Here is a 72089-nt window from a genome sequence, read left to right as displayed (position 1 = left end):
GGCAGGTCGCTACGTGCCCAGGCAGAGATGTCAGCACTGTTCAACGCTGCATGTTCTGGAGGTGGGGAGATCAACAATGAACAGGAATGACAGCAAGAGGTGCGCAGAGGCGAACCAATGCACGGAAGGATTGTCTCATTGGAAGAATGTCGCATAGTGATCCATCCGGTACTGCAAGTGAAATTGGACGTCACATTCCAAGCCTAGGGCAGCAACCAGTGTCAACACAAACGATCAGAAGGCGTTTGCACGACACTGGGCTACGAGCTAGATGTCCAGCTACAGGTGTTCCACTGACTACACACCACCGCTCTCAAAGGCTATAATGGTGCACAGCAAGACTGCAATGGTGGCTTGAGTGGAGGTCTATTCTGTTCAGCGATGAGTCCTGCTTTTGTCTTGGATGCAATGATAGCCAGTGTGGAGATTACGTGGGCAAAGTCATAAAGAGGCCTTCACAAGAGTATGTCATACCAGGCCTACTCCCGGGACTATGGTGTGTGGTGGCATAATGCACGGTAGCCAGATGCCTCTAGTCTTCATGTCAGGTACACTAACAGCGTGGCATTACATTGATTTGGTTGTGGAACCAGTGGTACGACTATTTCCCTAAAGTGCCCCAGAAGCCGTTTTTCAACAGGACAACGCTAGGCCCCATGCTGCTTTGGCTACTATAAGCAGCCTGCGTGGCCTAAATATGCCACCATGGCCTGCAGTGTCTCCAGACTTGTCTCCCATTGAGCGCATTTGGGACGTTACTGGTCGGCAATTGCAAAGGGAGCTGCCAGCAGCCAATCTTGATGATTTGCGTGCCCAAGTGCATTCAGCGTGGCATAACATTCCTTACATCTATAACCTATGTTTGGAATATGTTGTTTCTATTTTTTTTTATCATTTGCATATCATTAACATGTCTATTGATCCTGTGATTTCCACAATTCTAAAACTTTTCCTTCTTGGTGTTGCAATTTCAATGTTGAGGAGTGTATATATCATAAGGTAGGACATCATCCCTCCTTGTCCTTCTTAAGAGTGGGGTGACATACCTACATTTATTAAAGTTGCAGTGTGTCTATTCCTATCATATGTACATTTATTGAGAATTGTTATCAATATTGTTGTTTTTTTTATTACATCAATAGTGTATTATTTTATTGTTATTTTAGAATAGATAATAATTTTCTTCATGACTACTGCAAATTGAGTGGCACTTAACACTCAGGCAATGCTACTGTATATGTTGCTCAGTGAGTTTTCCAGGAATAAACAAGGATGGTCTGTACTTAAAATAAACAACACAAAAGTTTGAACAGCACATTCCAACAAAATGAAACAAAACGTGTATACAGGTGCAAGAACGCCTGCGACTGAAAATTTATACAGCACACAAGAAAATGGCGACAGCACACTGCGAACACTAATGCTGCTAAATATAAATAAATATGCATTACTGCTAAATCTACTTACAATAGGGAGGCTCTTGGCACATATTTTGGTCAAAATGTTTGGGCCAACCTGCCACAACAAGGCGTTCTCTGTAGGTGGGAACGTACTCTCCACATACACCCATTTTGATCTTGCACTCCTCCCATTCTGCCCTGGGTGATCTTAATTAGTTTAATGCTGGTTCTGATCATCCCTAGTTATATGTAGCTTAGTCCCAGTTCTGGGTGTATGTGAAGAGTAGGTCCCCACCTATGGAGGACACCTTGTCATGGAAGGTGGGCCCAAACCTTTTAACCAAAATGTGCACCAAGAACCTCCCTATTGTAAGTAGATTTAGCAGTAATGCATATTTATTTACATTTAGCGGCTTAGGTTACATTGGTGTTCGCAGTGTGCTGTCGCCATTTTCTTGTGTGCAGTACTGAGAAGAGGCCTCTCAATTTTTGATCGGTGGTGGTCTGACTCCTGGAACCCCCACTGATCAGCATAACAAAGCGTGAGCAATCACTAATTACACCCTGATAGCATATCCTAATGAGAGGCCATCACTATTTATTCCTGAAAAACCACTTTTAGGTACAATCAAATGACTGAAATGCAATAAAACTAAGAGGGAAATTAGGGACAATTTTTTGGTGCCGAAAATTATAAAACATTAGAAAGAGTAGAATAGTTTACAAATTACAACTTCCTATTGTTTATGAATTGTTGTTAAAACAGTAAAACATGTTTGACCTTTTTGAATCTTCATGTAAAGGCCCAGTGAAGGTAATTGTAATTTTATGACCAATGCGATGAGGCTTGTATGTTGTTTTGTAATACCAGCTCAAGCATGCATATTTTATCTGTCTTCCCACAGGATGGTTTTTCAGTCAAAGCCTTCTTTTTTATAATTTCAAGACTTTAATACTATATAAATAACAAAATAAATATTTTCATTATTGTAGTCAGAATTTTTTTTCATACAAAAACAAATAAAGGCTAATGCTATTTGCAATACCAATTTTATTAGTACAAGATCTGCAAATGATTGCTCGGAAATCCTAAAACGTACCCATGAGCTGCTGTTATTGATATGGAACCCTCAGGACATGAACATTTGGGTTTAAGTGTCTAAAGCGTTTTATTAATTAAATTGCTGTGATTTAATTCTCCCATGTTAGCATTTACAGTTTATGAAACAGCCTTGTAATTAGAAAATGACTACATTGATGTTGTGTGTTTTCTTTGCTAGTCATACATTACTGCACTACTTTCCCCTCCTTTGCACACAGTCTCCCAGGCTACCTTATTCTGGGTGCGATTAATAGGCAACTGCTACTGGTGCGTTAAATTGCTTTCTGCTTTATTTTTTGATGCCAGTATATGATAACTGGTACTTTAAGATTCATGTTTGACGAGCTGTAAAGAAATGATGCTTATTTTGCTTGCATGCTAAGAAGCAGTATAGTGTCTATAGATTCAACTGGGTGCGTGGGGACATAGAAAATCTGATAAGAAAAAAAAATTAAGCAATCATGTGCCATAGTAATTTCAGCACATCGGGAGGAAAACAACACGAACAGAACAAATGTTTTCCGCTCATTTATTAAAAGAAAATAATGATCTATGTGGTGATGCTGAATGGGACTGGGTCGTAGGACTCATTCAGATGCACCATAGATGCTGTAGGTTTGGGTTAGTAAAACCACAGGTGATTGGGGGTGTTACATCCAGAATACAGATAGCTAAACACAGGTACAATATGCTGTCTGAATGAGGCCTAACACTGCCTAACTAAGGTTAAAGTCGTATGGGGAGTATTCATTGCCAGATACATAAACTTGCTAGATTACAAAATAACATTCTGAATAATGTGTAGTGTAGAGTTGAATACAGTGTCCCATATTTAAATATATTTTTTTTTTTTGATACTTTAGATATTGAAAGGAAAGACTGGGAGTATGGGAGTGAACATAAAATTTTTGAGATCGAATATAAATATTAAAAATGCTGTATCTCTGTGGTACGGATACATGATCAGTGTTTGGTATCTACTTAGTACTTTTCTATTCTAACCTATATTAAAGGAAGACTCTGGTGAAAACCAGCCTCCCATGTAAACTCTGACATGTTATCATGAAATCTGATGCAACTACTGTCTTGGATATTTGTTATTCAGAAATCTACATGACAATGTGCCTGGGTCATTACATAGCAGTAATCCAATAATACTCTGAGTGATAACCACAAATCTTCTTAGCCTTGTGTATTTCAGGCTGCTTCCTGTAGTTCATAAAAAGACTATTGCCATATACTTATCTCTGTCGCTCCCTGCAGTGGGCTGGTGTTTAGACACTGCCTGGGGTATGCATGCTGCTGCATAGGCAGGGCTGACTCCAGGTTTATTTGGGCCCTTGGGCGACACAGACTTAGTGGGACCCTTTGCGGGGGAACTCACGATGGCAGAAAACTACCCTTTATGGCCTCATATAGAAATTAGGTCCCATTTATGTCCCAATATAGAAGTTAGGCCCCCAGTTTGTACCCCCATAAATGTAGTGCCCTCTCTAGATAGTGTCATACAGCCCCCCCTGTAGATAGCGCCATAAAGCGACCCCCAAATAAAATTTTATCCTCACCTAGCCTCGTTCCCGCAATGAATGGAGCAAATCAATGCCGACGGGTTCCTTGCGTAGTCCAGCGTGATCCAGTGACATGATCATGCCAGCCTGTGCAGGGATCCCGTCCCTGCGCATGATAGGCTGTAGGCAGAATGTGGCCTGTAGCCTAGTAAACGCCAGAGTAGGGAGATATATCCCTGCTCTGCCATAGTGTTCAATAGTATCTGCTTCCTAAGGATGCAGATACTATTCAATGTGGCGTCGCTACCACTGTAGCAGCCATATCGGCTGCTAGTGGCGCCACCGGCATAGGAGGGCCGTGTGGCACAGGCCCCCTCATGCTGCGGGAACGGTAGCAGCTGCTATAGCGGTAGTTACAGCGTCTCCTAGACAGGGACTCCCTCTAGAAGCAGAATCCCCGGCCAGAGCATCGGCAACGCTCTGGCTGGGGATTTCACTCCTGGAGGAGCCATGATGGCAGAATCAGCGCCCGAGTGGGCCCTCCCCAAGGGAAGTTGGCCCCAGCCCACAGTCTGCAGCCACTCCAGTGTATTTTCCTGTACCCTAGACCTGTATCTGTGTTGTTCCAGCAGTCTCACAATTCGGAACGATCTCTATAACTATAGCTAGATCTGATCTGGCCACACCTCCCTATAGGATGCATCATGGGACACGTAGTATCCAGAGCTACTTCCCTGTGCACAGTGATTTCTACAATCAAGATGGCAGATATAAGCTGGACTATTCTAATCTAAAAAGCAAGTTAGGCACTGTACAAGAGAAAATAGAAGAACACGTTCATAATGAGGACTAAATTAGAGGGTATTGGGAATGATTTCATGTGTCTGCTGGAGTTTTGGTTTAAACAAATAATATATTTTGAATTTGCATTATCTAAATAATACTAACACAGAAATTCACCACGCTTAAAATTAATTTCACCCATTGTGCTAGTCTTTAAAGCCATTGGCCTGACACAGTTGGGTCAGGGTGTATTGTCAGTCTTTTGTCTGGATGTTCCGTGGAGAAATAAGATGATCCATTGGACAATAAAGACTAGGAGGATGAAGGATGGATGTAGTAAGTGCTGATACGTTAATAGAGCACATTAATCAACTTGACAACACTGAATCACAGCATAAGCAGTGCATTATCAAGGCACCCAAGCTTCACACCGAATAACCCCAAAAATTGCATGTACAACTAATACTGGCATCAATTGATATCAGAAGAAAAATAACAAGATCTACTCCTTGCTTACCAAATACAGCTGTATTTTCAGATTATGTGAATTTTATATTGTATTTGGACACTTTAAGGATTGAGTTTTCTATTTAAAAAATAAATGAAATGATATCTTTCTCTATATATTTATAATGGCGTTCAGCCCTGGGTGTCTGGTCTAGCACCTCTTTTCTGGCTGTGTGAGTGCTCCGATTGAAGTCATAGACTCACTTCTCAAGATTGCAGTTTTATCCTATGAACAAAGAGAAAACTGAACATGAGCATGTCAATCATGTTTCTATAATAAGAGATGTAATTGCAGTAATATCTATTAGCCAGTTGTTGCGCAACTAAAATGTCAGGTCTGAACTATTCAGACCCTGACATTTTTCCTTAACGATTTCTGTCTAAGTTGTTCTGTATCATCTAACTGCAATACATAGAATACACACAACACTACAGTCATTTTCCCATACTGAGCCAGGTATCTTCTTTCCTATTAGAGTACCCACACACGTAGCGTATGTGTTGCAGATTTTGCAGCGCATTTCACCCTTCTTCATTAAAAAGGGTGAAATTTGCAGTGAACGTCCAGAACAGAATGAGCATGCTGGAGATTTTCAAATCCATAGCATGCTCTAATTTTAATGCGGAAGATAGTCAGCAGCATGTAGATGAGATTTTCTAAACTCATCCACTTGCCTGCAACAGTTTTCCACCCACAAATCCAGACAGAAAATCTGCAACAAATACACTACATATGCAGAGGGCCAAATAACTTCTTACACTGAGTCAGCACAGCAGTGATCCAAATCGTGTATCTCACACAATCAGTACAAAACGCTTTTACCCAATCACTTTCTGTACAGTTAGTTTTTACCTAGTTTTCCTTTATGGCAAATCTGCCTTGTGCAGATATCCAGGAGCGTGAATCAACAGATATGCCAAGCAAGACTCTGGGACATCAGGATAACCAGTCTTGTGGGATCTGTATTGGTAGTCATATTGGCCATCATCCAGCTTTTCTAAAAACAGATATAACCAAGAAACCACCTTAGAATTTTCACTAACTTAAAGAGGCTCTGTCACCACATTATAAGTGGCCTATCTTCTACATAATATGATCGGCGCTGTAATGTAGATTACAGAAGTTTTTTATTTAGAAAAACTATAATTTTTGACGGAGTTATGATCTAAATTAGCTTTATGCTAATGACTTTCTTAATGGACAACTGGGCGTGTTTTACTTTTTGACCAAGTGGGCGTTGTGGAGAGAAGTGTATGACGCTGACCAATCAGTGACCAATCAGCGTCATACACTTCTCTCCATTCATTTACTCAGCACATAGTGATCTAGCTAGATCACTATGTGCAGTCACTTACTCACATATTAACGTTTCTGAAGTGTCCTGAAAGTCAATATACATCACTACCAGCCAGGACGTGATGTCTATTCAGAATCCTGACACTGCGGTAACGTTTGTGGGAGATTTACAGCACAGCATGCGCAATGTCGTTTTAAATGACAGTTTACAGCGTAATCTCGCGAGATTACGCTAGCCTTGTTGTAAATCTCACACAAACGTTACCGAAGTGTCAGGATTCTGAGTAGACATCACGTCCTGGCTGGTACGGACACTTGAGTAACGTTAATGTGTGTGCATGTGGCTGCACATAGTGATCTAGCTAGATCACTATGTGCTGTGTAAATGAATGGAGAGAAGTGTATGACGCTTATTGGTCAGCATCATACACTTCTCTCCACAACGCCCACTTGGTCAAAAAGTAAAACACGCCCAGTTATCCATCAAGAAAGTCATTAGCATAAAGCTAAAATAGGTCATAACTCCGTCAAAAATGATCGTTTTTTCTAAATATAAAAACACAGCTGTAATCTACATTATAGCGCCGATCATATTATGTAGAAGATAGGGCACTTCTAATGTGGTGACAGAGCCTCTTTAAAGAAAGACAATAACTAGGAAATGTTCACACTGGAGACATAGCATCTATCTATAAAGGATCTATGAAACGTAAGACAGATCAAGATCGGTCCTGCAGTAGCAGGCACAAAAACAATGAGGGGGTTCCTTCATCTTGATGATCATTAATTGCCTATCTGAAGGATATGCTAGTATTGTTTTAGGCCCGGAAATCCCTATTAACTCTAGAATAAGTAAATAGAAAGATAATTTTAGCATAAAAAATAAATACATTTTACAGTGTATTCCAGGGACTAACGTGAATTATCTGAAACGAGCATTGTATAAACAGGACATTTTTGCATATTAATGAACCTCTACACAGTGTTGTCAAATGAGACTGAACCTCTTTAATCACTCCAAAGAGTTGTCACCAGTGGCCAGAGGGCTGTACAGAACGAAGTGGAAAGTAAAAATGTTTAACATTCAGAATTTGTCCACAGACAATAATTTATTGGAACTCATCTGTAACAAGGTCTGGCACTGATTTATAAGTTGATTTGAAAAATAAATAAAAGTGATAGGAACCTACATTTGGTTTTAATGATAGACTGTTCCAGCGTGAAAAGTAAGGATAGGAAACATTGCTACGAAATTAGATATTATGCCCTGAGGAAAACTGCAGCTACCAGCCCATTAATTATTAGATATTTATTATTAAAAATTTATTTTCATGACTGACTGCAGAACATTTGCACTGTTGAAGCTGTTGAGTGCCGGCATCAGTGAACTGTAAGGCCCTGTTCACACGGCGTATTTTGCAGGCAGAAAAAATCTCCCTCAAAAATCCTTCAGGAATTTTGATGTGGATTTTGACCTGCCTGCACTTTCTTACCACAGATCCTGCATAGTTTTTCAGCCGTGGCCATAGAACGCTGCGAAAAACACTTTCTCTGCCCCCCATTGATTTCAATGTGGAAGATCAGAGATTTTTTTTTTTAGCCGATTCCGACACGGTTTCCGCGTCAAAAAAAGCTGTGAACAGGACCTAAGAAGTGTGTTGGTCTGTGAACCTGTTGCTTTCATGCCTGGTGTAGATCACTCAAAACACCCGGGCCACATGCGACCCCCTAAGGCTGTCATCTCCAGCCCGCCGCTCCCTCGGGAGAGAGCAGGCTGAAGGAGGAGCGACAGAGTGCTAGAAGCGGCTCTGGGGAAGCCCCTGACCTCACTGTCCATATATGGACAGTGATGTCAGAAGCATAGCAGGAATCCCAGGCAGAGCGCTCGAAGCGGCTCTGCTCCGGGACTCCGGCTCTGGGAAAGCCCCTGACATCATTGTCCATATATGGACAGTGATGTCAGGAGCAGAGCTAAAGTCGCAGGTTAGGAGCGCTCTGCCCTGGGACTCTGGGGTTGCTCCTGAGATCACTGTCAATATATAGACAGTGATGTCAGGAGCAGAGCCTATACTAATTCTCTGCTCTGGGACTCTGGCTCTGGTGTTGCCCCGGACATCACATTTCGGTCCTGGAGGATCCCCTGATATCACTTTCTATGGACAGCGACGTCAAGGGCTCCTCCAGCAGAGGAATGCCAGGCAAAAGCGTCGGCAACGCTCCGGCTGGGGATTCCACTCCTAGAGGGAGCACCGATGGAGCTATCTACTGGGGGGGGGGGGGGGGGGGGTGGCACTATCTACGGTCTCATTATCTACAGAGGGCACTGTGGTATTATCTAGGGGGAGTGTGGCATTATGTACAGATGGCACTGTGGCATTATCTACAGGTGGGTGGGTGGCATTCTCTGCAGGGGGCACTGCGGCGCTCTCTGCAGGGGGCACTGCGGCACTCTCTGCAGGGGGCACTGCGGCACTCTCTGCAGGGGGCACTGCGGCGTTGTAATAATATAGTATTATAGTAATGTAGTATTATTATAGTCGTTCAAACAACTAATTAACAAATAATTTTGTATTGCATCAAATTTGAAAGTAATGCAGCCCTTCAACTTTTTTCAATGTGTGTCCCACTTACCCTGCCGAGTTTGAGACCCCTGGGGTAGATCAACTCAAAATGAAAAACGGAATCAAATTTTTTAAAGAATAAAAAAGGGTCAGAATTCCACATTACATCAAATGAATACTGGTTAATAGCCCGAGACACAGATCACTAAAATATAAAAATGAAGCAACTTTGTAAATAATCTTGATAAAAATCTACCATTTTGTATCTACAGCTCCTATGCAGAGCTGTGTGTCTACATAGTCACAGGGCACAAACAAACCATTTGTATCCTGCAGTCATGCTCCCTTGCATCTACTTTGAATAGGTAAGTGACAGGTAATGGAAGGAACTACGACTGCAGGGTTAGGGCCCCATGCACACGACCGTAATTTTCATCCCTAATTACGGATGAAATTGCAGACCCATTAATTGGCCACGAACACCTTTCCGTAAATTTACGGATGTGTGTCCGGGCTGTAAAAATGATCCGCAAGCTATAGAACATGTCCTATTCTTGTCCGCAATTGAAGTCTATGGGCGCTTCTGCAATTGCGGATGGCTACGGATGTCTATCCGCAGCGGTGGAAACTATTACGGCCTTAGAGTGCGCAGTTTATAAAGGTGTACATATCCTCTAAGAGACCAGCATCTTCACATTTTGTTTCATTGTGAATCCCTTTGGTGTTACTACCATATACTATGATCAGGGTCTATAATAAGTGTGGAAAGGGTAATGGAGGAGCAGATCATAGGAAATGAAAAAAACAAAACAAAAAGCTTTCCTTTGGGATGGGTCACAGCTCTATTAGATCATCGTATAGTATTATGCCAGTTACTATGCTAAGCAGTGCTATTTGGTTAAACACAGGCAACAGAGGCTATCATTTAGTGAACAGAATTGGTAATCAAGATTACATTAAACCAAGACAATAGTACCTTAGTCAGCCTAAATATTAGATAGTAAATCAGTAATATCACTGGCAAATTGAAATACACAAGCCATCTAAAGGTTACAGATCTACTTCAAACTAGATCTCTACCCTTATTTATTGCTAAAGATGCCCATACGTATTTTTTAAACTAATAAAATATTTAGTACATCTGTATGTAAGATCAAAGACGTGACTTGAAGATCCTGGGCCCCAATGCAAAATCTGCCACTTGGCCCCCCCTCCACATACCATGTGCCTTTTAAAATACTGGTGTCTTCTTATGTGGCAAAGGGGCCTTTGGCCCCCATAGGTATCAGGGTCCGGGTGCAAATCACATCTTTGTACCTGCTGTAGCTACACTTGTGTGTACAATTTACAAAGCACATGAAACAAAGAAATATTCTTTATCTGGAAAATATACAATTAAATAAAATAAAAAAAAGGTGGTTTCTTAAGTTTCACATGATAAATATAATAAAAATAAAATATTATATATATTAATATATATATATATATATATATATATATATATATATGGAATTCTCCATCTGCATTCACCACCTAATAGGAGCAAGAAACACCATCACATGTAAGCAGCATAAATATGGAGGGGATAGGGGACAAAGGTAATGGATGTGCTGCCAGTACTTTCCTGCTGTAGCAATTTTAAGAGGTTGATTCTTTCCATACAATTCTATTTGCTGTGGAGATGAGCTTTAGACGCCCGCCATTATTTATTGTACAAGTTTCAGGATGTAACACAGAGGTCACCAGCAGCTCCAGTAAATTAGATTATTCTGATGTAACAGGGAAGCTAAATAGGTAATAAACATTTCATTTTGTGCTCCCTCCTGCTATTTTATTTATGTATGTATTTATATCCCGTAAGTAAAGCCTCAACTAGTGAAAAAAATTACATGTACCCTATGTGTAATAACGGTTCACATGATAAAGGCTCAACTATTCTTTTTATTTAAAGGGGTATTTCAAGGACTATAGGTTTGTAATATATAGGCATTAAGAAAATCAACATATTTTGAGATACAGAACCAGTGTGTATGGATGTATGGTAGAAAACGACTAGGTTCCTCTGCTACATTTAATTTTCGCTAAACCGGGTAAATAGCAAAGTTTGAGATGGAGAATGACGGGATTGCTGCCAATCTGTCGTCCTCCTCTACTCTCAACACAGTGCCAATCCAGAGTGATGACTGACAGACTGGGTGCTAGGAATACACTGGTTATAAACTACCTGGCTTGTCAATTGGGCTGTCACGCAGCATGTCCCTGGTCACACAAGAACAAGGCAGCTGTCCGCTATCTATTACTACCATTAGTATAGTTAGGTGCGGGTCCATATCCGTTATAGAGGCACATGCTTGTTGCTTGTCTAAAATAGACTTAGAGGTTACAGGACTTAACATTTTACAATAAACTTGTCTTCACAAGGCTTGTTTAAATCTTTATATAGTACATTAAAATAATAACTGGTAGTATCTATATACTGTTTGGAGACAGCATCCGATAGCGGAGATCCATTCACTTGCGCTATAATATTACATTCACACATAGCAGGATTGCTGCGTTTTTTCTATAATAAAAAAAAATGTCCTTCATCTGTAGATGGTTGTTACAATCAGATGTCAATAAGGTTTGGCCTTTGAGCATTGCATGTGGCGGCATAGTATGAGCCACATGCAATGTTAATACAAGTAATGCAAAACAGAAAGTTACAAAACGTACAAACTGCAATTCATCATTTAGATTTACAGATGAAAACATTTATTGGTTAAAGGGACCCCATGCGTTAAACAAATATGGTCCATACCCACCATGATTCAGGGCAACAATAGGATATATGCTTTTTTTTTTTTTCTTCACACAGATAATTTGGTGTTTGGAAACGGACAACTCCCTGTTGCAACATTGACTTAAGAACAGTAAAAATAAAAATGCCATAAAAAAGTAGAGAGGTAATAGGTCCCCGAGTACCATCCATCATATAAAGTCACCACACAGAGTCCCGTCCAGTAAAATGCTCATTCGTGAGCAGAGTGGTGAAATCACCTCCTTGGCTTACACTTCAGCAGCAACAACGCAGACAATATGCCTTCACCTTCTCGTAATGTATTAGATTCCCTTTAGAAAAATCTAATCATTTAATGATTGTTAAGGTTAAAAAAAAAAAAAGAATATATATATTTATACAGTCTGTGAGAACGTCCTTGAATTTAGGTTGGTGCCTTTTTTCTTCAGAATGTTGTACAGATGAGGCAATCTCATTTTGTCCATGTTCTTACCGTAGACATTTAAGAATATTCCAAGTAGAACTAATAATCCAGACCATATATATCTGTAAAGACAAGAAAATGATATGAGTGCCAATTGCAAATATTTGGGGGGTGTAGTAACTACATCTCTATATGTACAAATAAACAGACAATAGATATTTATCATGTATAGAACAGTAGAAGCTCTATAGAAAAAAAAAAGAGGCCATTATCTTCTTCCCTATTTAGATGTTGGAAACTACTTGATAGAATACAATGAACATTTCTTTGCCTGGAGTGCTAGAGCTCTAACCACCCTCCATTTATACTTTCCCAGTGCTCGTGATCCCCTTGGCATGTCATGGCAGGCCTCTCCTGATGTCTGCTCCTTCTTTTAGCTCCTAAGGTGGGGTTGTTATCGCGCACCCGGAAACCGCACAGGAAATAGCTCACACTACATCCAAATTTATTTTCCATGACATCTGCCACTACATCACAGGCAAAAGCATATTTTTTTTCCAATTCGGTGGCTGCAGAGATCCGTGTGCATGACGAAGCTGTAAAGGAGCTTAAACTAATATCAGTCCGGCTCGCTTCATCCTGCTGGCTATATTTCAGAATAGGTGTTCCCAGGCTTGTTCCATGAAAGTTACAGGATAACACAGGGCTGATTTTCTCAACTCCCCCCTCACCCAATCCGTTCCACCCACAGTACCTCTGTATATTTGTTATACTGTAAGAATCCCTAAAGAAAATTATAACCAAAACAGTGAAAAAATTTACATTGCAATATATACATTATACAGCAAACTACAAATGAATATATCCAATACAAATAACCAACAGAAAAACCTGAATGGAAACTTACTGGAGGGTGAAGGGTTTTGCAAAAAATAAGAAAGATAGCACAATGGTCATGGCCTTTCTTCCAGTTGTTACTGTATAAAGAAGGTAAAAAAAATGTTTTAATCCAATACAATCAACGTATGTGCACGTATATTGGGTCTTATAATTTGAAAACATGTTCTTGTACATGGCTCATAAAGCTGGGTTTACATGAGCTGATTTCCGATCAATCAGACGGACATCAAGATAATAATCTAGATGGGGATATGGACTGTATTTACACACACAGATATTTTGCTAGAATGAAAATAGGAAAATGGTTAAAAATTCCTGCGTCTATTGCCGCGAATACGGTTTTGTGAATGTTCAGATTTTATGCAGGTTAGATGATAGTGAAATTCCTTTAAAGAGTTTTACCCACAAACACAGGATAGGTGATGAATGTTAGATGCTGGGACTGCCAATGATTATTAGTTCGGGGATCCCGAGTCCCCCATCCCGACACAACTGCAGTGAGGAGGAATCTAAGGAGCGGCGGCGAAGCATGCGCACTGGAGCTCCATACAACTTTATGGGAGTTAGATAGCAGAGCGCGCTTACTTTTTTCGTTTAATATATAACCACTAGGCAGTAAGCTCTTGCTAGTATATTTTTTTTAAGTGGATCTGTCATCATACTATGCTGCCCTATACAGTGCCCACCAAAAGTTCCAGGACGCCCTCATAACTTTTGAACGGCTCGAGGTAGAGGGTTGAAATTTGGCGGGATTTAATGGGGTCATAAAATCTACCAGTTAATGCCACAGAAAAATCCACCCCACCCTTGGGGGCGGTGGGGTGCAGCAAAATCTTAAATGGCACGGGGGGGGGGGGGGGGGGTCGAGTGGGGGCTCATTTGAAAGCTCATTGCAATACAAAAAAACGATGCTGCAAATGATTTTGAGATAGGATTTTTTTTCCTTGAGATATTGAACGCTACATTTATCATCTTCATTATTGGCTACCGCCGGTGTTAGCATTACCCAAAATATACCGCGCGGAGGTCGCACGGTCGGATTTACATCTCATTGGGGTGCTAGATTAATGCGAGTCCCCTTGCCGTGTGTGCGTGTGTGTAAACACAGCCAGAGAGAAGGACCCCGGGGTTCGTCATTCCCCCGGTATTTATAGACTCCAAACCGTGTGCATTGTCCGGCCAACCAAAGCAAGACCGAGGACATGTATTATGTGTATTAGTACAAACATAACAATTACTCTATTAAATCAAATGTTCAAACTGATGTCCTTCAACAACTTAACAGTGTCCTAATCGAACGTAAAACGTGTCGATAACGTTATTTATAACATCTGGTGTGATTGAATTTGAAATATTCACTATTCTTTCCCACAGCTCGTCTAAGTCTGCGATCCTAGTCTCATAGACTTTACTTTTTAAATACCCCCAAGTAAAAAAAGTCTAATGGGGTCAGATCTGGTGAGCTCGGTGGCCATTCTATCGAGCCTCTTCTACCAATCCATTGATCAGGAAAATTATCGTTCAGAAGATTTCGAGCTCGCATAGAAAAATGAGCCGGAGCTCCATCCTGCTGATACCAAACATTGCGGAAAGCTTCTCCAGCAATATTTTGAATAGCTGGTATCACTTGGTTTCTTAGCAAATTGCAGTAATTTTCTGTATTTATTTTTCCTATGACAATATGATTGAGTAATATTCCAGCCCAAACATTAACCTTCTGAGGATACTGGGTATGACTGTCTCTCATCTAATGTGGATTTTCATCTGCCCAATACCTCATGTTCTGTCGATTTACAGAACCGTTTAGTACAAACGTAGCTTCATCCGAAAAAAAGGTCCAGTCGAAAATCTGATGATTATCATCAAATCGTGTCATCATTGTATCGCAAAATTCCACTCTTGTGTCATAATCATCTTTGGATAGCTCCTGAACTAGACGTATTTTATAAGGATGATAATGATGCCTCTTCAAAATTCAACGGACTGATGTGGCGCTGATATTTTGTTGTGCTCCACTCGACAGATGTATGAGGATTATCCTGCACAGTGAGCTTTTTCATCATTTCTAGCATGTTTGGGTCTTCCGGATCTTGGTGCGTCTTTAATTGAACCGGTTATTTTGAAACGATGAACAATTCTTTTAAAAGTTGACAATGAAATTGGATCACGGCTAGGATAAGTGGCATTGAATAAAGCCGCTATTTCTCGATAGTATCTTATTTTTTCTTCGCCATACCCTCTCATCATCAATAAAGTGATCCTTTCTGTTTCGGTCAAATGCATTTTGTGATATGACAATAGAAATGTACAAAAATTAAAATTACTCTCCGAATTGGCTCTCTGAAATTCACAAGCGACTACCGAAATGTGTACACATGAAATCATATTACAATCGTAGACAAGGTAGGTCTATGTTGTATCGCCGAGGCCAATTGTAATAATATGTAATTTAAAGTCACCTTGATGTGACATTCCCAACCTCACACACACACACACACACACGCGCCCAGGCACATTTAGGATTTTACCCGCGCGGTACATTTTGGGTAATGCTAACACCGGTGGTAGCCGATAATGAAGATAACTTTGAAGTTAAATATCTCAGTGAAAAAAAATCCTCTCTCAAAATCGATTGCGGCATTTTATTGAAAACCGCTTTCAAATGAGCCCACACTCGACCCATTTAAGATTTTGCTGCCCCCATCCACCCCCAAGGGGGTGGGGTGTTTTTTTTTGGCATTACATGGTAGATTTTATGACCCCATTAAATCCCACCAAATTTGAACCCCCTACCTCGAGCCGTTCAAAAGTTATGAGGGTGTTCCGGAACTTTTGGTGGGCACTGTATAAGTGGCTGTCAATCACTTTAAAGTGAAGCTTTACCCCTGAGGCCTCTGACTATTAAAAATAAAAACTACATCATTATTATCTTACATACAACCCCTTGCACATCTAATTCAGAAGATCTACTATTCGTACATCTTATTTAAATCACGAGGAGGATTGTATGTCGATACAAGGGAAAGAAATCCGCAAGGAAATGTTAGAGAATGTTTGCCGTTTCCCTTGCAGAGTTCCAATCCTCCTTTAGACTGCGGATCTACTAAATGCAATGTGTAAGAAACCTGTAAACCGGCCTTTACAATTGGGTAAATGGTGGGAATTTTAATAACGTTCAGATACTCTGCTCTATTACCTAAAATTGCCTTAGATCACAAGAGGTAAAATTGGGTAGTAGATGTATATTATTGCTGATAATGCAATTTAACTAATATATTAAAATAGCTTCATAGATGGAACCTGCATCAATATTGTACTTCTTGTAATATACGCCAAATTTATTTTTTGACTTTACAGTACAAATTTCGCCAAAGAAGCACAATGTTCAAGACACTACAAGGCTGGAGTTTGTATGGTTTGTATAGTGGAATACCATTGGTGGTTCACTAAGCAAAAATTCTATCTGAAAAAAATTTAATATTTCCAGGACACATTATTTCAGTACCTTAGACCATATTAGTCTACTACCAGCAAATAGCCATCCTGCATTCCCTTTATCCAATATTTCGCTATTTACAGAACCTTGTTCATAGGTTTTCCAGCAAAACGCAATAGTACGGGGACATTTCATTAAGAAAATTACCTGTCACTGCAACAAGAGCGCCAAACATTTTAATCAATGCGAGAACAAAAGAAATCCCAAAATAGCCAGTGAGGGAGAAAAAGAATGCATAACCGTATGTCTGAAATGGAAACTAAAGAGGAAAAAACAAAAAAGTTACAACAGAAAAATTGTGCACAACTTAATTTTGTAATATATATTTAAGAAAAATAAAAAAAACACACACACCGCACAGGGCAAAAAAAACTCTACTACCTAGCAAATCCCTACTGTATATATTTCATATTATATACACAATATAATGGGATATCTAGGCTTTTATAAAGTGCATTTATCTTACAGTCTCTGATAATCTAGACAAGGTCAAGCTATTCTAAAGGATATAGAGCCTGATGTACTTCGGTATATGTTCAAAATGAAAAAAGGTGACATTATAAAATGAATACAACCCGACTGATGTATTAATTCAGAATAAATAAAACATGCCATTAGTGGTTTTTTTTATGGAAAGAAAAAACTTATTTGTGAAACGGAGTATACGGCTTGAAGGTAGTGCCTATTCAGCAGCCTCTCCATAACATGACATGTATATTTTATGCTGTCATGCACTATTGCCTTGCATTAATACAGTTCTCAGTAGCGTAGCAGCCATTTATTTTTATTTTAATCAAGCAACTCTATTTCCACACTCACCTTGGAACAGAATGATAAAGCGGGAGTCAATCCACTGGTAATGGCCAAACCCAGTAAAATGTAAACAAATCCTATGGAATACGAATACAGAACCTGAAAATGATAATAGGGAATATACATTTCATTCCGAGAGGTCTTTATATTGAATAAGGCTGTCAATACCGAGCTATATATATATATATATATATATATATATATATATATATATATATATATATATATAACAAAAGGGTGTGTATATATATATATATATATATACATACACACACACACACACACAGACACACAAATATTTTAATTAAGCAAACTAATAAATGTATATATATATATATATATATATATATATATATTTTTTTTTTTTTTTTTAAAAGGCGTCAACTTTGGACATCTGCTATTTACTAGTTGATTAACCCAATGGATAAGCTAATTGTGGGGGGTATTGCTGGTGTGTCCCCCATTGTTGGTTACTGCCAGGGAAAGCAGCTGCTTAATATTGATTTGCACTACAGCAATGCTCTAGGGCAGTGGTGGGCAACCGGTGGCCTCATGCAGCCCCCAGGTGTATGCGCTGTAGCCCCTTACACCCCTATTCTAGCGGTGTACTATACAGAACACATCTGTGTGTGCGCTATGCTGTCCTGCGCACATATACTGCTGTGTGACACAAAACAATTGATCCATTTGCACGACCCGCGATTTGCGGGCGGCTCTCGGGTGACACTCCGCAGCCGTCCGAGCTGCATATCACGGCCGTGCACACCACTACGGTCATGTGCATGAGGCCTAACTGTTAGGACACCCTCCAATCTCAAGAATAAAAGCCCAGTGTTCCCAGTATGCAGTGGACAAGTAGCCACACATGCAGTCCCTTTTCTGTTGCTAACGGGGAACACGGGACATTGGATGCAATGTACATCCCTTGTGAAGAGCTACATCTAAGGCCCCATAATGTGGTAACTTGACCCTTACTGCTCCAGCGGGAATGAAGCGTTATATAGAACCACCTGAATCGGTGTATTAAACCTTGTAGCGGCTCTCCCCACTCTGGGTAATAATGCAGCAAGGCCTCGGGAACAAAAATATGGATACATAGCAAGATTTAGACTAGATTCCAGCCTTTTTGCATTCTACGTTCTCTATGTAACATGAAAATAATGTACCCCTTACCATTTCTGAATTAGATCCATTGTGTAATTTCATCGCTTTTTCTTGCACATTTCCTATTACAGCATCGGCGCAGAGTGCAAGAGAAATGAGCAGCACCCCTTGAAAGTAACAAAAAGAAAACCGTAATCTAACTTTACCTACTATTACAGCTGAAACGTACAACCACAAAGAACGCACAACGGCAAATACCTTTTCCACACCACTGCCCTCGTTTTTACACCCCAACATTTGCCCAAAGCTCAAGCTTCATTTATTGAGAGCACGATTCATTAACATCAGTCTTTAGATGATGCCTATATAGATATATATATATAGCATGGTGTAACTTTTAATTGATGAGGACTATATAAAAACAGCATTTCTAAGCTAACCTTTTTAGTGTCGTCCCTGCCTGAGCTCAGATGAAGCAATGGAAGCCCTCATCCAAGCGGGGGGTTTATGAGCAGAATATTTGTACGAGGCAGCATAAGAGTATGCTTTGTTTATACTAGCTGAATAGTTTTGCTCCCTTTAGGCAAAAATGTCATCTGAATAGATTTGTCCCTCACAATGTTCAAAGGAATCTGATTAAATTATGTAAGTAGAGCTTCAGCTGGAATCAGACTAGTTTATGTATCAATGTTTCTGAGAAATTTATGAGTAAAAGTCAAGTGAAGTCAATTTGGCATTTAGTAACTAGCATCCAAACTGCTACCCTTAGGCAACCGAATCCTTAAGAATTTTTCATTTGAAAGTTAATATAAAATAGAGAAAGTAGTATGTTTTGTGAAAGCCTCGATGCCTGCAAGACTTTTGCTGGTTTATGCATTTATCCATGCATATGCTAGTGTCAATACTCATTTAACATATGTTACCTAATACACCGCCTTTGCAAAGAATAATATGTTGTAATAAACTCCAGTTCATAGCCTTCTTTTTTTCCTCGTCTTGTCTGTTCCGCTCCACTTTTATATACAAAGAGATACACTACTGTGACTACAGTTACTTTTTTGTGAAAACGGCATGGTGAGCAAACCCAATTACTGCTATTTGCATACCGCATACACTTATGTACTAAACATTTCCGCTTAGATCTCATTTCAAGTCATAGATTTGATTTGTATGTAAGACGAGTACAGCAAAAGAACATCAGCCATACTTTTTTTATGCGACTAAACTTTAGAACGTCAGAGTCTGCATGAAGTTGATTGGCCCATCACCATACAGATATTTAGCAAACAGCTCAATTATAATGTACAGGAAATTAACCACTTCCTGACCAGGCCCATTTTCAAGTTTTTGCCACGTGCCAATTTAAAAGCAAATTGTTGTTCTGTTACTCTTCCAACCTACATGTATTTGTTCTTTTTTTTTCTCATAACATATTGGGCTTCCATATTGTATAACAAAAAATAGCTACATTTCACCTTTTTTTTTTTTTAAATACGGAAGAAAAATAAAAAAAAAAACAATAACAAACGTGAATATGTGATATTAGGTGATGTTTTTTTTTTACATCTGGTGCACGGCATCGGGTAAACACACCTGAATACATATTTGGCAACTTCTGCTGACTTCAGCGATACGAAATAAGTGCACATTTTTTACACGCTGGGTGCAAGGCGGTGCTTACAATGTATGTTGCGCAAACAGAGTTTTGGAGAGCAATTTTCCAAAGCTGGTTTGCTGACATCATACGACCATATATTAGAGATATTGTAAAGCGCCAAAACACTGTTAAAGGGGTCGTCCAGTCAATATCTGATCGGTTAGGGTCCGACTCCCGGCACCCCCGCCGACGAGCTTGAAAGGGCCGCAGCGCTCGTACGAGCGCTGCTTCCCCTTCATTTCCTTTACCGCTCACACTGTGAATCGCTGACACTTGTAGCGGCGGTTCACAGTATTGCAGCCTTCTCCCATTGTAGTGAAGAGACTAATACTGTGAACCACCGCTACAAGTGTGTCCGCAATTCAGTGTGAGCAGGGACAGGAATAAAGGGAAAGCAACGCATGAGCGCTGCGGCCCATTCAAAACAGCTGACGGGCAGGGGTGCCAGGAGTCTGACCCAGTCCAACCATATATTGATGGCCTATCCTGAGGATAGGCCATCAAGTTTTGGGGACTGGAAAACCCTTTTAACACCCCCAAAATGACTTCTGGAAATTTGACCCCAAGGCATTAATTTAACGCCACTTTTAAAGATTTGATAATCTGCGGCGGTGTAAAATTCCTGCAGAATGTGGATGAGAATTGAGATCTCATCTACTTGCCTTGTACTGTAATCTGCTGCAGACTTTAGCAGATCTACAGATAAAATCTGCAGCGAATCCGCCACATGTAAAATAACCCTAAAGCTGGGGCTACATTAAAAATATCTTTAATGAAAAAAAATTAAAAAGTGTGTTTGTGTTTTTTACATTACTTAGCCTGCCATAAAGGGAGACGATAAAACTGGAAAAGTTTGTTATTTGCAAACAAACTTTTCTGTGATCTCAGAGACATGCTGTGACAGCGATCACGTGACCAGAGACCATACTGAATGGTCTCTGGATGAAGTTCCGTGATACAGAGGTCTCTAGACAGCTGTATCACGGAGCTCCTTACCATCGGCACACAAAACGCCGCTGGGAGGTGTCATGACGGGATACCACACTGTTGAAGCCCCATGTCTAGAGACAGCTGTATCAGAGAGCTAAATGCTGCCAGGGAGCGGAAAACCTGCTAAACTTCGCAGAATGTTCTGGAACGTCCTTGCAGAGTTAAGTGCAGACTACCCGGACATTTATAGTCTATGGGCGGTCCGCAACTGGTTAAGTGAAGGGAAATCTGGGGAGATCATGTTGGGCAATGACCAATGTTTTCTTACTGTGGTGAAAAATCTGTCCTGGTCCTGTGATGGACACGCAGGTGCACGGATCCTTAAAATGTGTATCAGAGCTGTGTCTTCTAACGATTCCAGCACCTGTGTGTCCAATACATGACCAGGACAGATTTTTATCCACTGAAAGCAAACAATAAGGGTCCCTATTAAATGACAGAAAGCAGAGATCTTGAAAACCATAAGGAATTGATAAAGAAAGTATATTGTAAATTTGTATAACTTCATTATTATTTAAAAAAAAAAAAAAATAAATTTTTTTTTATTAAAAAGTATAGTTGTGTATAAAGAGGACTTGCCACCTCTCGTGTCATGTCTGTTAGTAAATACTGGTGTTCCCCCTAAATGATAATTCCAGAGAATGTTTTATAGAATTCTGCGTTGTGCTGTCCTATCAGCGCTTAAAGTGTCAGACAGCGTAGGAATAGTAGGAATAGCAGAGGAATGGCACAACACAGTGTCCTAAGAAAAGTTTCTCCAGAAATATCGAGAAATATTCCATGGAAAATATAAGTAAGTATTTACTAAAACAGACACGCTTTAATATGGCGTCTCTCCGGCCTCATAACCGAGCGAGTGAATACGTTTTTTATTCTTTTGTTTTATTTTTTTTAGGGGGTGTTAAGAAAACAACAATAAAGACAGCATATCCACCATCTGGGATTTATATATTTTTTTACGCCATGTGGTAGAATATAATAATATGCTAACTTACTTATACGGGAAGCAACGATTGCAGCAATACCATATACTTTTTTTTAGGGTTAAATATTGTGAAACAAGAAAATATTTTTTAATAAAACATGGGGCTTATTTTTTTTAATAATCATTTAACCCCTTCAGGACACAGCCTGTTTTGGCCTTCAGGACACAGCCCATTTTTTCAAATCTGACATGTTTCACTTTATGTGGTAATAACTTCAGAATGCCTTTACCTATCCAAGTGATTCTGAGATTGTTTTCTCTTGACACATTGGACTTTATGTTACTGGCAAAATTTGCTCAATACATTAAGTTTTTAATTGTGAAAAACACCAAAACTTAGCGAAAAATTTCAAAAATTGGGATTTTTCTAAATTTATATGTATCTGCTTGTAAGACGGATAGTAATAGCACACAAAATTGTTGCTAATTAACATCCCCCATATGTCTACTTTAGATTGGCATTGTTTTTTGAACATCCTTTTATTTTTCTAGGACGTTACAAGGCTTAGAACTTTAGCAGCAATTTCTCACATTTTCAAGAAAATGTCAAAAGGCTATTTTTACAGGGGCCAGTTCAGTTGTGAAGCGGATTTTAGGGCCTTATATATTAGAAACCCACAAGTCACCCCATTTAAAAAAACTTTACCCCTCAAAGTATTCAAAACAGCAGAGAGTTTCTTAACCCTTTAGACATTTCACAGGAATTAAGGCAAAGTAGATGTGAAATTTTCAAAATTTCTTTTTTTTTTTTGCAGAAATTCATTTTTCATCTATTTGTTTTGTAATACAGAAAGTTTTACCAGAGAAATGCAACTCTATATCGATTGCCCGGATTCTGCAGTTTTTAGAAATACCCCACATGTGGCCCTAGTGCACTTATTGACTGAAGCACAGGAGCACCTAGAGGATTTTGGGGCCTCCTTTTTATTAAAAAATATTTTAGGCACCATGTCAGGTTTGAAAGGCTCTTGCGGTGCCAAAACAGTGGAAATCCCCCAAAAGTGACCCCATTTTGGAAACTATACCCCTTGAGGAAATTACCTAGGAGTATAGTGAGCATTTTGACCATGCAGGTTTTTTGCAGGAATTATTGGAAGTAGGCCGTGAAAATGAAAATCTACATTCTTTCAAAGAAAATGTAGGTTTAGCTAATTTTTTCTAATTTCCACAAGGACTAAAGGAGAAAATGCACCACTGCATTTGTAAAGCAATTTCTCCCGAGTAAAACAATACCCCACATGTGGTCATAAACGGCTGTTTGGACACACGGCAGGGCTTAGAAGGGAAAGAGCGCCATTTGGCTTTTGGAGCTCAAATTTAGAAGGAATGGTTTGCGGAGACCACGTCGCATTTGCAAAGACCCCGAGGGACCAAAACAGTGAAAACACCAAAACAGTGACTCCATTTAGGAAACTACACCCCTTGAAGAATCCATCTAGGGGTGTAGTGAGCATTTTGAACCCACAGGGGTTTCATAGATTTTATTAGAATTGGGCAGTGAAGATAAAAAAAAAAACCTTTTTTTCCCAATAAGGTGTAGCTTTAGCTCAAAATTGTTCATTTTCTCAACAAATAAAGGAGTAAAAGAACCCCAACATTTGTAAAGCAGCTTCTCTGGAGTACAGCAATACCCCGATTGCGGTCATAAACTGCTGTTTGGACACACGGCAAGGATCAGAAGAGAAGGAGCGCCATTTGGCTTTTGGAGCACAGATTTTGCTGGATTGGTTTCTTGACACCATGTCACTTTTGCAAAGCTCCTAAGGTACCAGTACAGTGGAAACTCCCCAAAAGTGACTCGATTCACGAAACTACACCCCTTGAGGAATTCATCTAGGGGTGTAGTGAACATTTTGACCCCACAGGTGTTTCATAGATTTTATTAGAATTGGGCAGTGAAAATAAAAAAAAAATTTTTTCTTCAATAAGACGTAGATTTTAGCTGAAAATTTTTCATTTTCTCAACAAATAAATGAAAAAAAGCACCCCAACACTTGTAAAGCAACTTCTCCTGTGTACGGCAATACCACATATGTGGTCATAAACTGCTGTTTGGGCACAGAGTAGGGCTCAGAAGGGAAGGAGCGCCATTTGGCTTTTGGAGTACAGATTTTACTGGATTGGTTTCTGGGCGCTATGTCGCATTTGCAAAGTCCCTGCGGGACCAAAACAGTGGAAACCCCGCAGAAGTGACCCCATTTTGGAAACTACACCCCTCAATGTATTCACCTAGGGGTGTAGTGAGCATATTAACCCCATAGGTGATTGGTAGAAATTGGTGTGCACTCGATGTTGCAGAGTGAAAATGGGATTTTTTTCAATAGATATGCCAATATGTGGCGCCCAGCTTCTGCCACCATAACAAGACAGCTCTCTAATTACTATGCTGTGTTTCCCGGTTTTAGAAACACCCTAGGTGTGGCCACAATCTGTTGCCTGGACATTCGACCAGGCTCAGGAGGGAAATAGTACCATGTAAAATTAAGGCCTAATTTGGCAATTTACAAAGTATTGGATCACAATTGCAGGGCTCTGATGTGAAATAATAAAAGAAACTGCTGAGAAGTGACCCCATTTTGGAAACTGCACCCCTCAAGGCATTTATTAAGGGGTGTAGTGAGCATTTTCACACCACAGGCCTTTTCCATAAATGATTGCGCTGCGGAAGGTGCAAAGTAAAAATTTCAATTTTTCCCTAGATATGCTATTTCAGCGGCAAATATGGCGTGCCCAGCTCGTGCCACTGGAGACACACACCTCAAAAATAGTTAAAAGGGTTCTCCCGGGTATGGCGATGCCATTTATGTGGAAGTAAACTGCTGTTTGGGCACACTAACATTCAGAAGGGAGGTAGCGCCATTTGGCTTTTGGAGCGTGGATTTTGCTTGGTAGTAGTTTTGTTTGGAGTCTTACTGGTGTTTCCGTTTATAATGTGGGGGCACATGTAAGCCGGGTGGAGAATATAAGGGGCATAGTTATAATAATGGGGTAAAAAAAATAATCCATAGGTATTTGTTACGCTGTGACACAATCCTTTCTGCACAGGCCGGTGGCGCCCTGATAAATGGTCCTTACTTATTCCCCTTTTGGTCCACACTCGGCATCTTTGCAGTTTGAGGAATTTTGCTGGGAAGTGTTGTCCTGGTATAATACGAGCACCCTCACTTCCAGCAGATATGATTGGGCCCTACCCTTCCTGGTTCCCTAATTTTTGGGATAATTCGCCACTTCAAACAGAAGAAATGTTCCCCTCGGGTCGGCACAACTGCATATTTTTATTTCCTGGCTTATTGGTGCCTTGACTAATTTTATTTTTTCATAGACGTAGTGGTATGACGGCTGTTTTTTTTGCGGGACGAGCTGTAGTTTTTATTGGTACCATTTTGGGGTACATACGACTTTTTGATCACTTGTTATCCTTCTTTTTTTTTTGGTAGGCAAGGTGACCAAAAAACCGCAATTCTGGCATATTTTTTTAGTTCTTTTTATACAGCGTTCACCACGTGTTATAAATAACATGTTACCTTTATTCTGCGGGTCAGTCCGATTTCAGTGATACCTAATTTATAGCCATTTTTTATGTTTTACAACTTTTTGCACAATAAAATAACTTTTGTAAAGAGAATGGATTTTTTCTGTCGCCAAGTTGTGAGAGCCATAACGGTTTTAATTTTTTAGTCGACGGAGCTGTATGAGGGCTTGTTTTTAGCGAGACGAGTTATAGTTTTTATAGGTACCATTTTTGAGTACATGCAACTTTTTGATCACTTTTTATTTCAATTTTTGGAAGACAAAGGGACCAAAAAATAGCAATTATGTCAGTATTTTTTAGTTTGTTCTTTTTACGGCGTTCACTGTGCGGAATAAATAACATAATATTTTTATAGTTCAGGTTGTTACGGTCGCAGCGATAACAAATATGTATGGCTTTATTATTTTTTTCAATAATAAATGACTTGATAAGGGAAAAAGGGCGATTGTCTTTTACTTTATTACTTGAAACTTTTATTGTATTTTTTACAACTTTTACTTTTTTTACACTATTCTTTAGTCCCACTAGAGGACTTGAAGCTCCAACTGTTTGTTTGATGTTCTAATACATTGCACTACCTATGTAGTGCAATGTATTAGAACTGTCAGTTGTTCACTGACAGCAAGCCGATCAGGCTCCGCCTCCGGATGGGGCCTAATCGGCTTCCGTAATTGCAGATAGGAAGAAATTGTTAGGCCTCCTGTTGCCATAGTAGCAGTCGCCAGCCTTGCCATTGCATGGCAGGCTGCCGATTTCATACAAACCACTTTGATGCGATTGCACTGGATCGCTGCATTGAAGGGGTTAATGGCAGGAATCGGAGCTAGCTCCGGTTCCTGCCTTTACAGTGGGATGTCCGCTGTAACATACAGCGGACACCCACTGCTGATGACGCCGGCTCAGCTTCTTAGTCTATTTTAGGGTAATTGGGTCAGGGCTACCATTACGACAATGATTAGCACGGGAACGTTTTTTTTACGTGGGTATTTTATGTGTATTTATTAATGTTTTTTGCACTTTATTTTACTTTTATTATTATGGTCTGTCCCTCAAAGGTTAGAAAAGAGGTTTGTGGGACTTTATTTTTCATTCTTTTACACCATGTCTTTCCACTGTGCAGTCCCAGTTACAGGGGAAATCAGTCCTCCTATAGTGACTATTGTGACCAATAGTGCTGTGCTAAGTCTAGTAATTCCCAGCAGCAGGCTGCCACTAACGGCACCCGGCGATCATGCTGCCTCTATTCATATACACAGAACTCATTGAGCGCTATGTAGAAGAGATCAGAGAAGATAGAAGCAGCTTTCACTGCTTCTATCTTCTCCTCAGGGCCCCCGGCAGTCACTGACTGGCGAAGACCTGACATAGCTCGGGCAGCAAGCTAAAACCTGCGCCGTAAATAGTCTATGGTGCGGTTGAGAACCAGTTAAAGAATTTTTCAATATTAGTATAAAATGTAACATTGTAGGGCCACACAAACAAAGTTACCTGTCATTTTCCTGTAGTTAATTACGTATTTTCTCCAGTATGTCTGGCATTGTGGCACATATGTCCAGTAGCGTCTCTTTAGCTCTCAGATTTGGGAGTAGTTCTATGCTGCGCATGCACACAAATTCACAGGCATATACTGCCTGGTGATTATGTCAATAGAGTGAGAATGTCCGCATTAGTAACAGCAAACTTTCTTTCGAGGACACAATATGTATGCCATCCCACAATCAAGATCTGAACATAGACTTATTGACTGATGGAGAACAGATTATAAAGTTATAAAGAAAGGAATTTCAATGGGATCATTTTTTGAGTTGATGATTACTGGAGCTTGCCGAATATGTTTCATGATAGGGAAAAAAATAGGCAAAACATTATTCAGAACATTTAGTTTTGACTGTTCAGTTTACAGTAGAAGTATTGTAAATATCCATTAGCGAGTCTTGCAGACCATGTTCAGTAAAGGTCATTAAATCCATGACAAAATACACGTGCAACAGTTTGACCTTTGGCAATGCCAAGGGGGAAAAGCGCTGCAAAATTAGGAACAAATCAGCAGCAGAATAGAGCATGCTGAGAATTCGAAGAGTCGCAGATTAGTCTCATATCCATGCAGATTTATTCTTCAGCAAGAAAATGGGTATTTCCCATGGGTGAACATGGCCACACAAAGATCTGGTGCTGTCACTCCGGTCCCAGCTACCAGACACAGAAAGAAGATGGGACTCGACGCTAACATTTGACCGCTGGATGGCATGTTGGTTACAGGATTATACAGCATGATCTTAGTATTAGTGGTGTTCGCTATGACAGGTAGTCTTGCATTCTTTGTTAGATTTTTCACACACTAGGTGTTTGAATTAGAATGGTGGATTGAAAAAGCATGTAACGGTGTTAAAGTACACACACGCCAAAAACCAAAAAATTAAGAGATCCAGGTCCAGAAAGAAGAGATCTGGGCTGCTGTATGTGCTGTACCTGTACTTGCTTGTGATACAGAGGTAAATAAGTTAATTTCAAGGTAAAGGCTGTACAGAACAAATTAGTGAAAAGTAATACACTGATATATTTTTCCCTCCATATGTTATGCAGACACTGATAGTAACACCAGCATACAGCAGCCCGTGTCCCTGCTTTTTGAGCTTCTTTGAGTAGGACTAAGGGGGATTGGGATTAACTGCAACCAAACCCGAATTATCAGTTTTGGTCAAAAGTGAAAAAGAGAACTAGACGAAATAATTGATGAATTATGCATGTAATTATAGGGCATATAAAACCAAGCCACTGCATGATTCACCAAAAGGTTAATAATTCAACAACATCTGGAGAACTATGGACTGTGTAGCCCTTTTGTACTTAAACTCCTTACCTGTCACATTGAAGTTTGGTGCAACTGTACTATCAGCCAGTGTAAACCATATGAGCCCAGCGCTCATGCATAAAGCTGCAGTCACATCCACAGCATTATATCGCTTCCCTGTAAACAAAGTAAAATAAATTAGATCCAAATTTGTTCCCTTACCTAATCCTTTAATAACCTAGTGAAGAAAACGCTCCACAATTTTATATCCATAAATGTTTACAATTCACAATCAAGCACGTAGACATTCTAAGGGCTTATTTACATGACTGTATTTGAGAAAAACCTTTCCATACTGTCCTTTTTTTTCCAATACTGTCATTTTGTAAAAAAAACAATAAATTAAAAAAATGGAACACAAACTGCGGATCGGGCCGTGTCAATTAGCCCATAGAAGTTACAGGTCTATATTATACTTGACATGATCTTTATAATTCATACAAACATTTGATATAGTGTGAAAATACGCTTAGTGAAGTCAACGTTCCACTAAAGAAGGTTTCATCATATTCCCATTTGGTTCCTCATGTTTTAAAGTGCTTACAGTATTTTGAACGTTCCTTTTCTACCTGTCACTCACTTTGCATGTAAAGAAAGAAAAATCACAATAAACACTTTATACAACTTGCAAGTCAATCACTACAGAAAACCAGAGGCCAATGTTACAGTGAATTTGTTTTATTACTTAAAAAACTACTGGTTGGGTTTGAATACAACTCCGTATATTAAATTATGTGAAATAAAAATAGTGGACATGATGAATATAAACAGCATATTTTGTTACATTTAACCCCTTCAGGACTGAGCCCGTTTTGGCCTTGTGGACGCAGCCGATTTTTTCAAATCTGACATGTGTCACCTCATGTGGTAATAATTTGGGAATGCTTTTACCTATCCAAGAGATTTTGAGGCGGTTTTCTCGTGACATATTGTACTTTACGTTAGTGGAAAAATTTGATCAATATATTCAGTATTTGTGAAAAACACCAAACATTAGAGAAAATATGCAAAAATTTGTATTTTTCTAAATTTAAATGTATCTGCTTGTAATACAGATAGCAATACCACACAAAAGTTACTAATTAACATTTCCCATATGTCTACGTTATGTTTGCAGTTTTTTGAACATCTTTTTCTTTTTCTAGGACGTTACAAGGCTTAGAACTTTAGCAGCAATTTCTCAAATTTTCAAGAAAATTTCCAAAACCTACTTTTATAGGTACCAATTCAGTTCTGAATTGGCTTTGAGGGCCTTATATATAAGAAACCCCCACAAGTCACCCAATTTTAAAAACTGCACCCCTCAAAGTTTTCAAAACAGCATTTAGCATTTTCCTAACCCTTCAGGTGTTTCACAGGAATTAAAGCAAAGTAGAGGTGAAATTTACACATTACTTTTTTTTGTCAGAAGAAAATCTATTTTAATCCATTTTTTACTATAACACAAGTGGTTTTCCCCGAGGAATGCAACTCAATGTTTATTGCCAAGATTCTGCAGTTTTTAGAAATATCCCATATGTGGCCCGAGTGTGGTAATGGACTGAAGCACCGGCCTCAGAAGCAAAGGAGCACCTAGAGGATTTTGGGGCCTGCTTTTTATTAGATTATATTTTAGGCACCATGTCAGATTTGAAGAGGTCTTTTGGGGCCAAAACAGTGGAAACACCACCAAAAAGACACCATTTGGCAAAGTACTCCCCTCAAAGAATTTATAGAGTGGTATAAGGAGCATTTTAACCCCAAAAGGTTTTTTGCTGAATTTAGTGGAATTAGTCCGTAAAAATGAAAATCCAATTTTTTCCAATAAAGCATAGAAATTATCAATTTTGACAAGGCATAAAAGAAGAAAAAGCACCCCAAGATTTGTAAAGCAATTTCTCCTGTTTACGGCAATACCCCATATGTGGTAATAAACGGCTGTTTGGGCACAGGGCAGGGCTCAGAAGGGAAGGAGCGCTATTTGGGTTTTGGAGCTCAAGTTTGCTGGATTGGTTTTCAGGTGCAATGTTGCATTTGCAAAGCCCCTGAGGGACCAAACCAGTGGGCACCCCCCAGAAGTGACCCCATTTGGGAAACTACAGCCCTAAAAGAATTTATCTAGGGGTATAGTGAGTATTTTGATCCCACAGGTTTTTTGCTGAATTTAGTGTAATTAGGCTGTGAAAAATTCTATTGTTTTTTACGGCGTGCACCGTGCGCTATGACATATTTAATTTATTCTGCGGGTCGATGCGATAACGGCGATACCATATGTATATAGGTTTTATATGTTTTACGGTGTTTGCATGATAAAATCATGGTTTTTAAAAAATGATTTAGTAAGAGCCATAACTTATATTTTTCCATCAAGAAAGCTGTATGAGGGCATTTTTTTGCGGAACAAACTAGTTTTTATTGGTACCATTTTTGGGTACATGCGACTTTTTGATCCCTATTTATTTAATTTTTTGGGAGCTGAAGTAACTAAAAATAGCGATTCTGATATAATTTTTCTATTTTTTTATGGCAGTCACCGTACGGGATACATTACATTATATGTCATTATATTACATATATTACATTAACTGGTTGCCGACACAGGACGAGTATGCTCGTCCTGAGCGGCGAGCACTTCGCGCATTAGGACGAGCATACTCGTCCTGTGTGACAGCCGTCTGTGCCGTCTCTGTGTGTGCGATCGAGAGCGGGGCAACGGCTGTAATACACAGCCACGGCCCCGCTCTGACAGCGGAGAGAAGAGAAACATCTTCTCTCCGCTGTTAACCCTTTGAACGCCGCGATGACAGCTGATCGCGGCGTTCAAGGAGAGGGGACTGCACATTGATCGCGTCACAGAATATAACTGTGACGCGATCAAAGCCCACAACTCGTATGGCCAGACAGCCCAGGGTCCAGTGAAGGACCCCAGGGCTGTCTGAACATATTTCCTGTTGTTAGGGCATACTGAGGTATGCCCTAACAACTGCCTGTGTACGATCAGTAACAGGCTAATGTACTGGCATATAGATCTATGCCAGTACATTACAGTTACAAAATAAAAATCAAAATGATAAATCCCTTTATGGGATTAACAAAAAAAGTTAAATGAATGTAAAAAAAAAATAATGGTAAATAAATAAAAAGTAAATAAAATACACAGAAACACACATTTTTTATAATAAATAAACTTTTTAAAATATAAGTCCCAAAACATGAAATAATATAGACATATTTGGTATCGCCACGACCGTAACAACCTGTACAACAAATGTATACCATTACTTATGATGATCGGTGTATGGTGTAAAAAAAAAAAAAAAAAAAAACTGCTGCGCAACTGCTTTTTTTCTGCATTTTTATCTAATTAAAAATTTATAGAAATTAAACGATAATGTATTTGTACCAAAAAATGGTACGTACATAAAGTACAACTCGTCCCGCAAAAAACAAAGTCTCATACAACTATGTCGTACAAAAAATAAAAGCGTTATGAGCGTCGGGATGCAAAGAGGGAAATGTAAAAAAAATTGCTCTGTCCTCAAGGCCAAAATTGGCCGTGTCCTTAAGGGGTTAAAGGACTAATAATAAAAAGGACTTTATAAGGGAAAAAGGGCCACTTTTAATTATATTAGTTTGAACTTTAACTTTTTTATTTTTGTACATAATTTTTTTAACTTTTTTTATAGTCCCAGTAGGGACTTGAAGATCCGACTGTTTTATCGTTGTTATAATACCCTGCAATACATGTCAGTTTCACACTGACAGGGGACATATTAGGTCCTTCCGTAGATGGCCTTTGTTAGGCCTTCAGTTGACATAGCAACAATCGCACCGCGTGGTGCCGATGTTGTTATAACAACTTAAATGCGGCGGTCGCTATTGACCGCAGAATTGAAGGGGTTAATCGGCGGGGATCACCTCTGTGATCCGACCCGATGTTTTCCCCCAGTACTAAGGCTGCGAGTAGATGCCTGGCTGCGAGGAACACCTGTTAGGAGCACATGAAGATTAACGGGCTGCAAGCACAAGGACCAGCACGGCAGCCCGTTAATTTACGTGGGGTGGTCGGGAAGGGGTTAAAGTGTAACTGCACTAGATCATAGAGACATAACAAAAGTTTTGATTGGTGTGGGTTCGAGTGCCGATACCCCCACCATCACTGAAACGAAGGGGCAAAAGCGCTCAGTGGAGAACGTTACACCTTCGGCTGTTATCCGCGCTTCTTAAGCCTTGTTCAGGCCAAAGTGAAATAGTCCTTGTGAGGGACATTTTTTTTAACGGCTGTTACATGGCTGCATGAATTTCTATGGGACTATTCACACGGCCGTTGTTTTAACGGACCATGTAAAGGGTCCGTGAAAAAATAGAATATGTCCTATTTTTGTCAGTTTTCACAGATCCCTCAATAGACTCAAGTTTAGGAGGGATTCGTGAAAACAGGTCCTGCATGGATGCAAATCGGCCGATTTCACACACGTTCGTCTGAATAAAGCCGGAGGCTGAAGACTGCTTACATAGAGCGCTTCTGCCCTGCACCAGGACCCCCAATGATCAAAACTTCTGATATGTCTCCATGATCTATAGTTTTCTGAAAGTAGTTACTTTAAGGTTTAGCCAACATGACCATATCTGGCATAGAAAATAGCGAAAAAAAAGTTGCTATTTACTGCCCATCCCTCCCATCAATCTCAATGGCTTGTCAGGACTTATTTATCAGTCGCAATAAATAATAATGAATGAATATTTTACAATACACAATAAATTTACATCCTTATAAATTTATGATAACGATGACCAGACAGAGCACTTAATCTTATACACAGAGCAATGCCAAAGGTGTGACATGCCACAAAAAGATCCTCTCTGCTACTGGCAAAGAGAAGGCAGGAGATCTTGTTTCCCTGCCAGAGGATATCTTAAAAGGAGTGGTTGACTTTAGACAATCCCTACATGCAAGACGGGTGCCTTCAGAATTAGATGTTCACAAAGTGTCCTTCTGTAATACACCAGCGATCAGCTGTAATCTGTGGGGAAAATCTGGCAGTAAGTGTTCAATTTTCCTGCAGCACCACCAGAAGCAAAGTAAGGGGGAGTTCACACTGAGTTTTTTGACAAGTTTTGACGCGGAAACCGCGTTGGAAAACACGCCAAAAAACGGCCAAAAATGCCTCCCATTGATTTCGCGGGAAAAAGAAGGGACACGCCCTATCTTTGGGCGTTTACGCCTCTGACCTCCCATTGACACCAATGGGAGGCAGAGAAAGCGTATTTCGCAGCGTTTTATGCCCACGGTGCTCAATGGCCACGGGCAAAAAACACCGCGAAAATTTTCGCGGTGTGCAGGCACAGGAAAATTTGCCTCAAAATTCCAAACGGAATTTTGAGGCAGAGTTTCCTCCTGCAAAAAACTCAGTGTGAACCCAGCCTAAGCATTACACAGTGCCCATTCATATAAATGGGTTGTCTATGTAATGTGTAATGCAGGGCAGGTCCTCCAGAGCGACAGACACTCTTTGTAACCACTCTCCACTCTGGCCATGAGACGAGGATCCTGAACAGACGACCCCCTCTTTTAACTCAAAATTAATTTAAGAAAGAAAAAGTGAATATCTACCTTGAATAAATACACCTCCAATCATGACAGGGATCAGTTTACAGCATTTGAAAATAACCTGAGTAGGATAATTCAGATACCCAAGGGATGTGTTTGAAAGGCCCATGGTGCCTACTGTAAGGAAAGCAATTATGATGTAGGTTTTTGCAGGTATTCTGAAAAAGAAAAAAGATAGGATAAAATGGTTTATAAGATTCGGCTGAGCATGCATTTTTTTCAATGGGCTGAGGGGAAAGAGTCGCTACCTCTGGCAGCAGCTCATCTCCTGCGGGAACAAACAAACGGGCATGTTAAAATCCTACATACCCGATCCTACTTTCCCCCCGACATTTGCCGACGTGGTTGAATTGGAAGGCCCTAATACATATTAGAGAATTGGCTAATCCTGACAACTTTTATTTAATGTATATGGCCAGCTTAAGCCCAGACTTTTGCATGCAGCACATTAAAAATATTTCCTTAAAAACATTGCATTATTATTTTAATCATACTCTAAATAGGTAGCCCATAGAAATTACTCTACAATGGAGGTCTAAGGCTTAGTTCTCTTAGGGCTTGTTCCTTACATTTTGTCAATATCTTCATAGTTTGGCAATAAAGTCAAATAAAGAACTGGATGTTTTATTTTTCCATATTTAAAAAAAAAAAAAGTTTTGAAAGGAGGGACGAAGCACATTGTATGTGACACCAAATCATCCAAATATTTGAGATGAATGTGATCTATACAAAAGGTGTACATGTTTAGTAAGGATTCCTCATACAGTTGCTCCAAACTCAAATACCCCGTTAGTTTTTATAACCAGTTAAGTAGATCTCAAGCAGTGTATTATTAGAACAGACGGCGATTATATTTAGGATAGCCATTTACCGTACATTTAACAACTTTTTTTGTCTCCTCCCATACCTTGTACAGAAGATATCATATGTTGGGAGAGTAACCAAGAAATGTCCCATTGTTGTAAAAACATATACATAACAATATATCTAGAGGTTGAATTATTAATAAAAAAACATGTATGGCATATCTTTTGGATATGTCATCAATAGGTGATTGTGTGAGTTCATCTGCTGCACCCCCACTGATCACGAGAATAAAAAAAGATTTGGGGTGCTCTGTTTCCTTATGAGCCTGTCTGACTTATTGGGAGCGCGCATTGTTTGAGCACGCATAGTAGCTCCCATACCGGCTGCCTCCCTATCATTCTATAGAGTTGAATAGGATGGCTCCCTACTTTGCCACAGACAGTGGTAGAGATACAGCAACCGATAGGGAGAGAGCCACACACACACACACACACATATATATATATATATAATATATATATATTACACACACACACCACATATGCGCGCACACACACACACACACACACTGCAGTTACTTTTACTGATACGGTTATAGGATATATGTAATCTTGGGGGGGGGGGGGGCGGACTAAGGATTATGTAACCTTTCATTTATTTGTGTCAGGGAAATGGTCTGTGGCTAATAATGGCAGCATGGAGAGTGGGCACACTGCAAGCAGCGCGGAGATGTTGCTTTCAGATCACGAGGGGAGGGGCCAAGACCCTTCTGCTAATCTGGAGAAGCTGGCAAACTAAGAGCAGAGCAGTGGGGAGTGAGGGTGGATATAGAGGTAAAAATTTGTTTAACATGATGATTTCAAATAGTATGACTTGGCATTTTGGGAACATGTTTAGTTAAAAGGCGAGATGGAAATACCCTCTTTACTGCAGCTGTTTCAGGTCCCCTGCACATCACATTTTTCCCCCCTGTATTTAGCATGTACGTCAGGAAATCTCTGTTAAATGTGTACGCCTGGAAGGTCCAGTGATGCGACTGTCCATATATCACTAGAGCCTTCCCGGCCGAACTCACTCCTTGCCTGTATCTCTGGCTCACACAACAGCTTTAGAAAATCTGAGGCTGATGTGTGAGGACGGGATAAGCTTGAGCCAAGGAACGAACGAAGTGTCCCAGGACCAGGAGGCTTCACCTCTCTGAAAGCTCTGGACCATTACGTCAGGAGCTTCCCCAGGGAAGGACTCCGGCTGTGGCAGCGACGTATCCCACTGTATATGCAGACTATGCAGCTTTCCGTGGGAGATATAGGTCGGGACTCCTACCGACGTAAACCTCCCACGGAAGGTTCAAAACGTAATGTGGAGTGGGCCTATTACAGTAATGCAGTAAGTTTCCTCTAGTGGTAGCTGTAGGAAGCCGCAATTTTTAAATTTGCAGGGTTGTTCCCAACTTAAACATTTTGTTTGATAGATGCAGGTCCCAGCTCTGGGACCCGCACCTATATCAAGGACGTAATATAAATGAATAAAAATTACAGCCACTCTCAGACTAGTAGGAGGCCTAAGGCACAAACATTCTTTTTTTTTTTTTTATCTCTGTGTAGCATCCTAGACTAATCCAGCCGAAATACTATTTGTACTCTGACCCTATAATAATCAACAAGTCTGTTCACAATAATGTTTTTATGCACAGAACCAAGCATACTCGGATACCGTAAAAATAAAAACGCAGCACACATCATCTGCTGCCTAATTGTGGCTGACAAATCCCCATAGTAGTTAAAGAAGACCCCAAATAATCACACCCATTTATAGGAATCTGAAAAACCATCCATATTGGATCCAGATAAGATCGGTATTATGGTTGGGACAATAAAGGATTGTATTTTTGAAAATTTTTAGAAAAGGTACAGATGAAAAAAACTGATCCAATACAGATCTAATACGAAAAAACAGCCGCAATATGGACATGCTTGTGGTACTCAATACAGATGAAAATATGCCCATTTACAACTACATTTTCTAAACGTTTTTTTTTATTTTTTTAAATATATTTTTGTGAATAAAACCTTATAATCTGAATGTGCAGTGCTGTGTAGTCGGCAGAGAATAAAGATAAAGTATATTAGTGCATATGTAGATCTATAGCTCTTGTATATGTGACTGCATTTTTTACTATTTTAAAATCTTCACTTCATCTATGTTTTTTTTTGTGCGTTTACTACTGTAAAGACCCCCAATGGTGTGAAAAACACATTAACCCTTTCAAGACTGAGCTCATTTTGACCTTCATGACCAGCCCCATTTTCTCAAATCTGACATGTGTCAATTTATGTGTTAATAACTCTGGAATGCTTTTGCCTATCCAAGCGATTCTGAGATTGTTTTCTCGTGACATATTGTACTTTATGTTAGTGGAAAAATTTGGTCAATAAATTCATTCCTTATTTGTGAAAAATACCAAAATTTAGAGAAAATTTGCAAAAATTATGATTTTTCTCATTTTAAATGTATCTGCTTGTAAAACAAATAGTAATACCACACAAAATAGTTACTATTTTATATATTCCATATGTCTACTTTATATTTGCATAGTTCTTTGAACATTATTTTATTTTTCTAGGACGTTACAACGTTTAGAACTTTAGCAGCAATTTCTCACATTTTCAAGAAAATTTCAAAAGGCTATTTTTACAGGGACCAGTTCAGTTCTGAAGTGGCTTTGAGGGCCTTATGTACTAGATAGACCCCATAAATCACCCCATATTAAAAACTGCACCCCTCAAAGTATTAAAAATAGCATTCAGAAAGTTTCTTAACCCATTAGGCGCTTCACAGGAATTAAAGCAAAGTAGAGGTGAAATTTACAAATTTTATTATTTTTGCTGAAATTCATTTGTAATAAAAAAAATTCTGTAACACAGAAGGTTTTACCCGAGAAATGCAACTCAATATTTATTGCCCAGATTCTGCAGTTTTTAGAAATATCCCACACGTGGCTCTAGTGTGATAATCGACTGAAACACAGGCCTCAGAAGCAAAGTAGCACCTAGTGGATTTTGGGGCCTCCTTTTTTTAGAATATATTTTAGGCACCATGTCAGGTTTGAAGAGGTCTTGTGGTACCAAAACAGTGGAAATCCCCCAAAAGTGAGACAGTTTTGGAAACTACACACCTCAAGGAATTTATCTAGGGGTACAGTTAGCATCTTGACCCCACAGGTCTTCTGCTATATTTATTGGAGTTTGTCTGTGAAAGTGAAAATCTACTTTTTTTCTGAAAAAATATTTTAAAAAAATAATATTTGCAAGGAATAAAGATTAAAAGCACCCCAGAACTTGTAAAGCTACTTCTCCCGATTACGCCAATACCCCATATGTGGTACTAAACTGCTGTTTGGACCCACAGCAGAGCTCAGAAGGGAAGGAGCGCAATTTGGATTTTGAAGCGCAGATTTTGCTGGATTGGTTTTCAGTGCCATGTCGCGTTTGCAACGCCCTGGAGTAAGCAAAACAGTGGAATCCCCCCAAAACTGACACCCTTTTGAAGACTACACCCCTCAAGGAATTGTTCTAGGGGTATAGTTAGCATTTTGACCCCACAGTTTTTTTGCTGAAATTAGTGGAATTAGGCCGTGAAAATGAAAATCTACTTTTTTCTGAAAAAACATAGAAATGTTTAATTTTTACAATGAATAAAGGAGAAAAATTACCCCAAAATTTGTAAAGCAATTTGTCCTGATTACAGCAATACGCCATATGTGGTAATAAACTGCTGTTTAGACCCACGGCAAGACTCAGAAGGGAAGGAACAATATTTGGCTTTTGGAGCTCAAATTTAGCTGGACTGGTTTTCGGGTGTCATGTCGCATATGCAAAGCCCCTGAGGTACCAAAACAGTGGAAACCTCCCAAAAGTCCCTTTAGGGGACTGGAACGAGCGATCATTAGGTCGCTGGTACAATACACTGCAATACTAATGTATTGCAGTATAATGTCATTTTACAGGCTCCTGTAACAGCGCGATCGCTGTTCCTGTCCGTTAGTCCCGGGTGTCAGCTGTAATACACAGCTGACAGCTGCAGAATATGGAGCGGGCGCAGCGCGTGAGCCCGCTCCATATATAACCCCTCGCACCACGACATTCTATTAAGTCGTGGTGCGCCAAGGCGTTAATGCGCAGCGGATGGTGCAAAGTGAAAATTAAAATTTTCCACTGATATGCCATTTTAATGCACAATATATTGTGCCCAGTTTGTGCCACTGAAGACAAATACCTCATACAATGTTGAGTGGGTTCTCCCGGATATAAAATGTCATATATGTGGACGTAAGCTGGTGTTTGGGCACGCTGTGGGGCTCAGAAGGGAGGGACGCCATTTTGCTTTTGGAGCGCAGATTTTGCTTGGTAACTGTTCTGTTTGGGGTTTTGCTGGTATTTCAGTTATGATGTGGGGGTATATGTAAGCTGTGCGGGGTACATCAGGGCATAATAAGAGGGTATAATAATGGGGTACATAAATAATAATCCGCAGATATGTGGCCGGTGTCACACTGATAAATGGCGCCTGATCCTATCCGCTTTTGGAACACTCTGCACATTTTGCATCGCCATATTCTGAGAGCCAGAACTTTTTTTTTTTTTCTCCAACGGAGCCGTGTGAGGGCTTATTTGTTGCGGGACAATCTGTACTTTTCATTGGTACCATTTTAGGGTACATGTGATTTTTTTTTATCACTTTTTATTAGATTTTTTTGGAAGCAAAGTGACAAAGAAACATAAATTCTGACAATGTTTTTTGTATTTTTTTTTTTTACAGTATTCACCGTGCGGTATAAATGACATTTTACTTTATTCTGCGGGTCGGTATGATTACGGCGATACCATATGTATATAGGTTTTTTATGTTTTGTGGCGATTGCGCAATAAAATCACTTTGATAAAATTATTTATTTTTTGTGTCACCATATTCTGAGAGCCATAATTTTATATTTTTCCGTCAAAAAAGCGGTGTAAGGGCTTGTTTTTTGCGGGACGGGTTGTAGTTTTTATTGGTATTATTTTGGGGTAAATGCGACTTTTTGATCACTTTTTATTCTATATTTTGGGAGGGTTGATGACCAAAAAAAAGTGATTCTGACATTGTTTTTTAATTATTTTTTTTGCAGTGTTCACCGTGCGGGAAAAATAATATTATAGTTTTATAGTTTGGGTTGTTACGAACGCGGTGATACCAAATATGTGTACTTTTTTTAACATTTTCATTTTTTTCCTATAATAAAAGACTTATTATAGGAAAAAAAGCATTATTTCTTTTTGTAACTTTTATAACTTGTTTTTACACTTTTATAAAAAAATTTTATTACTTTATTTTTTACTTTTTACTTGAAGCCTGGCAGCACTGATCGCTGCTATAATACATTACACTACCTAGGTAGTGTAACGTATTATAAACTGTCAGTGTGACGCTGAGAGTCACACTGACAGGAAGCTTATGAGAACCAGCATCCGGCTGGTTCTCATAGGCTGCTGTGCATGGCAGACCCGGGGGACGTTATATGGCCCCCGGTTCTGCCTTTTAACCGACTGCAGCACCAGCAATCGGTCCCCAGGAAAGTTTGTTGTAGCAACAAACTTTCCAGTTTGTTATAGCAACAAACTTTCCAGTTCGTTGCTACAACACACTTTCCCTGCGATCACATGACCGGGACCTGAACTAATCAGGTCCCGATCATATCTCCGGGAACAGAGGTAGGTGATAACAGCGCGATCCGGGTGTCAGCGCTACTCTGAGACACCCGGATCGTGCTTTTAACACCCACCGTGAATTCACGTCGGCACTGCACAGAGCCCAGCAACTGCCGACGTGAATATACAGTGGGCGGTCGGGAAGCGGTTAAACAGGCAGTATATGTTTTAAACCTACCTTCTGCGCTTGTCTTGTGTCAGCTGAAGTTCTACCAATCCAAAGATAGAGTAAAATCCAAATTGTACTAATGTCAAGTACCAACCAAATGGTTTGAAACCTTCAACAGAGAATATCAGCTCCTATAAGAGAACCATCATCCAGTTAGATTCAGTGACCAGCAGATATAACTAATTCTATTGAAAAACAAAACCACAGTGTTATTAGCACCTGAAATGCTATTTGCTCTCTCCCTGCCAGGGGTTTTGGGACAATTTTCACCCTTTTGACAAACCCCCCCCCCCCCCCAAAAAAAGACCTGAATTATAAACATAAAAAGTCATATAGCCACACATCCATTTACTAACCCCTTAACACCCTGTGACGTACTATTACGTCACGGGCGGTGGACTGTTAACGCGAACTAACGTACTATGATCTCATTGCGTTAACATGCACCTGTGACACAGGTTTAGAGCAGTGATAGCTGCAGTCCTGGACAGCAGACTATCACTGCTTAACGCTGGGGGACCCATCGCAAAGGTCCCTCAACGGCGATCATCGCAACAGATCAGTCATTACTGACTGTCACCATGTTGGAGGAGGTGATCGGGTTTCAGGGGGGGAAGTGAAGACACACGATTGGCTGCTGTCGTGGACAGCAGCCAATTACTATAAATAACTGAGGGACCAATCAGACCGGTCCTTCGTCGGCAATTGCTACGATTGGTCTGTCTCCCGTGATTGACCAATCATAAAACACTGGTGGCCATTTTACATTATGATCCCACTCTGCACAGCCATTGCAGTTGCTGAGAGGGAGCAGAGCAGTTGTGTTCTAGAGAGCTGTGTGTTACAGATCTGCATCTAATACTACTACCCCCATCCTCCATTTACCCCCTGATCAAACCCCCTTAGTGATCACTTTCTTTGTGCTGTCATTTTTGTTGCTGCAGTTGATCAGTAACTGTTCAAAACCCTTGCTACCGGCGTTTTCTTTCCCCCCCTCGCACTTTTTTTTGGGCCATTTATAATATATATATATATATATACACACACACACACACACACACACACACAGACTATCTTTTCTTTGTGTTCTGATCAGTGACTTCAAAACAATTATATATATATATATATATATATATATATATATAAGTTTAGTTAGGTAGGTTTTGCTAGTGACGCATACTTCCTAGCTCATTGCAATCCCTGATCTATAATCTAGACGGCAAGTTTTTTTTGGGAGGATTTCATATTAGTGAGGCATACTCCAAATTTGTGTACCTGTGGCTCATTAGTGACACACAACCATCGCTGATTTATAATTCAGACCTTGCTCTTAATTTTTTTCCTAAAAAAAAATGTCTCTAGTACAAAATTCTACTAGTACTACTAAATAAAATAAAAAAAGTTTTTGCTGGTTACACGTTCTACATACTGCACGTGTTGGAGCATAACATTCACACAACATACCTATCTGCTAAAAAGCATAATGGCCCTTAGAGTATTTACGGCTGAGGAAGCATATGCTATTATTGCTTCGGACAGCGAGTCCGAAAGTGACATAGAAATCCTCTTCTACCTCTCCTCTTCCTCATCAAAGTGAGGATGAGGAACTGCCAAGACGTCACCCCCGAGAGCAGGGACCCCAATATCCGAGAACTACGAGCCCCAGGCCCTTGGGTTTACGGGCACCCCATGGATTCAATTTGAAATGGCAGGGTTAGAGGAAATAGACTTTTTTAAAGTTTATTTCACTAACTAATGTATTGACTTAATGGTGACCCAAACTAACCTATATGCCAGTTTATCGCCCAGAATGCCTCATCTATTTACAACAAGCCCAACAGGTGGACCCCTGTAAATGAGGAAGTTCCGGGGTATTGTGCCCAGTATGGGGCTTCAGAAAAAGCCATCCATAAGAACATACTGGAGCACAGATATAATGTACCACACCCCCACGTACCGTATGGCGATGGCCAGGACTCGTTTTGAGATAATTCTCAGATTTTTGCATTGCTGCGATAATGCACAGTGCCCTCCCCAAGGTTACCCCAGCTTTGACCGCCTATTTAAAATTAGACCCCTATTAGACCATTTCAGTGCCAAATTTGCCCAGGTATACACCCCCAAGAAGTGCATTGCTATTGATGAGTCCCCAGTGCATTTTAAAGGGAGGCTTCGATTCCGCCAGTACCTGCTAAATAAGAGGACAAGGCATGGCGTAAAGATGTACAAGCTGTGCGAAAATACATCAGGATACACCTACAAATTTAAAATATACAAAAGGGAAGGACACCAGTATTCATCCCTCAGTATGCCCCCCCCCCCCCTTCATGGGAGTTAACGGCAAGATAGTGTGAGATTTGGTGCAGCCACTGCTGGACAAGGGCTACCACCTCTACCTGGATAATAACTATACCACCGTACTACTTTTCAAGAGCCTCGCTTCCAGAAGTCCACTGGCACGCGACACAGCTCACAAGAACCAGAGAAGCCTCCCTAGGTCGCTGCTCGGACAAAATCTCAGAAGAGGGGAGTGTAGGGCACAATGCAGCGACAACCATTGTGTGTCAAGTAAAAGGACAAGAGGGATGTCAATATATTGACAATACATGGCCATGGCCGCACCCCCGTCCCTGTACAAGGTACCAGTATAGAGACCCTCAAACCCATTCTTGACTCCAATAAATACATGGGAGGGGTTGATCTCTCAGATCAAGGGCTGCAGCCATACAATGCCATGCGCAAATCAAAGGCGTGGAACAAGAAGCTGGCCGTGAAAATCATGCAAATAGAATTGTATAATGCTTATGTGCTATTCAGATCTTCAGGCCAGCTGGGAACTTTCCTGGAATTTCAATAGGTGGTAATAAAGTCCCTTATATTTGCAGATCAGGAAGGGGAGGGCCCCAGTACTTCTGGATGCGAGGCCACACGCATTGTGCCAGGGCAACATTTCCCCAATGAAGTTCCCCAAACTGCCAAGAAGGGAAAGAGCCAAAAACGTTGCAAGGTATTCTTTAAAAACAGCATAAGAAAATATACCACCCATCAGTGCGACACGTGCCACGAGAAGCCAGGACTGTGCATGAAGCAGTGTTTTAAAATGTGCCATACGCCGTATGAAATTCTGATCTTGTTGTTGAACCGCCTTTTATATTTACCCTGATGTACTTCGCACAGCTACAGTAATATTATGCCGCATGCCACTCTTTCCCTTCTGAGAACTGCCGTGTGCTCAAGCCATACCCGGAGACACCAGCTGAACACAGCTGCACATATATCAGTCCTGCATCCCTCTGGCTTTTCATTGATGTTGCCATGACTAATTCATAATCCAGGACTTTCTCCCTAAGTTTTTATCCAAACTTTCTAATAAAATTTCTTCTTAGCCCTGCCGTGTGCCTAGGCCGTACCCGGAAAGACCAGCTGAACACAGCTGCACATATTTTAGTCCTGTATTTCTGTGGCTGATCAGTGACTTTCATCCAAACTATCAAGATTTTCAACTTTATCCAAAATGTATGCAAAGTTCTATACATTTTTCAGTAAAAATTTCATACAAATTTTTATACATTAAAACATTCCAGCAAAATCAAAGCTCCAAAAGCTAACTGGTGGTTTTTATCTTCTGAGCCCAGTCGCGTGCCCAGGCAGCGGATAATAGCCACATGTGGGGTATTGCCGTACTCAGGAGAACCTGCGTAACAATTTATGGTGGGAGTATCTCCGATAACACAAGCTTGACAACATATTGGGCACTGAAATGGCATAAATGTGAATAATTTTTAATTTTTCATTCTTTGTATCAAATTCTGAAAAACTCTTGTGGGGTCAAAATGCTCACTACACCCCTAGATAAATCCCTTGCGGGGGTAGTTTTCAAAATGGGGTCACTTCTTGGGGATTTCCACTGTACTGGTACCACAGGGGCTCTCAAACACAACATGGCGCTTGAAAAATATTACAGCAAAATTTGTGCTCAAAAGCCAAATGGTGCTCCTTCTCTTCTGAGCCCTGACATATGCCCAAACAGCATTTTAGGGCCACATATAGGGTATTTACGTACTCCGGAGAAGTTGCTTTAAAAATGTTGTTTTTTTTTTTTGCTAAAACGACATCTTATTGGAGAAAAAAAATTTACATTTTTCATTTTCATGTCCAAATTCTAATAAAATCTATGAAACACCCGTGGGGTGAAAATGCTCACTACACCCCTAGATGAATTCCTCAAGGGGTATAGTTTCCAAAGTGGGGTATTTTTGGGGGTATTTCCTTTGCTTTGGTACCACAAGACCGCTTCCAAGCGGACATGGTGCCTAAAATATAATATAATAAAAGGGAGTCCCCAAAATCCACTAGGTGCTCCTTTGCTTCTGAGGCCGGTGCTTCAGTCCATTAGCAATATAGGGCCAAATGTGGGATATTTCTAAATATGGAGTTGCGTTTCTCTGGTAAAACCTTCTGGGTTACAGAAAAAAAGGATTAAAAATGAATTTCTGAAGAAAAAAAAAATGAAGTTTATAAATTTCCTGCCTGAAGTGTTAAGAAACTTTCTAAATTATGTTTTGAATACATTGAGGGGTGCAGTTTTTAAAATAGGGTGATTTATGGGGGTTTGTTTTGCATGGACTCCTCAGAGCAACTTCACCACTGAACTGGTCCTTGTAAAAATAGCCTTTTGAAATTTTCTTTAAAATGTGAGAAATTGCTGTTAAAGTTCTAAGCCTTATAACGTCCCAGAAAAGTAAAAAAATGTTCCAAAACAATTATGCCAATCTAAAGTAGACATATGGGAAATGTTAATTAGCAACTATTTTGTGCGGTATTACTATTTGTTTTACAAGCAGATACATTTAAATTGAGAAAAATGCAAATTTTTTTAATACATTTTCGTTACATTTTGTAACAGTGTTACATGTCAGATTTGAAAAATAGGTCTGCGTCCTGAATGTGCCAACTAGTCCACGTCCTTAAGGGGTTAAAGAAGCTCTGTCACCAGTTTATAAGTGCCCTATCTCCTACATAATCTAATCGGCGCTGTAATGTAGATCACAGCAGTGGTTTTGATTTTGAAAAACGATCATTTTTGACCAAGTTATGAACAATTTTAGATTTATGCTAATTAGTTTCTTAATAGACAACTGGGCGTGTTTTAACTTTTTACCAACTGGGCGTTGTACAGAGGAGTGTTTGACGCTGACCAATCAGTGACCAATCAGCGTCATACACTTCTCATTGTTAGTGTGATTGTGCAGTGAAGGAAGCTGGGCTGGAACAATGAGAAGTGTATGACGCTAAGTGGTCAGCATCATACACTCCTCTGTACAACGCCCAGTTGGTAAAAAGTTAAAACATGCACAGTTGTCTATTAAGAAACTAATTAGCATAAATCTAAAATTGTTTATAACTTGGTCAAAAACGATCGTTTTTCAAAATAAAAACCACTGCTGTTATCTACATTACAGCACCGATTAGATTACGTAAGAGATAGGGCACTTATTGGTGACAGAGCCTCTAAGTATAAAATGCATTGACCCTTTCCCGTCGCTAATATGCCTATTTATGCCGGGAAAGTGTATTTAAAGAGGATGCCCGCTCAGAAGCCGAGTGGGCGCCATAGCCGCCGGGTCTCTGCTATGTTACACAGCAGGGACCCAGCGGCAATGCTTGTGATCAAAAACATTTCTGATCGCAAGCATTTAACCCCTCAGATGCTAGTGTCAGATGTGACCAACGGCATCTAAGAGGTTTTTACTGCCCCTTTCACTTCGGGGGCGGGAGCCGGTGTACTCCTATAGCAGCTGGGAGCCTTTGTGAACGCTCCCAGCTCAGCTATAGGAAGATTGCTATGGAGATGTGCATGTGGCAGGTCTCAATAGCAATGCGCTGTTTTTGCCATAGACTGCAGTATTGTAATATTGCAGTCTATAGCATAAGCAATCTAAGGTTTAAAGAGGCTCTGTCACCAGATTTTCAAACCCCTATCTCGTATTGCAGCTGATCGGCGCTGCAATGTAGATTACAGTAACGTTTTTTTTTCAAAAACGAGCATTTTTGGCCAAGTTATGAGCATTTTTATATTTATGCAAATGAGCCTTTCTTAAGTACAACTGGGCGTGTTTAAAGTTATGTCCAAGTGGGCGTGTATTGTGTGTGTACATCTGGGCGTTTTTACTTGTTTTACTAGCTGGGCGTTGTGAATAGAAGTGTATGATGCTGACGAATCAGCATCATCCACTTCTCTTCGTTACCACCCAGCTTCTGGCAGTGCACAGACACACAGCGTGTCCTCACGAGATCACGCTGTGACGTCACTTCCTGCCCCAGGTCCTGCATCGTGTCGGACGAGCAAGGACACATCGGCACCAGGTGACAGAGGCTACAGTTGATTCTGCAGCAGCATCGGCGTTTGCAGGTAAGTCGATGTAGCCTGCAGAACTGCAGAACTGATGTTTTTTTCCAATTTCACACCATTCCGAATTTTTTTCCAGCTTCCAAGTACAACGCACATAATATTAAGAAGTACCTCTAGAAAGCACAACTTGTTGTAAAAATTAAGCCCTCATATGGCTGTGTCAACTAAAAAAATAAGAGTTATTAATATTTGAAGGCGGGGAGGAAAAACCGAAAGCATAAAAATGAAAATTAGTCTGATCCTGAAAGGGTTAAAGGGTAACTACATTTTCAAAAGAAGTTTTGGTCGGTAGGGGTACGAGCACGGAGACTCCTAGTGATCATTAAAACGAAGCTACAGAAGCGCTCGGGTGAGTACTGTGCAGCTTCGTTTAAAGGCTTTCTTCGGAAAACAAAGTAAGCGCTGTATGGCCTTATAGACTTTCTATTGAGCCCATACACCGCTCAGAGAATAGCCGATAAAGGAAGCAGTACAGCGATCAGCCTCTTCGTTTTAGCGATCGGTGGAGGTCGGAGTGCTCGGACCCCCACCTACCGAAAACTTTTGACATGTCACTATGACTTGTCAAAAGTTTAGTTACCCTTTAAAGTTGTGTGTTGATTGAAATTTGATAGAAACAGAACCTTAGTGTGCCTATAGACATTTTGGAAGGACTTGCCGACTATCTATTGTGTGTGGAGATGTCCTGACCCTCACTAGTCGGAGGAAAGAAGGATCATCACGTTAAAATTCAACATGCCCAATCCTTTGTTCCTGCGGTAGATAAACTGCTGCCAGGGGGGCAGTGCTTATATCCCTCCCCCACAGAAAATACATGAACGTCAGCTACATGGGGAAGCATATGAACGACAGCTAAAAATAAAAGTTCAAGATTTGCCTAAGTCAACAAGTATCTACACAAAATCTTTAAGACTGAAGAAACCAAAAACGGTTGTCTCACGGAGTGGACAAGTGGCCTGATGAGTTACAGGGGTGATTACTTGTGCAGCGGCATACCCTCGTAACTGGAATGAGAGGTGATAATATATAGAAAAGTTTCTGAACCATCCCTGGGATCACTGGAGGATGTACAAGGAGAGCGATGACAAGAACTAGCAGTGATCTTTCTCCCGGCTCTCACTTGCAGCTACCCCCCCCCCTCCCTTACACAGACAGAACCAGGAAGTAAAACACTTTGTCCTGCTCCTCCACTTCAAATGAAAGCAGCGCCATAAATATGGCACCTAGTGCCCGGAGCCTGGTAATCTTGGCAGCTAAGATTATGGGCTTTAATATGACACTAATCTAGTCGCGGCAATCGTTTAACCCTTTCATGACCAAGGGCCATTGATGTCCCTGTGTCCAGGTTAAATTCTCAATTTTTGATATGCACTTCTTTAAAACGATAATACCTTTGGAAGCGCTTAGAATATCACAACTATTTTTACTTTATTTATTTTTTACAGGACTATTGAGGCTTTCATTTTCTAGATTAGCTTAATTAATTTAGTGTTTTTAATTTTTACGAGCAGACAAATCACTAAACACTTTTTTAATCTTTCGAATACAGACACACACACACACACACACACACACACACACACACACACACACACACTAGAGCTCTGTAACAATTAGTCCTCTTCTTTCTCAGTCACCCTGGATCACTGTGAGGGGAGAGTGAAGAGGGCCACATACACATATATATACACACACACACACACGACCGTGAAAAAAACAGCAGTCACCAACGGATCAACTGTCAGTTTTTCATGGCTGTTTTGTATCAATGTGTCTCAAAATTTGAATCCATTTCCCGGCCGTCTGACCGTTTTTAACCGCCATTTGCCATCAGGTTTTTCATGGACGTTAAAAAAAATAAAAAATAAATAAAAAAAAGATGCATTTTAATCGTTAGGTTTTTTTTTTTGTCCCAACCCCTGAAAACACCACAGTGCCCATGTAGATAGCGACAAAACCACTGTAGATAGTGCCACATTGCCCACATGGATAGTGCCAGTGCCCACATAGATAGTGCCCACTGTAGATAATGCCCACATAGTGCCACACACTATGTACACCTGGGGGATGCGGGATAACGCATCCCCCAGGTGTACAGCACGGATACACCTCGGATGTGAAAAACTGCAGATTTTCACGTCCGAGGTTTCATACGCTCGTGTGAATTACGCTCGTTTACATTACGCTTGAGTCAGCTGTCAGAGGAATACATCGGCGGGATTTCCCACCATATACCTTTGGTGGATGGCTGTGATGTATGCCACAGTATAGGAAACGACACAACAAAATAAAATAGGTATGCCAATGCAAACTGGTCCGATGTATGCCAAAAGGACACTCGGCAAACGCCTGGTGCATACAGTCCTGTGAATAGGTTCGGCGTATGTGCCTGAAGATTTCCCAGGTGCATACGGCAAGCGTAGTTCACAAACGTGTCAAATTTAGTTGGAAGCTGTATGTACAGACGGACAGGGCTTACTGACCAAAGGCCCAAAACCCTAGTGACAATTACAAACTGCTGCTAGATACAGGGTGGGATATGCCATAAATGCCTAAAATGGGATTACTGCTTTCAAATTTGGAATCATATATTGGGACTAATAATCTAAGCACCTACATTATTTAATGTGGAATTACAGTCAAAATAATCTTCTGATATATCATAGGTACATGTGGGAAGATCGCATGGGTATAGTCTGGAATCTCAGACCAACCACTTTCCAGAATAAAGGGCTCTTTCTTGTGCCAAGAACCCTTTACCAACATTAAAATTCTGACAACATTGGGACTGTTGTGTCAGACTTCTAAATGCAGAAATCACTGAGAAGTGACAAAAAGGTTTCTATAGAGCCCTCACATTCTGAAAATCTGTGGGGTCCCAGATCTCAGACCTTACCAATGTGATCTCATGTATAAATGACCTCAGAAGATCATTTTGATTAGATCTCCCATTTAAACTTTGTAATGTAAATACTGTCAAAATTCAGTCCTAGATAAATGTACAGTCTAAACTGTGTTCAACAAGGTTAAATATTGAGAGCGTTTACAAGGTTTGATAACTAGGGGAAAAGTAATAAATGTATTCCAGAGGCAAACATCCACCTCACTGTTATCTGAGGCTTCCTTTTGTTTTACTCTGTATAGCACAGTTCATGTCTTCCTAGGTTAGCCAATCCCGTGGCTAAATGGGTTGCCCAGGATTTGAAAAACAGGTTTGCTTTCTTCCAAAAATAGCATCACACCTGTCCATAGGTTGTATGTGGTATTGCAGCTTAGCCCCATAGACCTAAGCTGCAATACCAAATAACACAGACAGGTGTGATGTGAATTTTGAAAGAAAGCAGCCATGTTTTTCCAACCCTGGACAAGCCCTTTAATCTTCCCTCACAGTCTGGACGCCAATGTCAGGCTAACCAAGCGAACAGTACGTTTCTCTAAGATTGTCAATCTCACTGTCCTCAAACACTTTATTGATTATATCAAACTCACATCTGTGCAAGAAAAGAAAGGAACAAAACTGCGCAAAACCGCACAGGATTCAAATCACGCTACTTTTTAATGTTACACTCACGCATTAAAAATGCCTATAGTTTTAGCCATAACAGCTTTACATTTTTAAAAACATTCTCCTACTTAACATTCAGCACTTTTAACTTGCGATTATAAAATTAAAAAGCAGCATGATTTGAACCCTGTAAAGGTTTTGCCTAGTGCAGTTCCTTTCATACACAGAGGTGGGTTTTATATATTCAATAAGATGTTTGAGGACTTGTATATTGGTGGATCCTGGCTTAGGAAAACGGTCTCATGCACACGGCCGTGCCCGTAATCACAGCCCGCGATTGCGGGCACGGCCGGCCGCCTGCATTTGCGGGTTATGCTCCCATACAAAGTATGGGAGCACGGCCCGTAAAAAGCAAAAGATAGGACATGTCCTATCTTTTGTGGTACACTTCTATGGACCAGACACCTTTCCGTACATAAACAGGAAAGTGTCCGTGGACAATAGAAGGGACTGTGTCCATAATCACGGACAGTCGTGTGCATGGGGCCTTACCTTGATTGGCCTGACATCGACATCCGGACTGAGAGGGAAGACTAACCACAGGATTTACAAACCTAGGAGGACATGAAGAGTAAAACAGAAGGAACCCCCGGATAACAATGTGGTGGAAGCTTGCCTTTATTATTACTATAGGAAATCCGAGACACATGTAATATTTTTTTTTAAACTTACTTTTAGTTTGCAGGAACCCAACGTCCTGTGGTAGTCTCGTTTTCCATACTGACTCTGCTCTAAACATTTGTGCTTGTTTATGGATTACTACGTATCTCAGTCTATTAACTCCCTATTTACTAAAATTAGCTTATATGGATATATAGTTTGATAACTTCAGTAACAACAAAAGACATGGAATTATAAATAGAAAAAAAAACGAAAAAGGATTTCAATAAATTATTACCTGCAAATATCCATATATTAAATAAAAAACGAAAACCCCAGCAACACATATAAAAAATTGCACAGGCTTCTGGAACTGGCTGAGATTGATACCAAGCACCCGGATGTCATCAACAGACTTAATGTGAGGTGACATCGTGTCAGTCTTTGAAGCAATACTGATGGATATATACTTCCTTGAGTTGTTGAATTTTAGATCCATGCTGATAGGTTGGGTGACAGGATCGTCCGCTTGCTTCTCTTCACCATCAGAGTCACTGAAACAAATGAATCAACTTTAAATATTTTTTTTCTTGAAGAAATAAACATTCAATAATAACTGGCATGTGTATAAAGAAAGGTAGAACGGGGAGCTAGACCTGTCATTGTTGATATGCAGTATCAGGACATGCATTATATTCTAAAGGGACATTTCAGCCAAAGATATTGATGTCAAGTTTGCTTTCCCCGGCTTCTCCTCCAATCAGGGACTAATGCCGGCTGACATATACTGCAAAACAGTGGTCAGATGAGCCCATTCTCCCGAGGAGTAGAGGTTGCAGATCTACAGATATGCCAAAAATGTCTTTAGCTGGAATACCCCATTATTTTGTTTCAACGTATAACGATCGGTATTACTACATTACTAGAAACCAGACGCCTCACCTGCAGTGGCCATTGCAAGTGAAATTAAATATTACATGGTCAGTCAGCTACGATATCCAGATCACCTAATAGGGCATATAGTCAGGGGTTGTCTTCATCAGACAATCCCTTTAAGGCATCTTAAAAAGGAGTACCGTTTGGCACAGTACTTGTAACCATTTCTGTATAGGGTATCATAGGGGACTGTATGAGATCTGTATACGTTCTTATGAGTTCTATATGATGTTCTGTACAAGTACCGCAGGAGTTTCAAACTGTTTCTTCCCTCAAAATCAGCCCCCCCCACTCAGTAGCCACTTCTATGAGCCAGGGCCATCAGAGAGGCTCAGCTCTGCTAAATTCGGTGCAACCGTATATTACATAGTCGCCTAATCCTTTGAAAGGGTGCTACGTAATACTACATTACCGCTGCGCAGAGTAGAGCATGGTGGACCTGCGGTGACCACGTTATTGCCTATTCCGCTTTATTCTGAGCAGGGGTTTAGTTAGGACATCACTTTTAAGAACGTTTTCCATTGCATCTCAATAGGAAAAACCATAAACGTCCAAGGGATGGGGATCCAACCTTTGAACCCCTGCCGACGGCTAGAATGGCTGTGGGTCATCTTGGTGTCTCCTGAGAGAAGCCAAGTGTGGCCAACGGGGCACAAAACTCATGCAAAGCCCCCACCCCCTGCTACTTAGGGGGTCCCAGAATCCATAGCTTATATTATAAGGAAGTGGGAAACCCCTTTTAACCAGGTACAGCACTTGCTCCTTATGAAGGGTGCTGAACATGGAGACATTGCTCACTACACCTGGGAGAGATGTAGGAAGAAGTGGAAGGCCCAGAAAGTGAAACAGCAGAGAACAGGACATACACAGGATTACAGCGACATACAGGAGGGTTAGCCGGGCACTGGGTCACAGCAGGCGGTGGGCTGGCAGCTTCTCCCCAGGTACATGCCTTCTCCTCCACTTGCTAACACTTGTCAGGAGCAGCTTAACACGCCCGGCAGCCGCATACTGGGTCACTCAGGGCAGCGCACACGGCACAGAATGCCCGGTGCCTGCTGGTGCTAACGAGTATACGGACACTGTCCTGCTTGTACTGCTGACAGCCGCTGTTTCCGCGTTCTGACGTCATGCCGTGCTGACGTGTTACCTCACAGGATCTGGGCGGGAGTGGAAGCTGCTGTGCTCGGTGAATGCTACACGCGGCGAGGGGAATGGAGCTTCGGGTTTGAACAGTAGAACGTGTGACACGGGTTTCCATTCATATAGAGCGGCTGGACATTGCGAAAGGCGGAACTGCAGGATACGTATCGCCTATTATTTACCTCACTGTATGTGTGGCAGTTTATGACTCTGCACTGCCCACCTAAATCCTGACAGAATTCACTAACATTCTGCCGGCAGTTCTTGTTCTACACCTCATTCACACGCTTGGGAAAATACTTGTGTGGAATAAGGTTCGCTCACAGTGGAATCGTGGTTAGCTGAGAATCCGCAGCAAGGATTGCAAGTAGGAAAATGAATGACCAGCCTATTTTAGACGTTAACCCCTTCCCTCTTTAGCCACTTTTGACCTTCCTGACCGAGCCTCATTTTTCAAATATGACATGTTTCAATTTATGTCGTAATAACTCCGGAATGCTTTCACCTATCCAAGCGATTCTGAGATTGCTTTCTCGTGACACATTGGACTTTATGTTACTGACAAAATTTGCCCGATTACATTCAGTATTGTGAAAAACACCAAAATTTAGCGAAAAATTAGCATTTTCTCAATTTAAATGTATCTGCTTGTAAGACAAATAGTTATAACACACAAAATTGTTGCTAATTAACATCCCCCATATGTCTACTTTAGATTGGCATCGTTTTTTGAACATCCTTTTCTTTTTCTATGACGTCACAAGGCTTAGAACTTTAGAAGCAATTTCTCACATTTTCAAGAAAATTTCAAAAGGCTATTTTTACAGGGGCCAGTTCAGTTGTGAAGTGGCTTTGAGGTCCTTCGATATTAGAAACCCCCAATAAGTCACCCCATTTTAAAAACTTCACCCCTCAAAGTATTCAAAACAGCATTTAGAAAATGTCTTAAAGGAACAGTGTCATCACAAATATTTTATTAATATGTTAAAGATGTTAGTGCCTTAATATAAACGTTTATTTTCATTTGTGTGTTTGTGTTTTACTGTTTCTTTTTTTCACACTTTTTTTTCCCTATGGGGGCTGCCATTTTTTGTTCCATTTCTGTGTGTGTCGATTAACGACACACACAGACATGGAATACGGCAGCCACAGTCCCATAGGGACTGCGAACGGCTCCCGTCCCATTGACTGCCGTGTACGGCGTCTGTGTGGGAACTGCGCATGCGCCGCTCCCACACAGTCCTATTCGAAATTGGCGCCGTCCGGCGCCATTTTCCTGTGGACCGGAAGTCGCGGCCGGACAGTAATATTACTACTTCCGGTCGCGGCTTCCGGACAAGTGCACATGGAACAGCGGCAGCAAAGGGAGCGGACGGGCCGCGGCGGCAGGAGCAGGTAAGCGATTTCAATGTATGTTAGTGTTTGTGTGTGTTTACTACTGCATGTAAACCTACTACACTGTGGGTTACCTCAAAAAATGGCGACGCACAGTGTAGCAGGTTAAACCTTTCAAACCCCTCGTTTATCCCGGCACTAGCCAGGATAAAGGAGGGGGGGATGCTGAGCGCTCACTAGAGCGATAGCTTTTAACCCAATGTTGCAATGCTGCAATTTTGGGAACTAGCTCCAAACAGCTCCATCTAGTGACCAAAAATGGGTAGTATTATAAATTTGAAAAAATTTATAATATTTCCTGACTCGCGAAAAAAATAAAAAAAATTTGAACAATGTTTTATCACCCACACACTAAATGTTTAAATTTTAAAAAAAAAACATGTTTTTGGGGCGACACCATGCCTTTAAAGAGGCTCTGTCACCAGATTTTGCAAGCCCTATCTGCTATTGCAGCAGATAGGCGCTGCAATGTAGATTACAGTAACGTTTTAAGATCGACTTACCTGCAAACGCTGATGCTGCTGCAGAATCAACTGTAGCCTCTGGTGCCGATGTGGCCGACACGATGCAGGACCTGTGATGATACTTCTCTTCAGAGCGCCCAGCTAGTAAAAGTATTAAAAACGCCCCGATGTACGCACATAATACACGCCCACTTGGACTTTTACTTTTAAACACACCCACTTGGACTTTTGCAAGCCTCATTTGCATAACTACAAAAATGGTCATAACTTGGCCAAAAATGCTCGTTTTTTAAAAATAAAAACGTTACTGTAATCTACATTGCAGCGCCTATCTGCTGCAATAGCAGATAGGGGTTGCAAAATCTGGTGACAGAGCCTCTTTAACTCTTTAGACAATGCGCAGGAATTAAAGCAAAGTAGAGGTGAAATTTACAAAGCTCATTATTTTTTTCTAGAAATTCATTTTGAATCCATTTTTTTTGTACCACAGCAAGTTTTACCAGAGAAATGCAACTCAATATTTATTGCCCAGATTCTGCACTTTTAGGAAATATCCCACATGTGGCCCTAGTGTGCTACTGGACTGAAACACAGGCCTCCGAAGCAAAGTAGGACCTAGTGGATTTTGGGCCTCCTTTTTATTAGAATATATTTTAGGCACCATGTCAGCTTTGAAGAGGTCTTGTGCCAAAACAGTGGAAATCCCCCAAAAGTGACCCCATTTGGGAAACTACACCCCTCGAGGAATTTATTTAGGGGTGTAGCAAGCATTTTGACCCGCCAGTTTTTTTGCAAAAATTTTTGGAACTAGGCCATGAAAATGAAAATCTACATTTTTTCAATTAAAATGTAGGTTTAGCTAATTTTTTTTCATTTCCAAAAGAACTAAAGTAGAAAAAGCACCGCAACATTTGTAGAGCAATTTCTCCCGAGTAAAAAAAATACCCCACATGTGGTAATAAACGGTTGTTTGGACACACGGCGAGGCTTAGAAGGGATGGAGCGCCATTTGGCTTTTGGAATTCACATTTAGCAGGAATGGTTTGCGGAGGCCATGTCAGATTTACAAAGCACCTGAGGGAACAAAACAGTGGAAACCCCCCACAAGTGACCCCATTTTGGAAACTACACCCCATGAGGAAATTATCTAGGGGTACAGTGAGCAGTTTGACCCCACAGGTGTTTTACAGAACTTATTGAAAGTAGGCTGTGAAAATGACAATCAACATTTTTTCAAAGAAAATGTAGGTTTAGGTATTTTTTTTGTCATTTCCACAAGGACTGAAGGAGAAAAAGCACCGCAACATTTGTAAAGCAATTTCTCCCAAGTAAAACAATACCCCACATGTGGTCATAAACATCTGTTTGGACACACGGTAGGGCTCAGAATGGAAGGAGCACCATTTGGATTTTGGAATGGTTTCTGGGCGCCATGTCACATTTGCTGAGCACCTGTAGTACTAGTACAGTGGAAACACCCCAAAAGTGACCACATTTGGGAAACTGCACCCCCTGAGGAATCATCTAGGGGTATAGTGAAAATTTTGATCCCAAAGGTTTTTTGCTGAATTAATTAGAATTAAGCCATGAAAATGAAAAATAATTTTTTTTCCAACAAGATGTAGTTTAGATCAACATTTTTCATTTTTACAAGGAATAGAGAAGGAAAAGCACCCCAACATTTGTAAAGCAATTTCTCCCGAGTACAGTAACGCACCATATGTGGTTATAATCAGCTGTTTACATATATGGGAGCATTCAGAAGAAAAGGAGCGGTATTTATCTTTTGGAGCGTAGATTTTGCTGGAATGGTTTGCGGACGCCATGTTGCATTTGCAAAACCCCTGATGTACCAAACAAAAGTGACCCCGTTTTAGAAACGACACCCCTAAAGGCATTTATCAAGGGGTGTAGTGAGAATTTAGACTCCACAGGTGTTTTTCAGAAATGAATACGCAGTGGATGGTGCAAAGTGAAAATTGCAATTTTTCCACTGATCTGCCTATTCACCGAACAATATGTTGTGCCCCTGGAGAATCTTAGCCCATAAATTGTTAAGCGGGTTCTCCCGGGTATGGTAATGCCTTACTCGTGGCCATAAATTGCTGTTTGGGCACACTGTAGGGCTAAGAAGGGAAAGACCGCCATTTTGAGTATGGATTTCTGTTTGGGGTTTTGCAGGTATTTCAGTTTATAATGTGGGGGCATATGTAATCTGTGCGGAGTACATCAGGGTATATGTAATCTGTGCGGAGTACATCAGGGCATAATAAGAGGGTATAATAATGGGGTAAATAATACAATTCTCCATAGATGTGGGTTACGATGTGAAGCGATCCGTTATTCACAGGCCGGTGTCACACTGATAAACGGTTTTCTTTCTTATCCCCCTTTTGTAACGCTCTGCACCTTTTGGGGACTTTTTCTCCTTCGTAGTTTGGGAAATATTGCTGGGAAAGTTTTGCGCTGGTATAATACGGGCGCCCTCGCTTCCAGCAGATGTGCCATGTCCCTTCCCTTTCCTAGTTCCTAAATACTAGGGCCCTGAAACTGAAGGAATGTTCCCCTCCGGCCTGCGCATTGAGAAGTTTTTTCATCACCGCATTACTAGTGCCGTAACTTTTTTATTTCTCAGTTGATTGAGCGGTGTGCGGGCTTGTTTTTTGCGAGACGGGCTGTTGATTTTATTGGTACCATTTTAGAACATATACGACTTTTTGATCACTTTTTATTTCCTTTTTTGGTAAAGGAAATTACCAAAAACAAGCAATTCTGTAATAGTTTTTTATTGTGTTTTTTTTCGGCATCCACAGTGCGCCCTAAATTACATGTTAGCTTTATTCTGCGGGTCGATACGATTACGGCGATACCAAATTTATATTGTTTTTTTATGTATTGCAGCTTTTGCACAATAAAATCACTTTTTTTTATAAAATCATTTGTTTTCTGTGTCGCCATATTCTAAGACCCATAACTTTTTTATTTTTGCGTGCACAAAGCGGTGTCAGGGATTATTTTTTGCGGGACGGATTGTCGTTTTTATTAGTACTATTTTGGAGTAAATGTGACTTTTTGATAGTTTTTATAGCATTTTTTGGAAGGAGATGTGACCTAAAAACAAAGATTCTGGCGTTGTTTTTCATGTTTTTTTTTTTTTACATCGTTCACCGTGCGGGATAAATGACATAATAGTTTTGTAGTTTGGTTCGTTACGGACGCGGCGATACCAATTATGTATAGTTTTTTTTAATTTTTACGGTTTTTCTCATAATAAAAGACTTACTATGGGAAAAAAGTCAGTTTAGCTTTTTTTTTTATTTGAAACGTGTGTGTTTTTATTGTTTTACGACATTTTTATTAACTTTTTTTTACTTTTTTTACTTGTCCCACTAGGGCACTTGAGGGCCTGATGCCCCGATCGCTACTCTAATACACTGCACTACATACATAGTGCAGTGTATTAGCGCTGTCAGTTATTCACTGACAGCAAACCTATGCGTCACTGGGTTGCCGGTCAATATTGAGCGCAGCATCTGAGGGGTTAATCAGCCGGATCGGAGAATAGCTCCGGTCCTGGCAGTTACAGGAGGGTGCCAGCTGTATAATACAGCTGTCACCCAGCTGTGATGGTGCCAGCTCTGCTTCTGAGCCTGCACCATCCCTGTGACGTAACTGTACTGCGGTTTGCGGGAGCACCTTCCCGGCAGCGCCGTATATATACGGCGGATGTCGGGAAGGGGTTAATGACCAAGCCATTTTTTACGTTTTTCCATCGTCTCATTCAAAGAGCTATATACTTTTTATTTTTGCATCGACATATCTGTATAAGGTCTTGTTTTTTGTGGGACAAGTTGTAATTTTTAATAGCACCATTTTGGGGTACATAGAATTTATTGATTAACTTTTTGGGTGGGGGGGAATAGAAAAAAACCTGCAATTTCGCCACGCTTTTTTGCGTCCTAAATTTACGCCGTTCACCGTACTGGTATAAAGAACACAATAACTTTATTCAGCGGGTTGTTGCGATTGCAACAATACCAAATTTGTATAGTTTTTGTATGCTTTATTACTTTTACACAGTGAAAACACTTTTTTTTCAAAATTACTTGTTTTTGTGTCTCCATATTTGAAGAGCTGTAACGTTTTTATTTTTTCGCCGATGCAATTGTATGAGGGCTTTTTTTTTGCAGGATGACTTGTAGTTTTTATCGGTACCATTTTGGAGTAGATGCGATTTTTTTGATCACTTTCTATCAAATTTTTTTTAAGGCTGGATTCAAAGAAAACAACAATTTTTGCATGTTTTTTTATTTTATCTTTTATGACGTTCACCGTGCGGGTTAAATGATGTAATAAGTTTATAGTTGGGGTCCTTACGGACGCGGCGATACCAAATATGTGTAAGTTTTTTACTTTATTTTGTTTCTTAATAATAAAGCAGTTTGTTTTTACTAGTCCCACTAGGGGACTTCACTATGCGATAATCCGATCGCATTTATAATACACTGCAATACTTCTGTATTGCAGTGTATTATGCCTGTCCGTGTAAAACGGACAGGCATCTGCTAAGTCATGCCTCCGGCATGACCTAGCAGGCATTCACCACAGGCAGACCTGGGGGCCTTTATTAGGCCCCCAGCTGCCATCGGAGACACAGACACTCGGCGATCTTATCGCCGGCTGTCAGTGGGATGAGAGGGACCTCCCTCCCTCTCTCCAAAACCACTCAGATGCTGTGGACGCTATTGTGCACCGCATCTGAGGGGTTAAACGGGTGAGATCAATACTAATATGGTCAAGCAGGGATGCCCTCAGCTACCTCTGGCAGCTGAGAGCAGGGAGATTTGACAGCTCCCTGCTCTGTTTACTTATTCCGATGCAGCGACGTAACAAGTCTATTGCATCGGAATAAAGCCCATTAGTTACTGACGTAAAAACACTATGGGCCGGTCACTAACTGGTTAAGAGAAGCCATATTTCCAGTTTTAAAGAAGCCCATACTACCCTCCTCTGGCATTCCCATACCAATTCGTATCTGGTCTCAGTGCTGCCGGCCTCCTGGGATGACAGCAGACACATAAAATAAAACGTCATCCAATGAATCCAGCACAACACAGACCAGACTAGGAAGCAGGGATGCATTGAATTCCCTCTTCTCTGCAGTGGAATATGGCCCCAAGAAGAAGCCTCTTAACTGGTGAAACGTGCGTCAGCTGTTGTGAGCCCATCCTGTAAGAAGCGTATTCCACTGCCCGAGCTAGAAAAGTAATGGCTCGTCCACACCTAGCGGAATAGCTGCGTATTTTCAGTCCGGAATTGCGGACGGAAAATATGCAGCAGAATACATTAGCAGCAAAGTGGTTGAGATATAACAAGTCTCATCCACACGTTTCGTCAAAATTCTGAGTAAAAATTGACCTGCGGTGCGTATTTTTTGGATTGCAGCATGTCCGTTACTGCTGTGGAAAGTGGACAGAATTGCTGGGTTTTTCTGAGGAGATGCTACCGTCTCCCAGCATTAAGAAAAACGCAGCAAAACACGACCCATTTTCTTCAGAAAAAAACCCACAAGAAATGGTGTGTTTTTGCCGCAGCGGAAAGTCTGCTACTTTCAACGGAATTCTGCAGCAATTCCGTTACGTGTGGACAAGCCCTAACTGTTACATCAGATAGCAATGGCATCACTCATGTAGCATTTCCCAATCACAAGGAGGATTAAATAGTGGCTGTTCCATTGTCGCTCCCAGGACTGTTCTGAGAAAGCGTTGTGGAGTCACGCTGGTCTGAACTGATAAAGGAGCGCTGGAATACAGCTCTCACATTCTGCTCCAACAGGGCGCTAGCAGCGGCGCTACCAACAGACGCAGCTACAAACATTTGTGCTGAGTATAAGTAGCAGGACCAGGATAAAATCCCAGAGAGTCCAGCGGATGAGGTTGAGAGGAATAATCTGCCTCTCACCCGTCTGCTTCAGGTGTTCCCTTGCTGGCATATTGCTACAGTATTAAAAATATTCTCTGAAGTACATTACATCTTCTCTAACATACAGTGTCACACTTCTCTAACCTGCAATTATATGTGGGGACATCAAGGTCAAGAACAGGGAAACTTTACACTAAGGCCTCATGCACACAAACATTTTTTTCCTGCCGTAAATACGGGTCCTTTGTCACACGTATTCGACCCATATGCCACCAGTATTTACGTACCAGTGCCTGTAATTGCGGGTCCGGTGTCACCAGTATTCCACCCGTATTTACGGACCGTTTTCTCTGCGCTGATCGGCAGCCCCTCTCTATCAGTGCTGGAAAGAGAGAAGGGGCACCTCTTTCAGGCAGAGTTTCCGCAGGGATTGAAAGTAAAAGAAGTTCATACGTACCGTTGTCTTGGTGACGCGTCCCTCTTTTGACATCCTGTCCGACCTCCCTGGATGTCATCCCGGGAGGCCGGACTGGAGGAAGAAGCAGGTAAGTTAACTTTTAATACTATTAACTCCAGCGGTAGTCACTGTCCCGGGTGCTGAAAGAGTTACTGCCGATCAGTTAACTTTCAGCACCTTGGACAGTGACTATCCCCTGACGTCGCCTAGCTACGCTCCCGTAATTACGGGTGCACAGACGTAGCCTTCCGGCTCGTAATTATGGGTGTTTTTACGTTCATGTGCATGAGGCCTAACACGTTGTTAGGGAAGGGGCTAATTTTATTCTTAGAATCGGTCACTACAAATGACTTTTAAATATAACTAATAAAAGTTAAATCTTATTAATCCAACACCGCTTTCCTTTTATCCCATCCTCTCTTTTCCTGAACATATTGTATGTAACTGTATTTACAACTTAAAATTCCGGTTTGTGGCGAGTGCTACAAGTTTGAGTCCAAGTAAAATTCATATACTAGTCCTTCTCAATGAATTAGAATATCATCAAAAAGTAAGTTTATTTCAGTAATTCAATTCAAAAAGTGAAACTCATATATTATATAGATTCATTACACACAGAGTGATCTCAGAAAATTAGAATATTATATAAGCCCAATTTCAAAAATTATTTTTAATACCGAAATGTTGACCTACTGAAAAGCATGTACAGTATATGCCCTCAATACTTGGTCGGGGCTCCTTTTGCATGAATTACTGCATCAGTGCGGCGTGGCATGGAGGTGATCGGCCTGTGGCACTGCTGAGGTGTTATGGAAACCCAGGTTGCTTTGATAGCGGCCTTCAGCTCGCCTGCATTGTTGGATCTGGTGTCTCATCTTCCTCTTGACAATACCCCATAGATTCTCTATGGGGTTTAGGCCAGGTGAGTTTGCTGGCCAATCAAGCACAGTGATACTGTGGTTATTAAACCAGGTATTGGTACTTTTGGCAGTGTGGGCAGGTGCCAAGTCCTGCTGGAAAATGAAATCAGCATAAAGCTTGTGAGCAGAGGGAAGCATGAAGTGCTGTAAAATTTCTTGCTAGACGCTGCGCTGACTCTGGACTTGATATAACACAGTGGACCAACACCAGCAGATGACACGGCTCCCCAAACCATCACTGACTGTGGAAACTTCACACTGGACCGCAAGCAACTTGGATTGATGCCTCTCCACTCTTTCTCCAGACTCTGGGACCTTGATTTCCAAATGAAATGCAAAATTTACTTTCATCTGAAAACACGACTTTGGATCACTGAGCAACAGTGTTGGTCCACTGTGTTATATATGTTGTCAATTTCTGACCAGGTTTTCTGATTTGTTGAAATTTCATCCACTTGGTTGCTACCGTAATACACTGCGTATTTTCTGCAATGAAATCCGTTTCGGAAAATGGGCAGGAAATCTGCCCCGTGTGCACATACCCTTAGTGTTCCATGTAAAAAATATAATAAAAAAAAAGTTCTATACTATATCATTATACTGTTGCAGAATGTTACAGTTAAGTTACTGTAACAAATTGTTACACACACACACACACACACACACACACACACACACACACACACACACACACACACACATGAAGAGACGTGCACGATGATCGCGTCAGATACAGACACTGCCAGTTAGGGAGGACCAGAATTTATACTGTCATCCTCAAGTGATAATAAGAAATCCCCTCACAGTCACAGGACGGATGGAATCCAGGTTGTGCCTGACATAATACCTGATCCTAATTGGTTGCCCTCAACCATCTACATCACCCAAGTACTGGAGTTTACTGCTGCTGCATGAGTCCGTATGCAGACAGAATGGTTGTCAGAATTGGAAGTTTTCTAATTATTTTTTACTGATGACCTGGTCCAGCATATGGTTGCAGAAATGCTTACATTTTGCTGGCTGGTTCTAAATATGGACCTGACTAAAAAGCCATCAGTAAGATCCTACTGGTCAACAGACAGGTAACATTGCCCTTATACCTTCGTACAATGCCCAGGGCATGCTTTGAGGCCATCCAAAAATGTATGCTCTATAATGATTATTCCCCATGGCCCCCTACCAGGATGATCCCAATTTATTTTTTTCCTTTTAAAAAATTGGTCCCTTATTTCAACACTCCTCATTGCATTTTGAGCGTAGGGTAAAATTTCTGCAGTACATGTCAAATAAATGTGTCAGGCGTCCGAGTCTGGATATACTTACACATTCCGGATATATGAGGGGAAAGCCAGTAATATTTAGCCTCCAAACTGTCCCTCCCATCCTTACTACCACCAGGAAGATTGTGTGGGATCTCCCTGTACCTGCTGATCAGGGGTACCACATGTATCTTGATAATTGGTACACAAGTGTATCCCTGTTTAAATGCATGGCAGACAGAAAAACAGTGGCGTATGGGATGGTCAGAAAAGAAAAAACACCTTCCAAAGTCTCTTGTGAGCCAAACCTTGCTGGTTGGTGAGAGCAGGGCGCTACACAGTAAGGGCCGATTCACACGAACGTGAATTGCGTCCGTGCAGGCCGCGTGGTTTTCACGCGGCTCGCATGGACCAATAGAAGTATATGGGGCAGTACAGACAGTATGTGCTTTTTGCGCAGCGTTTGTCCGCTGCGTAAAATGCGCGACGTTCAATATCAGCGTTTTTCGCGCATCACGCACCCATTGAAGTCAAACTGGCTGTTTCGCGCAACAGCTGTCAAAAGTATGAATGTAAATAGAAAAGCACCACGTGCTTTTCTGTTTACAAACCTCCAAATGGCGTATCATAATGATGGCGGCTGCATCATATGCTGCTGCCGCACGGAGCTGTCAAGTGGCTTTTGCGCAGGCAAAATGCCGCGTGTTTTGCGTGCGCAAAAACGCCACGTTCGTCTGAATCAGCCCTAAAGGGGTAATTTTTTAACAGAGACAAAAAAGATGTCCTAATGCTGACATCAATCCATGATGCCAGCAGCTCACTTATCCCAGTACATGGCACAACATCCACTATGCCAAGGCTTGTATGTATCCAAGCATACAAAAAATTTACGCGGAGTATGGTTGGAAAAAATTGGCAATGTACTGTTTTGTCTAAATGGCATTGTACAATTCATATGTCATCTTCTACAACACTGGTCACCAGGGGACATACTTGGAGTACCAAGTGAAAATAATAAAATGTCTTCTATTTGGAAATGTGGCTGAAGTAGGAGAAAGTTCTACCTCTGCAAGGGATGTCTCCAGGATAGTTCCAGGGCAGCATTTTTTAAGTGAACTGTGCGACCCCTCAGAAAAGGGTCTGCTCCAAAATTGGTATACAAAAAGACACCATAGAGCAGTGCGACAGCTGCCCTTCAATCCCGGACTCTGCATAATGGAATTATTAATTTTATCATTTCATTTGTTATTTTCACCCCACCTCATTGCTTATGATTTAGTTTTTTACCATTTTAAAAACTCTCATTATACCCCAAAAAGAATACCTAGGTTTTGCAAAATGATGTATGCACAATTTTTTAGGCCTATGAAAACATGAAGTGGTGCCCAAAAGTCAAAAAATCCTTGTAGTGCTCCAGGCCCTGCCGTATGTACAGGTAGCGGTATTTCTGAAAGGAGCATTAGATCAATACATATGTAGGTGCTTTTCTCCACTTTTATTCTCTGTCTGAAAAATATGTCCTAAGAATACTTCTAAGAGCAAAAATGGTATTAATATAAAAATAACAGACTGGTGTCATCACCATACTTGCTAAACCCATGAAATATCCCGAGGGGTGTCGTTTTCAAAATTAAGTCCTTCCTTTTCCTGTCATGTGTCCAGGTTACAGAATAGGGCCACTTTAGGGGTATTTTTGAACTCATGAGAGTAGCGTAAATGTATTCTGTATTGAAATTCTGCAGCATTTACAGTAGCAGCAAAGTCGATGAGATTTAGAAAATCTCATGCCCACGCTGTGGAAAAAAAACCCTGCAGCGTAAACGTTAATAAATTGACCTGCGGTGCAGAATTTAAATCCGCAGCTTGTCAATTTATGCTGCGTTTTCGTTGCTTTTCTGTTGCTCGTTCATCGACTGATCTGCTCTATTATGCAGCATTAAAAATCATTGTTGTCATTAGCGTTGTCTTTGTGTCACCATTCCGGCAGGTTTCCGTTTTTGTGTCGGAATCAATAGCGCAGTTGATTCAGTCGAAAAACGGAAACCTGACGGAACGGTGACAAACGGACACCATTAGCAATGTTTCCGTCACCATTGATATCAATGGTGATGCAGCACCCTCTGTATATAATGCCACAGTACCACTGTAGATAATGTCAAACAGCCCCCTGTAGATAGCGCCATGCAACGTCCCCTGTAGATATTGCCGCAGTGCCCTCTGTATATAATGCCGCAGCACCCTCTGTGTATAATGCCGCAGTACCCACTGTAGATAATGTCACACAGCGCCCCCTGTAGATGGTGCCACACAGCGCCCCTTGTAGATTGCGCCGCACAGCGCCCCTTGTAGATTGCGCCGCACAGCGCCCCCTGTAGATGGCGACGCACAGCGCCCCTTTTAGATGGCGCAAAACACTGCCCCCTGTAGATGGTGCAAAACAGCGCCCCCTGTAGATGGCGCCACACAGCGCGCCCCCTGTAGATGGCACCACACAGCGCACCCCTGTAGATGGCGCCACACAGCGCACCCCTGTAGATGGCGCCACACAGCGCACCCCTGTAGATGGTGCCACACAACATCCCTCTGTCGATGGCGCCACACAGTATATGTATACTGTATATAGTACTACCCCCCTTCCCCTGTACATACCAATGAAGCTTCCCCCACTGAAGCATAGTAATCCTCGGCCAGAGCAATGCCGACGCTGTGGCCGGGGATTCCCTCACGGAGGACCCCCTGACTCCACTGTCCATGTATGAACAGTGACATCAGTGGCTACTCCTTGAGTGGAATTCCGGACAGATTATCAGCAATGGGGATTCCGCTCAATCAGTAGCCACTGACGTCGCTGTCCATACATGGAGTCAGAGGGTCCTCCGTGAGGGAATCCCCAGCCACCGCGTCGGCAATGCTCTGGCCGGGCATTCCTCCGCTAGAGGGAGCTTCAGGGCTCCCTATAGCCTGTCAAGGGCTTCCCCGAGCACAGCACTCTGCCCAGGGTATTCTCGGCGAGCAGAGGAGCTCCCTCTGCTCCTCCGCTTTGAACTCCTGAAGACGCAAACACAGTTGACAGCGGGACATACCCCCTGCCGCACGGAGCATCGGGACACCGCCCGGAATCCGGCACTGTCCCTCTGAATCCGGGACGGGTGGGAGGGTAGTCGTCAGGGGCTCTGGAGAGGAATCCCTGGCAATGCTATGACCGGGGATTCCGCTCCTAGCTCACATCCAACTTCCCTCCTGGTGCTACCAGAGGGTGGATGCGGCAGCACCTGGCATACATCCGGCCACTATTAAAATAGATGGGATACGGCGCCAGACCTCCCTGGGAGCCGGAACCAAAAATGCTGCAGGTAGCGTTTTTGGATCCGGCTCCCAGGGAGGTGAGATGCCACAATTGATATCCCCAGTGCCAGAACAGATCCCATAGATTCTATGGGATCCGTTCTAGCATCAGTTTGCCTCCGGCTGTTCTTCAACACGCCGGAGGTTAACTGAAGTGGACACCGTGCATATGTGAACGGCCCCTAACACAGCTTTTTTGACTGAAAAATACAAAGTTCTGGTTCTCAGAATATGGCGACACAAAATGTTCCAAAAGCGGATAAGATTGGGCACCATTTATCAGTGCGACACTAGCCACACATCTGCAGATTATTATTTATTTACCGCATTATTATACCCTCTTATTATGCCCCGATGTACTTCGCACAGCTTACATATGCCTCCACATTATAAACTAAAATACCAGTAAAACCCCAAACAGAACAACTTCCAAGCAAAATCTAATGTCATGGCGCGGGCTGTGGACCCACTGGGCTGTACCGCGTAGCGGGATAGCATCTGGCCAACTAGGTACAATACAATGTCTGTAGTCCAGAAAGGGTACCTGAGGCAATGTAGACAGTAGCGGTGACACAACTTGACTCACTGTAGATGGCACCGTAGATGCAGCGGAAGACACGACTTGACTTTCACTGTAGATGGCAAAGAGGCACGGGATACAGGGTACAGACAGCAGGAACGGGTTTGGCAAGATAAATTGATAATTTTTCCACAGCATGTGGATGAGATTTGTTCAAATACTTTGCTGTCACAGTGATACGCTGCAGAATTCCCACACAGACAATCTGGTTGGAAATTCTGCAGTCTTAGGGTATGTTCACACGGCGGGGGTCCGTACCGGCTGAAATTACGGGGATGTTTCAGCCTGAAAACATCCCCGTAATTTCAGCCGTACCGGCATGTGCAGGCGCTTGAACGCCGCGTCAATTACGGCCGTAATTAGCGCTGCTATTCATTGGAGTCAATGAATAGCGGCTCCAATTACGGCCAAAGAAGTGACAGGTCACTTCTTTGACGCGGGCGTCTATTTACGCGCCGTCATTTGACAGCGGCGCGTAAATATACGCCTCGTGTGAACAGACAAACGTCTGCCCATTGCTTTCAATGGGCAGATGTTTGTCAGCGCTATTGAGGCGCTATTTTCGGGCGTAATTCGGGGCAAAAACGCCCGATTTACGTCCGTAAATAGGCCGTGTGAACATACCCTTAGGGCGGATTTACACGAACGTGTGCGTTTTCGGCACGCAAAGAACGCTGTGTTTTGCGCGCGTGGCAGGTGCGTGACAGCTCCGTGTGTCATGTTCATATGGATGCGCGGCTGCGTGCTTTTCGCGCAGCCGCCATCATTATAACACTGTGTTTGGATGTTTGTAAACAGAAAAGCACGTGCTGCTTTTCTGTTTATATTCATTCTTTTACTGCTGTTGCGCGAATAACGCGCGTCCCACGGAAGTGCTTCCCTGTGGTGCGCGTGATTTTCACGCATCCATTGACTTCAATGGGTGCGTGATGCGCGAAAAACGCCGAAATATAGAACATGTCGCGAGTTTTACGCAGCGGACTCATGCTGCGCAAAACTCACGGAAGTCTGCACTGCCCCATAGACTTGCATAGGTCCGTGCGACCCGCGTGAAAACCACGCGGGTTGCACGGACGTATAGCACGTTCGTGTAAATCCGCCCTTAACGCTATATGTGAACATACACTTAGGGTGTGGGTAGTCACTCCAACTTAGCCAATAGTCATTTTCTAAGGGCCAAGTTGTGGGGTGAAGAAGGTTTAAAAAGGGTTTCTAACATTTAATCTTTCAGCCATGGCAGGTGGGGGGGGGGGTGGCGGCTTGGTGGTATGAACTAGCAGAGTTTATCAGTGCTGTGGTCCCGGTGTCAGCCAAGCAGAGGTACTTGTGTTAGGCCACGTTCAGACGTGGCGGAATTGCTGTTGAATTCCGCTGTGGACAGTCCACAATGGAATTCTGCAGCAGACATTTTTTACATTTGTTTCTATACATTTTTAGGAAAATTAGTTCAGACGTTGCGGAAAATAACTGTGGAATTTAGGCTACAGTGCAGAATTTTCCCTCCGCAGCATGCTCATGAAGTTGCGGAATTTCACTGCGGATTTCAGCCTTTGCAATGCAAAAACGGAAATCTGTGGCAAGTCCGCTGTGATATCTGCAACGTCTGCATTACCTGTCAAATATGCAAATGTTGGTGCAGATTCATTGCGTAATTGCCCCGAATCTGCACCAACATTTGCAGCGGAAAACGTGAACATGGCCTCAGGCTTCATTTACATCTGGACGAGAACAGAAGAAAGCATCGCTATGATAATGGAGTAGGGATAGGTATAAATGGGTAGGTATAAACTTTTTAAATCACTGTTTTCCACAGCAAACAGTCCGTACGAAAAACGGCACCACAATTTGGTGTGGTGTTTTGGGTGCAATTCCCTGCGGGATGGATGTGCGGAGTACTTTTACGCACCTTATCCTGTGTGAACATGGCCATAAGGTGCAAATCTGCTCTATTCATCAGAATGGAACTTGCAGAAATCCGAGCACCTGCTGCAGAAAAAAACACATTCCGATGAATGAAACTGAATTTCAGACGCAGAAATTGCTGCAGCAAAATCTCCACCATTACGGTTTTAACAAATAAGAGTTATTTATTTTATAATGAAAAGTTCTAAAACACTTTTATATACTTTCTGTATCATTATTTTTTCCTACAGTTTTCAAGATCTCTACTTGCATTCATTAAATGGAAACTTTCATTGTTTGCTTAAGGGGTATAAAAATCTGTCATGGTGATGTGATGGTGCTTGGCCCATTAGGCTGGGCATACGTTGCGGTCAAAATTCCTTTTTTTTCCCGTGACCGCTGCAAAACTGCCACAAGCACATTTTGACCACAATGTGAACCCAGCTTTAGGCCGAGTTCCCACGTAGCATAAACGCTGCAGGAATTCTGTGCAGAAATTCCGCAGCATTTACAGTAGCAGCAAAGTGGATGAGATTTAGAAAATCTCACGTCCACGCTGCGGAAAAAACCGCAGCGTAAACGTTAATAAATTGACCTGCGGTGCGGAATTTAAATCCGCAGCACGTCAATTTATGTTGCGTTTTCTGTTATGGGTTTTTACCATTGAATTCAAAGGGGATGCAATACCCGAAACAGAAAGTGTTACGACTTTTCCGGTGGAATCGCAGCGATCCCGACGCAGAAATCGTAACTCAGGAAAAAAAATGATCATACTTAGGGCGGATTTACATGAACGTGTAAGGCCGGATTTACACTAGCGTGCAAAAGGTACTTAACAGCTCCGTGTGTCACCCTCGTATGATGCGTGGTTGCGTGATTTTCGCGCAGCCGCCATCATTATAACACTCTGTATGTTTGTCAACAGAAAAGCACGTGGTGCTTTTCTGTTGTCATTCATAGTTTTACTGCTGGTGCGCGTCACACGGAAGTGCTTCTGTGTGCTTGCCGTGATTTTCACGCACCCATTGACTTCAATGGGTGTGTGATGCGCGAACGACGCACAAATATAGGACATCTGCTGCGTGAAAATCACTGACAGTCTGCACGGCCCCATTGACTAACATAGGTCCGTGCGAGGCGCGTGAAAATCACGCGCGTTGCACAGACGTATTACACATTCGTGTAAATCCGCCCTTACCCAGAACTTTCTCTTCCTGCAGTCTGGCCTCCTGGGATGACGTTGCATCCCATGTTACCGCTGCAGCCAATCACAGGCTGCAGCGTCACATGGCCTGCAACGTCATCCCAGGAGGCCAGACTGCGCGCAGAGAAGAGGGAGGAGGTAAATATGGTCGTTTTTTAGTGCTGCATTCCGCAGCGGAAATTCCGTCCGAAATATTTCTCGGACAGAATGTACTGCGGGTTCCAGGTCGGATACGCTGCATGATTTTAAGGCTGGATTCACACGAGCACATTATGTCCGTAATGGACGGAACATATTTCGGCCGCAAGTCCCGGACCAAACACACTGCAGGGAGCCGGGCTCCTAGCATCATAGTTATGTACGACGCTAGGAGTCCCTGCCTCTCGATGGAACTACTGTCCCGTACTGAAAACATGATTACAGTACGGGACAGTTGTCCTGCAGCGAGTCCTGCATAACTATGATGCTAGGAGCCCGGCTCCCTGCAGTGTGTTCGGTCCGGGACTTGCTGCCGAAATACGTTCCGTCCATTACGGACGTGATGTGCTCGTGTGAATCCAGCCTTAGGGTATGTTCACATGACTTATTTTCATCCGTAAACGGCAAAAAGATTGGAAGTAGAACGCCTCCAAACATCTGCCCAATGATTTCAAATGGGAAAAACATCGTTTTGTTCCGACGGGGCGTTTCTTTATGCGGCCGTTTTGAAAAACGGCTGCATAAGAACACACCCGCGAAAAAGAAGTGCATGCCGCTTCTTGAGCCATTTTTGGAGCCGTTTTTCATTGACTCCATAGAAAAACAGCTCCAAAAACGGCCGTAAAAAATGCAGCGAAAAACGCGAGTTGCTAAAAAAAACCTCTTAAAATCAGGAGCTGTTTTCCCTTGAAAACAGCTCCGTATTTTCAGATGTTTTTGAGTTTGTGTGTGAACATACCCTAACTGTTAGTTCATTAAACATGATCAGTTAATACAAAATCCAG

The 72089-nt window shown here is 41.4% G+C and overlaps 1 protein-coding gene across 2 annotated transcripts; it reads right to left on the bottom strand.

Annotated features, from left to right (window-relative positions):
- Positions 1-11886: 11886 nt before the first annotated feature.
- On the bottom strand, positions 11887-53651 carry SLC35B3 (solute carrier family 35 member B3). 2 transcript variants are annotated; one of them, XM_075828439.1, is made up of 10 exons: positions 53382-53651; positions 51878-52133; positions 41012-41133; positions 34283-34437; positions 28699-28806; positions 18744-18841; positions 17577-17669; positions 16905-17016; positions 13269-13338; positions 11887-12483 (listed from the first exon to the last, which is right to left on the bottom strand). In XM_075828439.1, exons 2-10 carry the CDS (start codon positions 52076-52078, stop codon positions 12333-12335), a joined length of 1110 nt encoding a protein of 369 aa, XP_075684554.1. In that variant the 5' UTR covers positions 52079-52133; positions 53382-53651; the 3' UTR covers positions 11887-12332. The 2 variants fall into 2 exon arrangements, with proteins under 2 accessions (XP_075684554.1, XP_075684553.1); XM_075828438.1 differs by having other exon boundaries at positions 53402-53651.
- Between the last annotated feature and the right edge of the window lie 18438 nt (positions 53652-72089).

The sequence above is a fragment of the Rhinoderma darwinii genome, chromosome 5 (genome assembly GCF_050947455.1).
Source record: "Rhinoderma darwinii isolate aRhiDar2 chromosome 5, aRhiDar2.hap1, whole genome shotgun sequence".
Taxonomy (NCBI): Eukaryota; Metazoa; Chordata; class Amphibia; order Anura; family Rhinodermatidae; genus Rhinoderma; species Rhinoderma darwinii.
This window is presented reverse-complemented; position numbering and strand designations above follow the sequence as displayed.

Coding starts and splice junctions, on each gene's coding strand:
- SLC35B3 (XM_075828439.1), bottom strand. CDS start 52,078: ATGGATCTAAAATTCAACAACTCAAGGAAGTATATATCCATCAGTATT. Junction 18,842..28,698: donor ACCAAACTTCAATGTGACAG/GTAAGGAGTTTA, acceptor GTTACTTTCAAG/GGGTGCTGCTCATTTCTCTT. Junction 17,670..18,743: donor ATGGATCTAATTCAGAAATG/GTAAGGGGTACA, acceptor TATCATTTTCAG/GTTCTGTATTCGTATTCCAT.